This window comes from Diadema antillarum, unplaced genomic scaffold (genome assembly GCF_040938485.1).
Source record: "Diadema antillarum isolate AM-2024a unplaced genomic scaffold, OU_Dant_1.0 seq00000565_RagTag, whole genome shotgun sequence".
In the NCBI taxonomy this organism is placed as follows: Eukaryota; Metazoa; Echinodermata; class Echinoidea; order Diadematoida; family Diadematidae; genus Diadema; species Diadema antillarum.
Genome location: NW_027271504.1, coordinates 1876195 through 1930539, shown reverse-complemented (window position 1 = coordinate 1930539; position 54345 = coordinate 1876195). Strand labels below are relative to the sequence as shown.

General features: G+C 38.0%; 1 protein-coding gene across 1 annotated transcript; it reads left to right on the top strand.

Annotated features, from left to right (window-relative positions):
* The first annotated feature begins 13055 nt into the window (after window positions 1-13055).
* LOC139735214 (sphingomyelin phosphodiesterase 4-like) lies at window positions 13056-38886 on the top strand. Its single transcript, XM_071645972.1, has 17 exons — window positions 13056-13139; window positions 16159-16248; window positions 16778-16993; window positions 17760-17862; window positions 18635-18696; window positions 19240-19397; window positions 22909-22941; window positions 27930-28266; window positions 28795-28940; window positions 29838-29928; window positions 30755-30921; window positions 32594-32754; window positions 33694-33899; window positions 34299-34520; window positions 35199-35315; window positions 36790-36918; window positions 38402-38886. The coding sequence occupies exons 1-17, from the start codon at window positions 13056-13058 to the stop codon at window positions 38798-38800; spliced, it is 2721 nt and encodes a 906-aa protein (XP_071502073.1). The 3' UTR covers window positions 38801-38886.
* Window positions 38887-54345: the final 15459 nt, after the last annotated feature.

Sequence of the window (54345 nt, the reverse complement as noted above, 5' to 3'; positions counted from 1 at the left end):
TTTCGCCTCTCCCCTCTGTCTGCTCCAGCTGCGAAGGGACGTAAGTCTCATCCTCGCTTTTCTTCCCCACCGTCCAGCCTTCCCCACCATTAGCAGTCACTACCCAGTTCTGCATTTCCTGATTTCCATGGCTATCTAAAAGACACAAAAGTTACCATGGCAACCTAACAAGACATCTACACACAGTGAGAGATTATTGGATAGAGATGCAGTGCTTGCAGCAAGCAGCCTAACCTGTGCTTAATTGCTGAAATGGTCACTTTATGTAGTGATATGGTAATATTACTATTGTGTAGTAACATATATGTTTTATAAGCAGTGTGGAGAGGAAAAGGTTGTGTTTGATGCATGCTTTAATTGAGAACACCCATAAAGTTGTACAGTTTCATATCACTAACACTCTAATGAAATGTGTTGAATATGGAACTTCACGGCATCAAAGATTGACCAATGCCAGAGACTATAAAATATCCTTATGCCACCTTGAGACTGCAAAACCTGGATTGTTGCTATATCTGTAATGGTGCATCCAAGTACAGAGGGTCCATCTACGTTTAGAAAATCTTAAATTTTCTCCTCAGTGGATGGAGTTTGTCCAAAGATCATTAAAACAGACTCATTCTAGACAGCTCTGAAATGCTAATACATCTGCCTTCACGCCACATTGAGCAATTGCATGCAATTATTTAACATTATACAATATATGTAAGCCTACAGTGACGTCATAATGCATCTTTTGTTCTGAGCTGTAACACAACATCAAACATGATAATGCCAGAAGTATCAGATCTGCAGCATGCTAACCTTGAGCGCTGCCATTTTGGATCAGGTCTCTGTGAGTAAATGGGTGGTCAAACGCTGAACTTGGCCACTCTTGCAATTTCAGGGTGGGTGCTCGCTTCCGGCCAGCGTTCCGTTTCCTGCCCCTTTTCGCTGTCTTGCCTCTTGGTTGAAGGCACTTGGTATCAGGTACATCATCCTCTTTCAGAAGGGCCATAACCTGTTTGAGGCAAGAGAGTGATAATGATCCAATCAATGGACTAAATCATGTAATCCACATGATTATTTTAGGTAAATTCCAATTTTATTCAGATCAAGGTTCCATGACATTTTCTCCCGCAACAATTGCTCACAGGAAGAATTTGCATGCTAAGCCAAACTTAAATTGTATCCAAAAACATAACCCTAATCCTGATCCTAATTCTCACATCAATTCCGAAAACCCTACCCCTAAACCTAAACACTTAAGTCTTTGGAGAAAATAATACCGGAGCAAAAGTCGCTGGAGGAAATGTTGTGTCACTCAGATCAAGTCAGTTAGATTCAATGGGACTTTGTTTAAAACTTTCATTTCCATCAGACTAGTCAATATCCAATAGAGCAATGTTTGAATGCATTCATTAATCATATTGAGTTGAAATGAACTAATGTAGCTTTGCTTAAAGATAGAAAGTTGGAGTTTGTCTAATCACTTCATTCTGTTCTCCTTGATTTGAAAACCATAGGAGCTATCAAACACATGAAAGATCTATACAGCCTCTTTGCATGTTGAAGATATTTTTTTTTTGCATGCTTTCCCTTGCACATTTCTGTGTCAGTTCCAAAAATCATAATGCTTCCAGTGACACTTTGTGGCGGAGGCATAAAAATATCTTAATTTCAGAGAAGATGAAATTAGCCTAAAATACTGCCTTCTTCCATGACTGAATGTCATTATCATTCAAAATGAAAACAAAACCGTGCATGTTTGCAGCTCCCGGAGCTGATGTTCCGGGCTGATGTTTCGACAGCTTTGCAGACATGTAATCATTTGAAACCTGTTATGGAACCTTGGTATTTTGTGGATTTTGAGACTGAATCTGAACAAGTATATGTGATTCTCACAAATGATGCAAAAGAACTTGAAACAAAAACAAGTTTTGGCGCATGTGACTTAAATCTCAAATAGTGATCATATCTTCATACAACTTCTCGAAGGAGAGCTGCAACTCTGTTTAATATGTCAAGCATAACAAACAATACAGGTATATCACAATATCTCATTAACTGATATGACAGTTGTGCTAGACATGATTAATGTGCTCTCACCTGGCCTCCGGCCACACGATACATTTGGCAATCGTGTATTGAGCACACGCTTTTTTCCCCAAACCAGACTCTGACATAGCGAATTCCAGGTCCATAGTCTTTGATGTAACACCAGATCTACTTTCTCAGTGCAAAAAGAAAGTACAATAGTCGAGGTCTTCAATAAGTGTGACTGAAGCATGGGTCCAAAGAAAGCGGGTCAATTTCATTATAAAATACTATTGGGTATGTAGTAATAATCTATTAACAGAGTGATGAATACTCTTGATGGATTATGTGGCATCTGTTTGTCCTGAGAAAAAAAAATATTGAGTTTTGGTTATTGCCATATGATTGCTGGTAAATAGTTCTTTGGATCATAATAAAGAGGAAAGTAAAAAGCATGTATGTATCCATTTGAAGTGGACTTCAGACTTTTTCATTATAGCAACATCAACATTACTTTACAAGGAAATATCAACCATATACATGTATGTATGCATAGCACAGATTATAAAATATATATCATCATGCAACATCAATATTCTCCAAAAGGAAATTGTTAAAATAAGAGGTAGTGCAAGAATGTTCACAGAAAGTTATTTGATAGGCTAGTATTCTACGTGTACCTGTTCCCATCTATTGTTACAGTATGGTCTTTCAACGTTCTGATGTGGCTGCAAGAAAAAAACAACAACAACGATAAGATATGCGGTGAACATAACATATACAAGCAAACATACATGCCCATGCATATACCTACATACCAATCTACACATTATGTTTGTTCATTGTATTGTACTTCATGCTTGCAGACTAACTGAACAAAGTCATTATAAAATTAATGAGATCGTTCAAAAAATCAATATCACGAGTGCGCAAGAACAATAACAGCTGCTGACATGTTGCAATGCCAAAACAATTATATATTATATTTCTTTGTTTTGTTTTGTTTTTACCTTTGTCCATTCCACCATGCCAATAGTTTGGTCAGGACGCCAAGGTATGTCGTAAGTTGCACTGAAAGGTTGGAGACAATCTATTTCCTTCATCAATGCAACCTTTGATGCGAACAAACCCAGGCAGCTGTCTGCGCATCTGCACTCCACCCTGCATCCAAACAGATATACAAACCCAGACCACAAGAAGAGCATAACATTTTCTTGATATTCTGAAGTGCAAATTTGTTATTGTTCGTATTATAGTTACACACATTCTAAAAGGCAGTGTATCACAAACCTTGAATATTATGGTTTGCAATTGTAGCTTTTCTAGTATCTTTGGTAGGCCTATCAGATAATAGTCCTGAGGTCCGTGCTTCAAATTCTCAGGCAGCAGTCTAGCTGTTTAATACTCTTCAGCACACAATTCAATTAAGTTTGAATCAGTAGTTGTTTCTGTTGCTATGATTTTCCACCAGTTATAACAGGTGTATTTCCCAGCAATATAATCTAGTAAAGGTTCACATGAAGTGATATTATTTAACATTGTTTACATAATCATTTTACAAACATGGAATAGAAAGCATTATTATCGGCATGTACTACAAATACTATACATGAGGTGGCAAATTCAATGAAAGAAAGTAATGTTTTTGGTGACTAACTTCATTATACTGATGTCCTTTCTCACACGCACTTCCTTCAGGGCTGCAAGATATCAAACTGAGAGCGGACTACAGCAAAGTGTGATTGATAAGTTTTCTACAATTGACCAATCAGAAGAGAGTACCACGTAGACTCGATGCCTGATTCGTTTGATGAGCAATTCATATCTAAGTCACGTGGAACTGATACAGATTAAACTGTTTGTTGTTGGCTTTTTTCTATGAATATCACTTATATAACAATTGATTTGAAGAGAAAAAGAACATGTTCACTCAAGCAAAGGACACAGGCCCCATGCCATATAACAATTTCTTCTGTACAATCAATAGTATCTTTGCAATCAATGATAATTACCATAGCAATGGTTTTCCATAGCCAATCAAAGCTAAGAAATCTCTCATGTTTACTATTATTGAAGAGTTACCATTATTGTAGAATTACTGTAACAGCGGAAATTTTCGCCATGTTGAAATTTTCGCGCATTTCGCGCAACAAGAAACTAGCGGAAAATAAAAGCATGCGAATGTTTTTGCTTGCCAAATGTTAACATAGTTTTCATGCAACATGACCTATACTTCTTATTTTTCTGTTTTTCGCCTCAGTACATTAAAATGATAACACTATGTGATTTACCACAGTGAGAAAAAGATGACTGGTTGAACTTCATCAAGGATCTGCTCAGTCAGTCCTTCGGCTAAAAGGTCAACAAACTGTTCCGAGCTGCCCCACCGACAGTACCTGTCTGGATCGTACTCCCATCTTACGTCACCTTTGAGCTCTTCGGGCATTGAGGAGACTTCCGTCCTACCCCCATATTTTCTCCATCCGCCGACTTTTGGAGGGCAAGGGCAACGGAAAATAGAAGTACATAATAACAAAATCGATTATTTGTAGACAATAAACGAGTGAGATCTTATGTGTCGAGTCCCTCAAATTATACATCTATTGCCTTGCCCCTATTGCCAAATTTCTAAAGAATTTCCCGCCTTTATACATCCATCCCGGTCTATTCCTGTGAACATATTTTTGTAAACAGTATTCCTGAATAATATGTGGCCTGAATAAATAGATTTTATTGTAAATACAGTCATACAGTGGCGTATCTAGGGAAAACGGCGCCCGGGGCAAGCGCGAAAATTGCGCCCCTAATTTCTGAAAAAGTGTTTAACCCTGACCCGATCCCGGTAGGGACTTTTAAAAAAGGTCTGCATGATATGCTTTTTCAAGCACCTGAGAGGGGTCTTATGAGGGTGATTTAAATGAAATAAATTTTGATAAATTTTGGCGAGCGAGCGCAGCGAGCGAGCCGAAAATTTTTGCATTTCAGCTTACAAAACATGGAATTCATGTCAGTTTTCTTATTAAATCTTACAATTCTAATCTAGATATAGTGACGTCCTTATAGATAACGTCAAAAAATACGTCAAAAATACGTCAAAAAATACTCTAAATTAGTATATATGCGCGAGTCAGCCGAAATTTGTATACTTCTGTGTCATCATTACGTTTTGTTCTTATCTTCTTCTTTTTTTGATAAATTTAGGCGAGCGAGCACAGCGAGCGAGCCGAAAATTTTTGTATTTCAGCTTACAAAACATGGAATTCATGTCATTTTTTCTTATTAAATCTTACAATGCTAATCTAGATATAGTGACGGCCTTATAGATAACGATTTATACCAACAAACTAAGGACTTGAAAAAATACTCTAAATTAGTATATATGCGCGAGTCAGCCGATATTTGTATATTTCTGCGTCATCCGTATTACATTTGTGTGTTCTTATCTTTTTTTTTTTTTGATAAATTTTGGCGAGCGAGCGCAGCGAGCGAGCCGAAAACTTGTGTATTTCAGCTTACAAAACATGGAATTCTTGTTGTTTTTTGCTTATTAAATCTTACAATTCTAATCAAGATATAGTGACGGCTTTAGAGATAACGATTTATACAACAAACTAAGGACTTGAAAAAATACTCTAAATTAGTATGGGCAAGTAAGTCGAAATTTGTTCATTTCCGCGTCATCATCACGTTTTGTTCTTATCTTCTTCTTTTTTTGATAAATTGTGGAGAGCGAGCGCAGCGAGCGAGCCGAAAATTTTTGTATTTGAGCTTACCAAACATGGAATTCTTGTCTTTTTTGCTTATTAAATCTTACAATATAGGTTATTCTAGTCAAGATATAGTGACGGCCTTATAGATAACGATTCATACCAACAAACTGAGGACTTGAAAAATACTCTAAATTTGTATGCGCGAGTAATGAGTCGACATTTGTATATTTCTGCGTCATCATCACGTTTTGTTCTTTTTTTGTTAATTTTTGGCAAGCGAGCGCAGCGAGCGAGCCGAAAATTTTTGTATTTCAGCTTACAAAACATGGAATTCGGAATTCTTGTGTGAACACAATAACACAATAAACATTGTTATTTGTCCGCGTCATCATCATGTTTTGTTTTTATCTTGTTTGATTTGGTTTTCTGCCCCCTTCTCCCTCCCCCCCCCCCCCCCTTCTCCCCCGTCCGGGCGAAATTTGTTTTGTTTTTTCCCTTCTTCTTCTTCTTCTTCTTCTTTTTCCTTTTTTTTTTTCCTTCTTCTTCTTTTTTTTTTTTCGTTTTTTCGTTTTTTTTGCGCCCCCAAGGAGTGGCGCCCGGGGCACGTGCCCCCCTTGCCCCCCCCCCCTAGATACGCCACTGCAGTCATACCTCACACGCTCCCAGTGATATATGTATGATTTTCCTTCAAAAATTTTCAGATACAAACAGAGGCCATATTAAAATTTTGTACTTACCATTGCTGTTGTAGGTGTGGAGGAGGTTTCTGTTAAAAGGGTGTTCTGTCTTCCCTACTCTTGGTAGCCCTTTGTGTGCGGGGGTATACTGGAGTGTGTTACTGAGACGGACAACATTCAGCTGGTACCTCTCTTCTTCTCTCAGTGAAGCGACATCCGGGTCTGGTAAATCCTTCCTCTGTCCCCGGAAAAGAGTACCGGACTCCGGAGTGGTTCGTTTGGTTACTTTATGTTTGCTGCTGGCTGTGGTCGCTTTGGAAGTGGTAGCTCTTTTCTTCTTGGCTTTACCCATGACAAGGTGATAATCTTGCCATAAAGACAAAGGGGAGAAAGCTAGCTGATTACTGTACCACAGGGGCCGTATGGACTCCCCCCCCCCCCCAACACACACACACACACTTTTTTCGGCTCCTCAAAAAAAGAACGGGGAAAAATTTACAAGATCCATGAATTTCCAAATGTTTTTTACAAGATCCATGAATTTCCAAATGTTTCGTCATCAGATTCTTCCCGTGTAAGGGGAAGGGGTTCGAACCATTGACCTTGACTCCCCCCCCCCCCCCCCCCACAGACTCCACCCTGAAAAATTAAGCAGCCCCTGTACCGTGTATCTATTAGAAAGAAAGATAATGATTATAAAAATTAAAAATAAATAACGCACGTAATATCGCAGTTGCCGGCTTGTTGAATACTGAGTAAATGCCTGCATGAGGAAATTAGCTTGGAGGAAATTTCTGCCCCTTTTTCTTTTATAACTTCACTCTTTTGTTAACAATTAAGGCCTGGTGTAGCGCTATGGACTATTCAGTTAATTAGATGAACATCGTGTATTATTCGAATGAAAATATTAAAGCATAATGGACCACATCCATCGTAAGTATCATTTTCTTAATAACATTGCGACCTGTGCACGTAATAGGGCTGTTTTTTTTTCTTCGTATAGCTTGACCCATAAGGGGGAATTATCCAGCAAACACAATTAGTTTTAAAATAAACTGTATTCAATACCGGATGACCTTTAAATTCGTTTCGTCTATACTTATCGAGGCTAAAATGAAGCAGCCGGTTCCTTATACTCCTATAAAATCATATAATTTTCGGACTAACTTGCCTTCGGAATAATGAACCATAGTTAATTTTCGAACTACACTCAGCAAAAAAAGAAAGTAAACACTTTTTCAAGTTCATATTTCTCATAGAATATTTGGCTAAAAGTTAATGTATTATATACCATATTGAAGGTTATTTAATTGGCTATCAGCCTAGTAGGTCAATAAAGTGGAAAACTTTACGCATAAGACAGTGAACACCTTTGTTTTTCTCTTCCAAGGCACAAAAGCAAAAATTGCAAAAATGAACAAGTTGTCATTCATGCGCAAGTGCTCCTCCATATAACAATAAGAACAAAAGACAAATTTAGCACAATTAGATACATGAATTGAGTTGCAAAAATGAACCTTTGACCTCTGTAATATCTTTGAAGCCCAAAATATCAATAAAGGCAAAAAATAAGGGAGAAAAATTAAGAATCTTGGGTCAAGCCCAAATTCAAATGAAATAAGGGACGAAGCAATGTTAATAAAAATGGTAGAAATTTCAATTTATTTTCAAATTAGGAGAATTGTAAATAATATTTGGTTGGTAAATTTATCTTTTGAATCCTTGACTTACTGAATAAAAAGAGTAAAATAAAGAAATTCTGTTTATTTAATCATCTCTATGTCATTACTCCCTATATGTCGTTTGAAGTTTAAGCTGACAGGAAATTCTTATTTTCCCCCTTTAGTTTCCCATTTTGATTTTGTTTGAGGTTATAAAGAAATAAAGAGAACAAAAACTTGTTGATGCTATTTCATTAATGTCTCTCAATGTGTTAAACTGGCTTTTTGTTGTCATTGTTATCTTGAAGGGCATTGCCAAATGAAAGACAACTTGTCAAATTTTGCCATTTTTACTTATGTGTCTTGGCAGGCAAAAATGAATGTGTTCACTCATGCGTAAAATTTCCTTTTGTATGAACATACTAACTTGATAGCCAATTAAACTATCTTTAATATGGTATATAATAAATTGATTTTCATCAAAATCTTCTATGAAAAATATGATCTTGAAAAAGTGTTTACCTCCTGTTTTTGTTGAGTGTATATACTTAACATTCTAAATAAAGAATCACATTATATTTTTTGAACATTCGCAATAAAGAACCTTATTAAATTTATATTCGCACTAACGATAGGCTTCGGAATAACGCCACAAACACAAATGTTCGGATCATAACAAATCCTACTTTGTTTTCATACTATAACGAATATCTATACAGGTATACAGGCGAACATAATAATAACATACCCGAAAACCTTGTGTCAACTGACTTTCTTTCTCTTGATTATGACGACCAGCTATACATGCAATTATTCTGCCGTACAGTTATTAATCAGCTGTAAAATTTACTATTTTGTTTTGCCTAGCTAGGTCACACCAAAATGTTTTCTTCTCGATGTCAATTTCGATTTCGACATCTGAAAAACACACGTTTCCCATGCGTTTCTAAAGGCCTACTCTTTTAATTGGAGCGTCTTACAGGGGACGTCTAGTATACTAGTAGCTCGTAATATTATGCGACATCGATATACCATAAAAGTGAACTCGCAGCTGTCGAACAGGCAACCAATGTCATATTTCGATGCCTTCTAGATAGTAGTTGCAAACACTGAGTCTTCTTTCGATCGAATCCTCTGCAATCATGATGTCACTTCTGTACACGGTTCGATGCCAGTTCGACGTGAGGAAAGGACTGAAGCGGGAAATACGAAATTTTTAACGCGTCCAAAATTTGCTCAGGCCTTTGCGTTGTCAATCCATATTTCCCCTCCCAAAATGCATGGGAAACACAACGTAGCGACTTCGACGCTCGCTTACACCCAGATTGATGTACATACGCTTAACAGTACAGAGCTCGTTTCTCCAGGTTTCACATCAAAATGGTAACACACGCGTCAGCATATCGGTGTATAACAGAACTAGTACTAAAAGTGCAAAATGTAACAGCAAAAGTCACTTACAATATTGGTAGCAGAATGAGAATCAAGCAGTAAACGATGGGAAAATTAGATCGCGGGCGCATAGGCCTATACCTTATCCACGTTTACTCCACACGTATCATAATTGTATTATTATGTGCGCGAGCATATTATGGCGCATATACTATTGAAGTTGATATCAAAGTCCAATTCGAGAATTGCATGAATTGCTTGTCACAAGGTCATGGTTTAATAAACTGTAGTCCGCTGTGATACAGTGAAACACGTCAGTTTTATTTGACAAACATTTCTACACCAAAATATGAATAAGTTCGGCAGACATTCGTGCTGTCATGTATATTAATGAAAGAGTCTAAAACGTTCATGTCTTTCAGTGCCCCAAATCGCAAAATCACCCATTATCCTGATCGACGTGTGTGTGTTTGCGTATGTGTGTGTGTTACGTTTATGATTAAGCTGAAAATTCTATATTTCGTGTATATGTAGTATACCTACAACAACAATTATGTCGGTATATAAAGTGCCTTTTATAGCAACTTACTGCAAAATAATGTTACAAGATAAATGACCATAGCAAAATCTGCGCATGTTTTTATGGACGTTTAGCTAGAATAGTATGTGATATGGGATTGACAGATGCTTGGACTTTGTGATATTTATATCGTCCTATATGCATCGGTCACACTCCATAGGCAGAAGCATGTGCATGCATTCAAAAAAGTTAATCGTAGTAGAAGTTGTGTAGTATTAGTATCCGCCATCCAGAGCAATGCTGAGGACACGTTTTAAACAAAAAAAGTATACAGTCATCACGTGCTCCGAAACATTTTTGCCACCATTGTGTGAACTATACGTGTGTGAACCAAAACATTCATTGGATCATGAACACGGGAGAGGTATGTAAACAAAACATTGGTGAGTATCTTTTGGTAAACAAGACAATCGAATTTGTTTGAACAAAGCATCTGATGATCACTGGTAAACACAATATTGTTACACCACGTTTAAAAATACATGTGTGTTGACCATTTTCTTTTAAACTACAATAATTTATTGTCTATTAGGGGGTTTGTATTAATTTTGATTGATAGGGTTGAGTCGCAGCTGCGTAAACATATAAAAGGTTACATTTTTAACAATAATTGGACATTTTATTCAATTTTGCACGAATTTTCCATCATGGCACATTTCTACCAAGACGCCACTGACTGTGCAGGGAAAAGAGTCCCCAGAATTTCTTCTTCCTCCACTTTTCACATCATCATCACCGACACACAACGGGGAAGATGCGGGAGAGAGTAGTGGGAGCGAAGGGGGACACATCGTGAATAACTTGGGGTAAGAAGGGAGTGATTTGAAGCTGGAGAATGGTGTTGAAGATTTATCCATTTTTCCTGCTGGCAAGGATCCTTTCTCGTTGGGGAGCAAGGTTCGTTTTGTAAGCGTTCAAACATTGAGTTTCAATTAGGGCCTATACGCTTCTATTCGCGAATATTAAATCTAACGCTACTAGCATAGACCGGGACGGTGTCTTGCAATGGAAACTGTACGAGAGAAGGATACATTTGCGGTATGAGGAGTGGAAAGATTTGGTCGATTCAGCAAACTCATGCATATTCAGGTCAGATTCGGCAAACTCATGCATATTCATGCAGGTCAGATTCAGCAAACTCGTGCATATTCAGGTCAGATTCAGCAAACTCATAGGGAGATGACACAGACTGAACACGAAAGAAAACGACAATTTCACCTTTTTGAAAAGCAATTCGCGAAGCGGAAAGTAAACTCTCCTTATCCCTTGGCCCGCTCTTCCAGCAAAGTCATAAAACCAAGCCTGATAAAATAACTGTGAGTTTATGTGTAATTACAGTGAAGTGTGCCTGAGCTTTGAGAAGAATTTAATTTCCAATGAAGGCCTGTAGGCCCTATTATTTCAATTAGTTTATGAAGAGAAAGGGGTGAAAGAGCTAGAAGAAGACTGAAGAAGAAGAAGAAGTGCGGAGCATGAGACTCGAAAGAACTTAGTGACTGATGTCCGACGCCAAGCCGAGAACCTTTTTTTTTTCCAATCTTTCATCTTCTGGCAATGGAATATTGCGAAGGTTGCATCGAAGACTAGCCCAGCCAAACGGATCATGCCTGTTGTATTTAAGGGGATAGGGATTTGAATGCGAATTTGGACGATTGCGAGAAAAATAGATACAGCAGGCTGCAATAAGATTGTCAATGGGTGAAATAGAGAAATGAAGTTATTCAACCAAATGGAAAGAGTTTGCGATCTTGAGGAACCGGACTCACGCCAGCCTTTTTTTTTTTTCCAAAGGACTGTGCCTTGGAATCGTCAAGGAAAATAATTTGAATTTGTTTATAATCATCCTGACCTCGGGTTGATGTCTTATAAGACTGGAAATGTCGACGGTGTTCCGGAGATGAAAGAATGTAATGTCTGCCAAATATGAAAACTCTGTTTTCGACCGTCAATGAAACTTTCTCTAAATGTGAAATAATAGTTTGCTTGTAAATGCTGTAAATGGAATGAATGAACTTATCTTGCTGTGTGAAAACAAATGTTGAAATGAAAATACTAGGGTTTTTGTGTGTGTGTGTCTATCATACTATTAATAAAATCGGGTGAATGGAAATGACATGTCTGTGAAGATATTATATGTTTGTGTGTAGAATATAGAATGTCTGTGAAGATATTATATGTTTGTGTGTGGAATATAGAATGGTTGAAAATGTCGAGTCCAATAAAACTATTATGAATACATCATTTCAAACAACACATTTAGCTTGTTTTAAATACACTGTATCTATTTTCGTTATGACCCAATTCGAGACCGCCCTGCCATCATCCGTCGAGATTAGGGTAAGCACTATCTGGGCACCCGTCCCGCTTCATCATGAATATTCATCATCTACATGCAGAGACTCCAACCCAAAGCACCATCTGATCTGGAGATTCTCCCGCCTGAAACCCCTAGCAAACGGGAGACTCAAAGTTGATGTGTGCGAAGCACGAAGTTCCTAGGGTTCTAGATGCTCTCTGGTGCTATCTAAGGCTTATTTTTTCAACATACGATAGAAATAAGTAAGAAATCCTTTCCAACGGGAGACAAAGAGCCAGGGCGGGAGAAATTAAAATCTCAAGCGGGAGAACGGGAGATTTTGCCAAAATGGGTTTTCGGCGGGAGATCTCCCGTCGAAAACGGGAGAGTTGGAGTCTCTGTATGTATGTATGTAAAAAAAGTGAAAAAAAAAATGAAAAAAGTATGTATTTTCACGGTATTACGGATACATGTAACATGTATCCGTAATACCGTGAAAATACATACTTTTTTCATTTCCCGGCAGCGTTTTTACATTTCTCGGCAAAACTGAACATTTTTCCATCTCCCGGCGAGACGTTTTAACGTTCCCCGTTGACGCAATTTTACGAGATTTTTACATTTCCCGGCGGTACATTTTGCACGTATCCAGCGTAGCTTGAGGCCGAGGATCGGAACTTGAAGAGCGCCAGCAGTGTGACGACTCAAACAAAATCTGAAGAAATGGCGGCGACCATGAGTTGGACGAGTTTCGCCGGCGGTAGTGCTTCTTTGCCTAAAAACAGTGATGAATTGAGCACTCTCAAGGTTTGTTTGCTTCAGAACATGCTGTGCTGAATTTAACGAATGAACTTTAATCTTTGATTTATCTATATATAATTAAAAGTCATGTTAGGTCGACGTAAAGAAACGTTAGAGCTAGAGCAGGCCTTGAATTTAGTTAGTCCCAAACATTGTGTTTGAGGTAGTATTACTAGATCAATTGTTAACCTACATTGTAACCCCGGCCCGGCGCGGGGCGCTGTAACTCGGTATAGAGTAAAATATCCCGTTTGCGGCAGTTTAAGCATTGTTAAGAGATTTTCCAACTTGTAAACAAATCAGGCAAATTATTTTCAACCATTTCATATATCATAGACAAGATTATTCATTAACGCAATTGTTTTCATGAAAGAAATTTACCATTGACCAACGCAGTTTTCATGATTTACCAGGGCAAAACCCGGCACAATTTTCGCCGATAAGGGCGATATGCGACGTAGTATTTCTGCTTGCGGCACGATGTACAATCCCTATGCAATACGCGCGTGCTCCGCGATCTTTAGCTGAACGCCTTCACATGTCTCGCGAACATTGCGTAAGCGCCAATTCCCATTGCGAGAGCACGTGAAAATAGCGTGCGCACATGCATTGGCCGCAAACAAGATCGCACTTCTGGCGGTGTTGTTGATGTCTTTCTCGTGTTTTTCTCATTTTTTTTTGGATGGTAACATCCACTTTCTGAAAAAAATGGCGGCCCACATCGGCTCGCGAAAATTCTATTTTATGTGAGGATATGTTTTCAAAATCCATGAACATCGAGAAAACGACAAAAAATCCAGTTTCTTGGACCATTGTTTCTTAACTGTTATGTTAAGAAGTACCGAAAATTTCATTTTGGATGCGATATGTTGTCATTTAGGTGAGAAAATTTCACTTTCGTCAGAGATCGTGCCCATTTTATCGGTTGGTTTTTGTTGATTGCTAGTGTGTTAGTATATGTGCAGTGTGCATGTAACAGTGCAATGCTGTGTTTAGCTGTATATTACCGTGTATGTTGTACCTGCCGCGAACGGCTGCACGGCCACTTACTGACGCAGTTACTCTACGTGTTGGGGTCGCTGGTGCGGTTATTGTCAACCCAACTCAACAACTGTTAGTGTTGTAGCAGGGCTGCCAACTCTCACGCATTGAGCGTGAGACTCACTCATTTTGGTCCTTTCTCACTCTAAAACTTTATTTCATTTGCATGCATGGTTTCTTAAATTCTATTGATCTCACTCATTTTGAGTCCTAATAGCATTGGCCTATACCATGTAGCTAGCGTCATTGAGCACTAGATGGCGCTCTCGCGCAAGTACATCGTTTTCTACACACGCAGTGCTCAACTCTTCGCGATGATCGCTAGCTGTAGCAGTTATGACAGGGTGCATTGATATCATTCTTTTCAAAAGTAATACGACCCTATGTCAAACGACATGTTCGAATCACAAACCTCAACTACTTTTGCCTTCCTTGTACGTTGGTTTGAGTCTGCTACGAACCGCTAAGGTAGCCCGAGGAGGACGATCTGTTAGCACGCTAAGTCGAAATTTCGCACTTATTTGTCGTGACCTTGGTATATTTTGTACTTAATCCACATTGCACAAAATATGGCAGTGTCGAAACTTAACTTTTTTCAAAATTGAAGTGTTTTCTGATTTTTTGAAAGGAAGATTTATTGACCCCAAGTAAGCCCATGTGGTAAGAACGGTACACGAAATGGACCTTACAATGCCTGTTTCAGTGAAATTGGCTGCCCGATCGCGCAGCCCGTGGAGAGCTTCGCGGTTACTCCCACGGGAGTCGCTATAGGTGTTGTGTGATTTACGACTGCCCACGGACGCCGCGCAGACTGGCCGCGCACTGGCTCGGCGCTAGCGAGCTCTCTACTTATGAATATGATGATGGGCGAATCGAAGCCAACGCTACGACAGGCCTACGTGTATGCGAAAAGTTATTAAAATGCGAGATTTTTCCAAGAAAATGAAAAGATGGACTGATTTTATAACACTGTTTATGTGTATGTTACATATCAATCTACGGATAATTGATCTCATTTCATGGTTCGGTGAAAATCTGATTTTCTTAGGATGAAGGCTACTATGTGGGAGTCTCATCCTCAACTAGTTTCCAGTGTTGGCAGCCCTGCCCCTGGTTGTAGTGACACGGTTTTGCTTGATAAACTAGAAATTGGAATCTCGATCCAAACCTAGCTAGTGTTAACATTCTGTTTGTACCAACGCAACGTGTAGCAGTGTATCGCTCTCTAAATTTCATGATAATTAATTTCACAAATTTGTGACGAAGGTTGCTGTGGGCTAGTGGCCTGTGCCTAAATGTTACTGCCTAGCTCTAACATGTTAGACTAATGGAATAATTTGCAGTTCTGTCTAACATATTATTAGTAACGTTAGAACTCCAGATCTAAATCTAGGTATTTTATTATTATTATTTTTATTTTATTTAGGATCTATTTTGTTATTACTATTAGACCCTATTGTTTGTTGTTTTTAAGGGGCATACACTGCCCGAATAATCTGAAGAAACTGAAGTTAGCCATCATTATTCAACGCTAACAGATCTCTCAACTAATCCAGTAACTGTATGTGAGCAAAACATTGTTCTTCCTTTAGAATGATAGACAATAATTGCATTTTTTCATGCTTGAAGATTACGCAAACGACTGAATTTTATTGCGAGTTGATGTTGTTGGATGAGAAATGCAGTTCCTAGACCGCACGTGACCACAGACAGACACATCGACTTCTTTCAATGACTGGAGTAGCTACAATCGTTGCACATTGACTTTTAACTGCAACCAGCCCAAACAGTATGACTGTGTAGGAGCACCCCAATGTTGATTGATTTTTAGCTCCCACCCTGCATTGAGTCCCCATTTGCATAATATTGGACAGCTAACTTTACTTCTAGATTGTGCAAGCAGCATGCACTGCGATCTCTTGCGAAGAGTGAGTTGTTTTGAACAAGGTACCATACTGAACACGCGAACTTTGTTTGTCTTCAGTCCCAGGTCCAGTCGTACTGCTCGACAATATTTCCTGTCAAAACAAGATGTTTGGAGTTGGAAAGTCTCATCAAACGTTCTTCCAGCAAGGTAAGAGTAGTCATACATTTGTAGACGGCAGACCTGTTGGCTCTGTCTCTCGGCAAAGATGTTTGATAGAAGTTTGTCAGTCGTATGGTGCGTGTAAATTTGAAGGGAAAGCTATTTCGAATTAAAGAAATCTATTGATGAAACTTTGAGGAAGACTTGAATGAAGGACCTACGTGATTGTATGTTTATTTGGGAAGAAACATTTTCCTTGACGCTGACGTTGATATTGGTGCTTTCTGACAACCAATTTGATTCAGATTCTTGGCATTGAAATGGCAATCATAAAAGACCTTTCTGATCCTATAAAACTAACTGTGTTTTCAGTTGGGTTCTGTTTTATTTATCTATTTATTCAGTTTTCTTTTAGCAGGGTAGCCCTTTTTTTCAAGCTGAATCGAGATTGATATTTACTCAAAGGAAAGGGGTCAAGAAGCTTGCTAGTAAAAAGGAAAAAGAAACAAAACAAAACAAAAAGAGTAATGAGGATCTTTTTTTTTTCTCTATTTGCTCTCTCAATTTACCTTGAAAGGATCTCCATGGAGTGTACCCTTTGATCCTAGATGCCATTTATGGCCTGAATGGACATCAGGGTTGGAACCTTCACGATCTATCCAACTACATCTCCCGGGAAGACTTCAAGGCCCTGCAGGATTTCCTCTCCCCCAGTGGACCAGTCTTTTCAATGGTCTACAAACTCCAGAGTGACCAGTACCTGCGATATGAGTTCCCTGTGGACAAATTGCCTGTAAATAAATCAATGTATAATTCATTAATGTGTGCTGCATGGCATAGTTTTCATCTGTGCAAATGGCTCCAATTGCAGAAGGATGAGTACATCATTTTTCCTGCTGTATAATCCATACAAATTTGTTATGTTTGGTAAAGTTGTGCAGCAATTTTGTTGTTGTTGTTGCTGTTGTTGATATCATGGTAGAGTTGCTGGAGGGATTGGGTGATGAGAATATTTTCTTCAGAAGTAGTAGAAGATGTCTTTCTTTGCCCATTATCTCGGAGACTCTATGCAGTCTTCACAGACATATCTAGTCTTATTCGTTAATCTTTTTCAGTGTACATGTATTTTCATTTCTTTTTAATAGAACAGAGCATAATGTATGAAAATTACACATGTTCATTCACTGTATGATGAAAATTAGAGGTGATTAGCAAATTGAAAGCATACACTACATTGTTTCAAACCAAACTCATTTTATTATCCATGTTTTGAGGGGGAAAAAATGAGGCATCCACTAAAAAGCAGTGCTTGTATACTGTGAACAACTCAGGTCTGTTCAAACTCAAGATATCACAGGCATAAACTTGTGCTGTATACATGTATATTGTGCTTACTGAAGGCCCATCACAAGTCATGATGTCAGCATTACTGTGGCTGAATAGTTTCTAAATGTCAACCAACTTGCCCAACATTTTTGCCACTTCCTTCGTGTGGCTAATACAGACTGTTATAACTGACTGTGTCTATGTTTCTGATGCTTATATCTTCACCGCACCAGGCACCGACAAGGCAGTCTCTGATGGCAGGCATCATTCCTCCATTCTACCACGGCAAGGTTGCTTACCAGTCTCATGGAAGGGCGCCCTCTGCTGTTATGCTCAGTATCCTTGTACTGTACATCTGCTGCCTCTATGCTATGTTGCAGGAGGATAATCCTTTATAGAAAAAGAAAGAGGGCAAATCAAACGAGTTAGGGATGAAGTTTGAACCAGAATGGGAGAGTTGTTTCAAAAAGAAAAGTTATAATGTGGTGTCGTTAAGTGCTGCGTCCTGGACCAATATGCATCTTTAAGTTAGAGTGAGTGTTCTGTGACCATTATGCTTGCTTTATGTAAAAAAATTCCCATGTGCCTTTCCTTGAAAGAGCACATAAGGAAAGGTTTATTTTTCTTTTGTGTTTAAAGACATTAAATTTCTCTATCATGAAGGAGAATATGAATGAATGTAACATCTGACACAGCTTGAGCTGAGATGTGTACAAAATGATAAAGCTGTCACACAATTATGAAATACTGTAACATTAAGAACTGTTACAAAGACAATTATAAACTGTTTTCAGCTAAGTATGGAAGGGTATGATAGATGACTTGATAAATATTCCAGTGGGGTACAATACTTTGAATGATCAATGATTTTTGTTTCACTGCTCTCCTTCTGAAGTAAATTTCTGCCAGAGATGTCCTCACTCCTTGGCAGTGGTTTACAGGACTACTAAATGTGAAGTTCCATTCAGAATGTTCCAAAATTGTCTTTGTTGAGGAAACATTGAGTTGTGTTTAAAGCTTGGGGGGGGGGGGGGGGGAGAGAGAGAAACTGTATGTTTCAATCTTCACAAAAATTTTACTTTTTATCCTTGACTTCTGTTGATTTCAGATGCATTTGAATACTACATGTACATATTTGCATATTTCCTTGTCAGTGATAGAGTGCACCAGGTGAGTATTATGTATATACCATTTTTGTGAAATGCACAGGCAGAAAAGTACTTGTAAACTTTCCACTCTGTAATGGGGTAATCATGTATTGTGCAACAGGTCCAAATAGATTTATGATATTTTCTGCAGCTCTGCCTTATTACTAATTTGCCAAAGATTTGGCGAAAAAATGTTAGTGCATATATATCAATATATATATTTTTTTCTCTTCAGAATCAAAGAAACAAGCCATTACTTGGGATGTTATACACTGTAAGTATGAGTAGGTACATGTAATTATTAGGGCTCTTATGGGATACTATAGAACATGAGCATCAACTCGGTAATATCTTAGGGGTTTGAAATATAGGGATTTAAGAAAAAAAGGAAAAATTGAAGTAAACATGGGACAAACTCAGTTAATTTAAAATTATGGAAGTTGGAAAATTTGAACACAGCACAAGTCCAATTAAAAGTTAGCCTAGGGAAGATATACCTGTTTTTGAAAAATTAATTTACTCTTTCAACATGTACTCTAAGACAAATAATTTTTTTTTAATGTAGTCCATGAATACCTGGGCTCAGCCCCAGGACTGCTTCTACCCAGTGCTGCTGGACCAGTACCTGTCCTATTTCCTGCGCAGCGATGGCCGCTCCATACCCCCGGTCCCCATCACAACCAGCACCCCTAGCCCTAATGCCAGTCATCTGTCACCCTACAGGTGAGTACTCCTCCCAGCTATTCGAGGCCTTTAAAGCCTTTACCTGCCCATATTGCCCGTTGAAGACTAGTCCCTAGTATACTCGGGCAGGTGTCTATGGGAAATGCACGTTATATAGCGAAATCAGCCCGTCCTCAATGGGTTAATGGCCATGAGTTACCAGGCTGTGTATTTCATTAGCATTTGACCAAGTGTAACGACATAAAGTCTGTATCCTGTTGGAAGATAACATTTCTCATTTTGACAGACTTTTTGTCTTTGGTCATTAGTGCTAATCGGTGTTGAAAGTAAGCCAGCTGATATGAGCATCTGCACCCAATCACAGTGAGGGTAAAGAAAGTGCATCAATGTACCATTACCTGGGATGATTCAAACTCCTCCACTTTGACTTAATTTGTCATAGTCACATGAAGAGGATCATCAAATATGAAAACAGTATTGTTTTGTTTGTTTATGGTGCCTGCTCTGTTGTCTAAGTAAAATAATGCTCAAAGTACCTGGCCTGATAGGGCAGTCTCTAATTTTTGTGTAAGGGTTGCGGTTGGAATCACTTGTTGACTTTTATCTTCTGAAAGGTTTTTCATGAGTACAGAATTGCATCTTCATTGACTGAAAGAGTAGCAAGGTAAATGTCTGTGTAGACTTGATGCTCTTTGCCAACCTACGATTTTAATGTGATATGGTTTACCAAATCAGTCGGTGATCACAGTGCTTTTTCACCCCATGACCTCCCCCAGCAGTGGTTGCTACCGGCAGCAAAGGTTGATTGTAAGGGCTGTGGAACATTTTTTATTTTTTATTCATTTAATTTTTTTTTTGGAGGGGGGATAGTGTTTTTCATGGGTTGGGGTAATGTTTCACTTTGGGTCGAGGAGAAGTGCTCCCCCTTTGCTTGAAGGAATCTTGGGTTCAACAGTTCATGAAGCGTGCCTGGTGTACTACTCCTGTAATATGATTCTATCATATTCCCTAAGTAATCTTCCCAAAGTGTTGTCTTGCTAAGATAGGCCCATGGTATCTCACATCACATTTATTTAAAAGTTGACATTTGAAACATGACATTTATCCTGGGCACATATCACATAAACTTGCTTTGCAATCCTTCTGCAGTATACATTTTTTTAGAAAGCTTAAGTTGCAGTGTTGCCAAAATGCTTCAGATCCTTGTGTGTTTACCCCAATTACTGAACCCCTTGTATTAAAAATCATATTTTACTGTTCGTTTATTCAATATTAACACACATACAGACGAAAGAAAATGGTGTGCAGGATTATGATATGGGAAAATGATGAAGTTTATGATAAAAGGATAGTTTTATGGGATGTTTTCGCTCTCATGTATCTGCACACACTCATTTATATATGACTTTGTGAGTGAGATCTTTTGTGTGTCTGTGTGTGTCTGTTGTTTATTTCTTCAAACTCTCAAGTTCAGTTTAGAAAATTATGTAATGCTTTAGTTTTGTCAACTCAAGCTAGCTGTGATCACAGTTCATTTTGACTTGTTGCAGAAAGAAAACAAACTCTGCGAATGAAAAAGACTGGTCACGATGGCATCATCCAGATCGACAAACAAAAAAAGGAGCATAGATGTATCTGCAAAATGAGACTGAGTTACTTTAAAAACATTTGTGTATCAAGTAAAATTGTGATTGTGTAATTTGCAGATTTGTAGGTACAGATTTAGTTTCCTTTCAATACCAAATTCAAGAAGAAGAAAAAAAAAAGAAACTAAATCAGATCAGTGACACTGACATAAAATCTTGAAAATGAAATTCTTTGACTAGATTTAGACCCATAGTCATGAAACAGCATGTTCTTAAAGGACAAGTTCACCTTCATAAACATAAGGATTGAGAAAATGCAACAATATGAGTAGAACACATCAGTGAAAGTTTGAGGAAAATTGGACAATCGATGCAAAAGTTATGAATTTTTTAAATTTTTGTGTTGGAACCGCTGGATGAGGAGACTACTACAGCTTGTGAGTCATATGCGTACAACAGTATAAAGAGATATAAAAGAAAATTCAACATATTTTCACTTTTTTCGCATAATAAAAGAGCAATTGACTTGCCTCTTTCTAAAGGCAGGGGGAATAATATTACCCATAACATTTATCGGTTACGAGTCAGGGGAATGTGTACTTTTTTCAAAAGATGGAATTTTGTGAAATTCTCTTTATATTTTCCTTATATTGTTGTACGCATGTGACATCTAAGTTATTCATACACTGCAGTAGTCTTCTCATCCAGCGGGTACTGCACAAAAACTTCAAAAATTCATAACTTTTGAACGGATTGTCTGATTTTCCTCAAACTTTCAATGATGTGTTCTACTAATATTGCTACATTCTCTCAATCCTTATGTTTATGAAGGTGAACTTGTCCTTTAATTTGTAATTTGGAAGTGATATTATCTATATAGATTTACATACCAAGGTTCAAAGGTAAATTGCGAATTTGCCATTATCACAGTTTTCCATGATAACATGAGGAACATTTGATATGATTTCACAGCATGACATGTCACTGGAAATGTAGTTACACATGTACAGTCGGCATGGGCACTCATTAGAGTACATGGGTTTGATGCATTATTTACACCAAGGTTCACCAGTCATGGTAATTTGACATCCATTAGGTTTAGAAGGTGTAATGATGCATTTTGGGGGTTTATTTGTGTTCTTCAAGGTTGTACATGCATCATGCATTCTTATTTTGTTAAATCCTACAAGATGATATCATATCACACTCGTTGTACATAATTGTTTTTAGATGGATTTTACATCTATTGCAGTATATTATATGGGTTAGTCAAATACCAGTCAGCTGTTGGATGTTAGATAACCATGATCAGATGATAGTGGACCATTTGTAATTTTCCCGTAGGCAGAACATTTCGTTAGATCATTAATGCCAGAGAGCATTATCAAGTATTAACAAATGGCAAACAACAGAAACAGCACATGATAAAATTTGAGCTCTCAATATAGGATAGGTACAATGTATGCACTGTGTGCAAAGACACTGAAGGTGTATATAGTAGTGCCTAGCCAGCTAACTGGCGTGCTGTGGTCTTCTTGTTGATGCTGCAAAAACCACAACGAAAAATTCAAGTTGAAGATCTGTGTTACTCAAATATTCTTTGACTAACCCATACAAAGTAACATACAGTATGGTGACTTTTATTGTTGAGAACGAGCACACAAAAGGTTCTTACCTCCGTGTTTGAAATTCTTTTTTGGGGAGTAGAAAATCCCTTGACTTCATCTTTGGACTCGTAACTTCTCTCAATAGCTTTTCAAACCCTTTGGATGGATCATTTTGTGTGTTCCTTTCCATGTCAGACACTGCTTTAATATGTAATGTTGTGTTGGCAAGCATCACTGAAAAACCAGCTTCTCTTTTTGTCTTTTTTTTGTGTGTAAAGTTTGTATCATAATCCTCTTGAGGTTTCTTGTTTTTAGTCTCTTCTAAAAAACAAAGATTCAACCATTTTCCCTTTGCAGACTTCCACAGTATGGCGTTCTGTATCACTATCTGTAAGTCATCCCAAGCAACATTCCAATGAAAAACATCCTTGCTACTGCTACTAAGTGTTCCAGAATATTTGAGCTTCATGTCATGTTTTGTCCATGCACTTCCACCAGCCATCTTATGCTAATTTATAGGGAAATGTGTGTTCAATTCAGTCAAAGGTATACTGAAGTCCACCACTTAATATGCCATCCCAGACAGAATGTTTGAGAAGTATTCACAAAACATATGAAAGCAGAATTTTGTCCGCAATTGTGAAAGGAGCGATTACAGTATTTTTGAATAGTGTCTTAAACTTTGACCGGAAAATCGTCAGTCCAGTCCATCTGTTTATTACATTACAGTGAGTCTACCCAAAACAAGATTGTAATTGAATTCAGACAGATGAATTATATTCTTATTTTCTTTGAATGATTAATGCGGCTTCAGAGAGAAAGAGCAAATTGAGAGAAATATCTGTGACAACATCTTTGGTTAGTTGTCCTCCTATGCCATGGGAAGTATATTGCCGATAGATTGAAGAAGATTCTAAAGACATATCACCATAGTACAAATGTCTCAGCACAAGGATTAATTTAGTCATTTTATCTTCTCTTTTATTATCATTATTATCAAATAATAGATGGTATAAAAAAAGAAAGAGCTAGTAATAATTCCACACATTTCCCTATGGCAACTTGGGTTCCATGGACTCTAGATTTCACATTTCACGCTTTGATTTGGTTTGCAAATCCCACCAGATGCTCATTCTCTGCTATTCTAACACTACCTCCAGTGTGGCAAGTTGAGTTTTGTGTTTCGTAACATCTGCAGTTTGTAATATTGCACCTTCATATTTCACTTTATTTATCATAGCTTGGAGCTATTAACTGCAAAAATCAATTGTCCATGGGATTTTTTTTTTTTTATTCAGTCATTCAGATCTTTTTTCTTTTTTACTTTCTATATGGTATTCATATACTCATTTTTGTTGTTGTTCAGTTCTGCATTTCATTTGATACTTGTTTGGACTTTACACATATTTGTAACCTCTGTTCTACCCATGCAGTATGTGCAACTGCTTTGTCAATGTGCATGTGCATTCAAATTTGTTAATCATGCAATTTGCCATTTTTGTTGTTTTGTATTTTCACAAGAGATGAATGCTGAGAACCTGAGGTTGTCTAACTAGTAATGTCCAAAATTTTCATGTGTGTCTGAAGGAAGCTGAAAGTACATTCAGTGGGTTAGCATGATCTTGATCAGGTATTTGGGTTCTCATTTGAGGTGCACCAAAGCAGTCAGGTATGTGCAAAAGGTTATGAAAAAGTTCTGTTAACAGCATTCTGACATACTTCTATAAAGAAAGTCTTGGTGCCTGCATGGAAATGGGGATACATTGATTGTGTTGTTTTGCCAAGGCCACAGTCATGAAGTGCTCCTGTGGGGATTTAAGGTCGCAGTTGAGAAAGAAGTGGTCAAGTCAAGTGGCCATTGCAGTGTGAGAAGTTGTCCCCACTGGATTTAAATTAATATAATCCTCAGATTTGACATGGTAGGAGGAAAGGGAGGGAAGGGGGTGGGTGGGGTTAGAATGGAGAGCAGCTGTCACAAAGAAGCAGGAAGTTGCCCAGATCTGCATCAGTTTCAATTGGTTCATCAGATGCCATCTGTCTTCACAATGAAGCCCTTGATACCTGCCCAAGGAACCCCCCCCCCAAAAAAAAAAATAAATAAATAAATGTATCTATGTGTGAATGTAATCCACGTCATGGCTATAAGGATGTTGGTGATGCTGCTCTAAACAGTGGCTGCAGGTTTAGTGATGCATTGTGTAGTGATGCATTGTGTAGTGTTCGCATTCAGCCAGTTCTTCATTTTGCCTCATCACTGTCCCCATGCTCCCACCCCTTCATCTGCATGTCATCACCAGCATTTGTGACTCGTCAAACAAGTATGTGCTGCCGCCCTCTGCGCACATTTTCATGTTCACACCCATATTCATACCCAATGCAAATGAAGAAATGGAATATTTCAGTAGTTTCATTAGTGTTTAATAGTCTAGAAGCAAGCTAAGACTACAGTGTATCTATGCAGAAGAAGGAAGAGAAGATAATGCAGTGGTCAGTCATGTCTGCCAGATTCTGCAGGAAGCTCCCTGAAAAATTAATTGGAAAAATTAAAAGGAATGGTATGGTTTTGGTTGTGGTCTGAATATAAGGTGAAACCCACCTTACGACCACCTGGTTATGTTTTTGTCTTTTTTTTTATATCTCGGCCATTTCGAAACCACTTAAAAGATATGAAAGAGCATACAATTCTAAGAGGAATTTAAAGTTTATTTGATGAAATTTGGTATTGAAATGGCTGAGATATCCAAAAACAAAGTGGTCCTAATAAAAAGTGGGACCAACCTTTTATTAGGACCACAACCAATACTATACCGCCCCTTTAAACAAATGAGTATGAATGCCTGTCTGATTATGGAATTAATACCATTGCCTGTTGATATGCACGTAACGCAAAAACATTGGATATCCCCTCCCTGATGGCTCGAGTGAATGCTGGCAGCCTTGAGAATGCATGTGTTTTCTCATAGTTTTAACTGTCAGCCAAACTTTTAAATACCTCTGTTTTATTTTCTTATCTTCAGGCAGTGATTGTACATTTTTTTAGTGTATTGCTTGATATCCATGTGTTATAAAGGTAGAAATATTCATGTCAGTAAGCTCACTCCAGTGCTAGCAAAAGTTTAGATGTGTATATTGGGAACTAAAATGCATGTACAGTATGCTGCCCAAGACAAATTTTTGTTCACACAGTCGCCAGATTTTTGAAAGAAAGTTGAAAACGCAATTATTTTTTCTACCTTTTCACTGCAATGTATTATACATGTTGTCCTGTGTTAAAACCTAAATAGATAAACTGTAATTTCTGTCTTTGGTATGTTACTTTATAAGTAAGAGATTAATATTATTAGTTCCCTCTTTGGTGCTGACAGAACAGCAACAAATCTATTGGTTCATGCAATATGGTCTTGGCTCGGGCAATATTTATTTATATATCATAATGCCCCAGAATACTATTAGATGTGTGATGTCATAGTGGTTTGCACAGTGTATACTACAGTTTTCCCCACACTTTTCACTGATGAGATTATATTGCACATGTATGTATACACACAAACACACACATGCACTGGTGCCACGCTTTTACAGTGGATCTGAAGGCCAATTATTCTACCAATACACAACATTAATGTACTCCAAGCTCGGTATGCATATATTACACCATTCATCCCTATAACCTTTTAAAGATACAATTTATTTATATGTATGACGATTGATATGCAGTATTTGAATACATGTAGTTATACAACTATGTTCTTGCTTGTCACTGACCATGCAATGGTGGAAGAATGTAATACCACATCATTCAAATTATACACACAGACATTTTCTTTTATTTGATGTATCAACATGTTGTAATATACTGTGCGTTTCTACACTTTCACTATATGTAAATTAGATGTTTCACTACTACACTGTACTACTGCTCCTTCTACTTCTACTCTCATGACTACTATTACAAGATAAACAATAGAGTGGGTTTGATTTTGCACTTTTATGTTATGCACTAATAACCATCTGATGCATATGATATCATGCCATGCTAAGTATTGTGCATGTGCAACATAAAATACCTGGATTTTTTTTTTTGTGTGTGTGGATAAATCACTGGTAGTTTATGGCTTACAATTCATTTCTGGGAATATCCCTTCTAATGACAACAATAAAGATGACAAAACTGAAAACTGTGAGTTTAATTCAACCATGCATATGGTCAGGTGAATGATATTAATGTTACATTTGGAACATGAAAGGCATGGTTTGTGAAATGTCAGTCTTGTGCATACATACAGTTGAACCTCTCTTATCCGGCCTCCCTTTATCCGGATCTCTCTATTATACGGACGCAATCTCGCCGTGATTTTTTTTTCTTTTTTTAAAAATAATTACGGGAGGAAAGGGGGATTCCCAACTCCTTGAGAACTCCTACACAAACACACATGAATTATATATACTTGATACATTTCTTAATAATTATTTAGGTAAATCATCCCAAGAATTTACAAAAGAAAATGATTTCATTCTTGCAAACACGAACCTCTATTTTTGGGTCTGTTACTGAGTGTAACAATGAAAAGGTTGCAGTATACACATTACTACATGTGGTACTACTACAATGGGTAACATCAGTACATGTGTATGTATATGTACATGTATAAAGCATTGAGTTTCCCGTATCCGGCCAAATCCCTTATCCGGATGAGCCCTGGTCACGACTTGTCCAGATACAAGAGGTTCAATTGTATATCAGTTATCTCATGAAATGCTACTTGACTGCCAGAAAATAGGGATGTTTGACGATTCACTTGATGCATGGATTTTGGTTTTGTTCCATTTTTATTATTTTGTTTTTGGTTTTTTTTCGTCATGTGTCAATCTGATATATAGCATGAGCATGTTTTAGTTGGAAATATATTGTGGTTTAAAAAAAGATAAAAATCCCATTGCTAAAGAGTGAGTATTGCTGAATAACAAAAAGGGGGTGTGTCTACCAAAATTAGTGAATTGGTTGTACATTTGTAGGTTTAAAGGTTGGAGATTTCAGTACATGTTATGTTGCTCTCCTGTTTCTTTCTCTCTCTCATGTGTTTTGCTGGAAGTTTTACCAACCATGTAGAATTGTATATCCAGCAACACCTCCCCCGGTACATAATTCATACGAGTCACTGATTGCTAATTTATGTGTTTTTATTATTTGGACACATCCTTTCAATAGACCCAAGAAAATTGCCTCTTTTTACAAACTCTTGTCACATTTTAATAGGTATAAAAATAATGCCTTCTCAGTTGCTTGCAGTATGGTGAAGGGAACAGATTAAAAAACAAGAATATACTTTCTCCAATACCACTATTTTCTTTCCTTTGTCTTGGTCCATGATTTTCAGGCACACAAATACCACTGCACCCCATCACCATCATCGCGACCCCATGCATCATGGGGACTCCAGCTTTGGTCTGCACCCCCAGTCCCCACACCCCTACCACCACATCCACCACCAGCACCACCACCACCTGCGGTCAAGCCTGGGGCCAAGTCCCGGGGGTGGGGACGGCATGGCTGGTGGCAGCTCACACAGCCTCGGCTTCCAGCAGTCCATCCAAGACGATCCGCTGGGCGAGACCTGGCGCTCCGAGGTGCTGGTCCAGGCCCTGACGGAGTTCTGGCTCAACCAGAACTCACTGAAGATGTTAACAGAGAAGAGCTTTCTGGCCCAGGTCAAGGTAGAACAGAATGCTTTTATAACTTTTTATCAGCCTTTGTATTGGTTTAGAATCAGAAGGATACTAATTCCAAAGACTGGGTACAGTGTGAATGCTCTTTTTTGTTTTCATGTGAAAAAGTTCTCTTTTTTTCAGTCTTACCAGTCCTGGTTTTCTCATATTATCATATCTGGTAGTCTGTTTATGTGCTACAGTTCCAAATAAATAAAGCGCTTTGAGGTATGTTTGAACCGTAGAGTTCTAGCTCAGATGTGAAAATATTAGGGCATTGACACAGACCAAGCCCCTTGATAGAGTACCAAAGTGTGATGTCATAGCCATTCATTGCCATGGAAACTGGTTCTAAACAACCTCATCTAGCCCAAATACAGCGTACATGTGTGAGCACAATGGTTTTTAAACATGCTCAAACAAGAAGACTGCAACATCATTACTTTGGTACTCTAGTAATATGTTGATAGTATAATGCAATGCTGAGGTTCCAAAGGAAATTTGATGTTTGTCAATCTCTCTCCCTCTCACTCGCAGGAGAACTTTGTGCCCAGCCAGGACCACGTGCGCGTTGTCCGCATCCTGGTGAAACGCCTGCACTTCTTTGTGAACAGTGCCCAGCCCGCCCTGCACCAGTCTGCCTATCAGCAAAGGGGAGACTCTGCCTTGGAACAACTCAAAAGGTGATTTTTATTGTATATGACAATTATTTATTATTATTATTATTATTATTATTATGATTATTATTATTATTATTATTATTACTGCTATTATTATTATTATTATCTTTTTTTTTTAGATAACTTGCCATTGCTTCTCCTGCAAAGCATGTCCTGAATTTAATAGACAAGGATCATCCTAACTTGATACACATATTTTTTGTATTTCTGTTGGGTCATAAAACCAGTGCCACACAAGAGAGAGAGAACTTAGCTATATGTAAACAGGAATTGTAGAAAACTTTTCTACTGGAGCAAACAACATACTAAACATATCTGGATACTTGCTTGACCTGCAGATGCTCTAGTTTGGATTTGTCATGTTGCCACCAAAGCATTGATGAAGTGCTTATAATATGCATGCAACCTGGACTGACAGCTAAATGAGTTTCCTCCAACGAACAATGCATTGGAGATGAAGTGTATTGCCTATTCGATGCGTCACCTCTGTTGCCCAGTCGCCATGAAGCAGGAACCTCATTGCACTGAGAGACCATTGCATTGTCCATCCACCAAGCCTCAACAGTTTCTCCAAATGATTGACATGTTGCTGTCGGGGGTGACAAAACCTCTTATCTAAAAATTTTGAATGTTTCGGAGAGCAGAAAAATATGGCAACCAAAGCGCTATAACAATTTGGGTCACTTTATACTTATATCCTTTGACATGTCGTGGTGGCTTCATTTTGGGAGTAAGACAACTAGGGTTTGCACAGAACAGTACTCAATAGATTGCCTGTCTGACGATTAATCCAAAAAAGTGATTTGCGTCAAAATTTGAGATACAAGGTCTTGTCGCCCTACCGACGATACAAACTTGTTGGTGACTGGTACATGTATGTTGGTTTTTTTGTATCAACAGACACATCCTGCCCCTGTTTGTGCAGCAGCCCTTGTATGTGTTCCTGCGGCATGGCTTTGACAACTTTCCCCTGGATTCATCATTCAGACAGGTAGTGACATGGGGGGGGGGGGGGAAATCAAGAGTTCTTTTTGTCCCTGTCCATGCCTTACTTTCTTTCTTCCCTTTGCTTTGTCTCCTTTTCTTTTTAGTTTACTTTGTGATCTGCCCTTCCTCCTGAATGAAGGTACACTCTATTAGATAGGAAGAGGTATGGCTGTGGACAGTGATCGATTTCCAGATAGTTAATATGTTTATGAAAGTTAAACCATTGAGGACAAGCTAATTTTGCTTCTACACACATTTCCCATGGACCCCCGCCCGAGTATACTCGGGACTCATCCTCAACGGGTTCATTTGCAAACACTTATTATTCATTAGAAACATTCAAGCAGATCACAAACGTGAAGATTATGGATTCGAGACCTTAGAAATGGTGTATTCTGCATTGACAGAATGCGCGGTGTATATCAGATGAAAGCAACTCTTGGCAGTTTTCGATGGGGAGTCAGAGAAACAGAAATTTGAACAAAGATGGTACAAGTGCATTCACATTTCTTGTCACTTTTAGCTGGCCCTCAGTGAAATATTGATGTTATATCTATCTGGCATCATACAGGGCATACAAACATTATGAAGAATGTGTGTATCATTGTGATACATGTAGCAGCCATTGATTTGTAATTTTCTGTGGTGTATTGTGCACACACTTGGGGGGGGGGTGTTGAATTTGTGGGTAGATGCCAGCCCTAGTATAGGCTGCCTATTTGGTTTGGTGTAATTGAGTGGTGCACCACTCGAATATCTCCATGTTGACAAGGGACTTTCTGATTGACACACATTACAATGTATCTCGCTCCTCACTCCTTCGTGCCCAGATCCTGGAACTGTGGCTGAGCTACATCCAGCCGTGGCGCTACGTGGACGAGGCCCAGAGGGCGGGCACATTCCAGCGTGACTTGGGCCAGTCGCCACAGAGCCAGGCCCTCACATACAGGGCTTACTCTAGAGAGCCCAGGACCTTCCCGGTCAATGATGAGAGATGGTGAGCCAGTTGGTACTCACATACTGTTTGTCGTGTCATGCTTTATAATGTGCAGTCAAGTGATTGTTTGTGTTATCTTTTGAATGAAAATGTGTGTCTTGACTTTCATGGATGATTGCTTTCCAACAAAATGCAAGTTAAGACAAAACAGTGATGATAATCGCTTGAAGATAATGTATGCTTAAAAATTAAGATAATCTTACAATTTAGTTGACAACTACAATACAACTGGTTCTGTAGCAGCTTGTTGACATGAGAAGCTGAACTCCTCATGTGTTTACATGTATATACCTTTCCAGTTTGGGTGCTTTTTTTTTTAAGTTAATGTCTCTTTCAGTTATCACTAGGAGGCTTTATGCACCCATTGCATAACCCACTGAATCATTTTTGTCGAGCCCACCGGAGGTGAGGGGAGACTAAGGGATCGCCTGCGGCGTCTGTCCGTCCGTCGTCCGTCCGTCTGTCGTCTGTCCGTAACGCTACAAAAACTTCAATAACTCTTTACTCTGGGCTTCAATTGCAATCAAACTTCGAGGGAAGAGGGGTCATACAAAGTTTCGCATTTTACCATTTACCATATATGAAGGTCACCTCAAGGTCAAAGCTCACAGGCAGGGGTCAATGAACTTTAGGGCCCAATGTTAAAGGTGCATGGTCCTTGTGTTTTAGTCAAATGCGTACGCGGGCGCACGGCACAAGTTTCCTATAGAGACCTATGCTATAGACTCCTCTTTGGCGCTTACACTTTAGCCCACTTCCCCGAGTCCGAAGAAGTCCGATCCACTGTAGTCAGTGGTCCGATCACAGTTCGGCTCATGATTCGGCGGAGGGGGATGACAGCTTTAGCAAACTTCTTTTGTGATGTCATGATAAGAAGCACATATGCACACACCCTGGCATTACTACAGACTGCGTGATGCGCAGAGAAGACAACGAAGGCAACGTTACTTAGCAACACCTACGCGCTTTACTCTTGATGACAGCTCAATTTTGGCAATCTTCGTATCAATGCTAACGGTGATCGGCAGTATCATCAATAGTGCCCTGTACACTACCGGGACTATGCACCTTTAAGTTTTTATGGCGCGTTTCTATTATGGGTCATAACTTTTGATCCATAACTCCATTTCTGACTAAACTTATATGGTAGATGTCCTTTGGGGAGTGGATGGGCACCACAAGGTCATGGTCACAAGCATGGGTCAACAAACTTTTAGAGCCCAATGTTAAGTTTTTATGGCGCGTTTCTATTATGGGCCATAACTTCTGATCCATAACTCCATTTGTGACTAAACTTAGATGGTAGATGTCCCTTGGGGAGTGGATGGTCACCACATGGTCAAAGGTCACAAGCAGGGGTCAACAAACTTTTAGAGCCCAATGTTAAGTTTTTATGGCACGCTTCTTTATTGCCATAAATTTTTACTCTTTTATATCTCTTTTTATCTGTTATATCTCTTTTTTTTAATCTGTTATATCCCATTCGCGTACAATTTCTTGTACGCGAATGGGCGAGACACATTATGGCACTTGCCTTGTTTCTTCTCATTTTGGAAGTCCCCCCCAAAAAAAAAATTATGACCAACATAAGTTAGTGTTTTAAAACTGAACAGGTTTCTATCTATTGGTTATACTCTCATCAAAGTTATTGCTCTGATATATTTCATCCCAGGCAGCGGTTTGTGCGTGAGAATCTTCCTTTCTACACGGTGCTCTTCCAAGAACTCCTGCCCCGCATCTTTCACCAGGACCTCATCCCAAACAACGCCCTCATGGTGTACCGCGTAGCCAAGGTCTTTGGCCAGGAACACCTTGGAGCCGTCTTGAAGGACGGTGAGTGATGGGTAGTGTCATTGATTATCACTGATCCTGGACCAGAAGACTATGGCAATTCATGATGTGACATACAGGGCAACAGTATGAATAGAATATAAAGAGAATTCAACATATTTTTCTTTTTTCCAGCATAAGGAAAGAGCACTTGTCTTGCCTCTTTCAGAAGGCATGGGAATGATGTAAACCTTAAAATATATTAGTAAAATACCAAAGGAATGTGCACTATTCATAACCCAACCGTATGCCATGTTTTGCCAGGCCACTGACAATGACCAGTCCACATTCATCGAGATACCCCATGACACAATCAAACTACTGATGGAAAACATTAAGGATTTCTACATTCTACCTCAACTTTTATGTTTAACTCTCAAAAATTTTATTGCTTAGACTTTTGATTTGACATTACAATCCATGGTGAACCATCAGGCAATGTCCATGAGGCAAAATTCACATTTTTGACTGAATAAAAACATAAACCTGTCTGTCCATCACTGCACAAATTCAAAATAGATGGCTATGTGCATGATGCAGGTTTTGCGCATTATATACTGTAGCTGTTGTTCTTGTCTGCGCCATTCAAACCTGAGTGCAGCAATAACCATCTGGGTCACTTCTACCTTGACCAAGTGAGGAGAAGTGAACTTACGGTGTGTAGATGAAGCAATAAATCATTGTTTTTTTGTAAGTTGTAATTCAAAATCGATAATGCCAAAACAAAGCAAAAATGATCAAGATTAGATTTAAATGTATTTAGGTCTGTATCGCTAACGTACATGTATGCACTTTACACAAAATTTGAGTAATCGCACTCAGTCTCCAAGCTAGAGATCAGTTGTTGGTACAGCACTGTTGCAAAGGACAGTGCTGTGTATAGTTAGCAAAGGTACAGATCTTTAATCTACTTGTACCCTCTTTCCTACTTTAATTTCACAGAGGAAGAGCAGCTGGTTGATTTACTCTGCCACCAGTCCCAGCCCTACAGCAGCCTGAACACCAATCCTGGCTTCACCCCCCTCCTGTCACCAATGTCCTCCTCCTCCGCCTCATCCCTCACCCCTCGGGCTGTCATGCACCTCTTTGAGGTGGAGGCGGCTGGCTTCGTGTACCGGCCGCTCTTCTCCAACGAGGGAAAGGCATTGGTGAGCACAGAACAACTTTGCATTTGATGCTTAATAATCTACACTCTACCCACTATGATTTTCACCATTTGAACGAAAAAACAAATCAGTACGAAGACTTCAACATTCAGAAAATTTAGGTTATGCCCAAATATTTTGATGCAGAGAACAGATACTACTACAAGTAGGATGGAGTGAAACCAGTTAACCGAATATTAGTAAGTGATCACCACTAGTGGAATGATCTGAAATCTGTATTGTGGTGAGAAATTTCAGATATTTTGTACCTTCTGACTTAACACAACATCTATATGCACACAATCATCTGAGAAAATACGTAATTAATTATTATGGGCAGTGTAACTGCTGTGGGTTGCCTTTATTTTTGTTTTCTGTTTGTTTATTTTTTGCTGCCGTCAGATTCAGCAGCTGCTAGGCTTTGTCACTCAGGCCCAGGTGACGGCCAAGACCATGGCAGGTCCCGGCCTGGGCAACATCACGCAGATGATCAAATCCCTCTTCACCAGAAGCAACAGACACGCCAACCACAGCGTCCTCTTTGACGACATCGGGCCAGTCGACGCCCGCAAGACTGAGGCCTACCTCCAGAGCACTGCGGAGTTCCTGTCAGATACCTTCGATGTGAGAAACAATTGTCATTACAATGACTGTGCTTTGTTGTGTGAAATGTGTTTATAGCTGTGAGCCTGTCCTGGCATGAAAGTGTGATCACTATGAATGATGTAATATGTGAGCATGTACCACTAGTGTGTGCCGCAAAGATTATTTCTGCATACACCCATGTTTGACATTCTATGTAAAGTGATAGCTTCTCCTTTCAGTTGCTTATGATTCAGCGCACAACACTCACAGAAAGATGTAATTTGTTGTGATGTTACAATCTTGAGTAAATGCAGTATACATGGAAGTACTAGTAAGTCATCATGTTCATTGATATTCATGGCTGTATTCACTTCCTCCAGTAATTGAAATGGAAAAGCTCCCAAGAGTATGAGTTTGAATAACAATATGAAAGACTGAACTTACTCATATCATCTTCATGCAATGCTTGTATTCAATATTGCTTACTCTGAAAAGCTTGTGAAAGATTAGCCTGTTACCATACAGCATTTTGTACCTTGGCTGATAGTCTAATTGTCTTAACCTGTTGAAGACTAGTCCGGAGTATACTCGGGCAGGTGTCTATGGAAAACATGTGTTATAGCAAAATCAGTCTGTCCTCAACGGGTTAAGAAATAGACTGAGGAACAGTGTCCATTTTGTCCAGTATGACCATCTGAGTATGTCCACCCCAAACAGGTTCCCATGCCCCATCCTGAGGACATGATGAACTGGAATGTGGGTCAGATGGGTCGTGACCTTCACCTGCCGCCAGACAAGATGGACGGTCAGCTCACACAACTTGGCAGATACCAGGTGAGGACAAGAACTACTGATTGTAGTCCGGATGATGCTTTTCCTGACAGAAGGGTTGTACTGCAAGCACAGCCATGACAGCCAATAATGCCCTTTTTCCTCAATGACAAACAGTTGTCTTTACTACAACTGCCAGAAAGATTCTTGGTACCTGATTGGTTGATTACTTATTGCATAACATTTGCTAAAAACATACTTTTGCACTCTTCTGCTATCTCACAAGCAAATGCCCTTGAGCTGTTTTGGAGAGCGGGCAATGATGCTACTTACCATGCATGCTGCTCCTACATGATCTTGCTGTAAGATGACATGCTTTATGTAATGAGGTAGACCTGAATGGAATAAATCCTACAGTGTTTTTAATCTTATGCAAGATCGTGTTCCACAGCACTTCGCACAAAACCATTCAAGATTTATATCCTGCACAATGTTGTACCAAGTAGTGGACTACTTTCATGGATAGGATTTGAATAAATGATTGTGATAGAAAGTGCTGACTCTTAAATGAGGAATAACAGTTCATGATCTGAAAGACTACAGAAATCCCTTCAAACTTGTGGAGAAAGTGGTATGAAGGTCTTTCAATGTCTAAATGCAGAGTTGAGTGTGATGTTAGACGTGAAGGCAGTTTCATTGCTCTTTGGCATCTTCAGATGGAACATATGGAAATTTAACATGAGCTTGGGATTTTACAGAACTTCTTGTAAAGTTCCCTGCATTTATTTAACTATTTTATCATAAATTTCTTTCAAAGATGACCTCAACTCTAAAGTTTGACATGCATTGACATTATTTGAGGCGTATGACTCCTTGACACTGGATTAGTTTTAAATGCTTCACTTGATCCGCAAATCTGTGATTACTCTCTGTGCATAATATGATATTAAAGGACAAGTTCACCTACATAAACATAAGGATTGAGAGAATGCAACAATATTAGTAGAACACATCAGTGAAAGTTTGAGGAAAATTGGACATTCGATGCAAAAGTTATGAATTTTTAAAATTTTTGTGTTGGAACCGCTGGATGAGGAGACTACTACAGCTTGTGAGTCATAAACGTACAACAGTATAAAGAAAATGTAAAGAAAATTCAACATATTTTCACTTTTTTCGCATAATAAAAGGGCACTTGACTTGACTCTTTCTAAAGGCAGGGGGAATAATATTACCCATAACATTTGTCGGTAACGAGTCGGGGGAATGTGTACTTTTTGCAAAAGATGAAATTTTGTGAAATTCTCTTTATATTTTCATTATATTGTTGTACGCATGTGACATCTAAGTTATTCACACACTGCAGTAGTCTTCTCATCCAGCGGTTACTGCACAAAAACTTCAAAAATTCATAACTTTTGAACGGATTGTCCAATTTTCCTCAAACTTTCAATGATGTGTTCTACTAATATTGCTACATTCTCTCAATCCTTATGTTTATGAAGGTGAACTTGTCCTTTAACCTACTTTCCTGCAGCTAATTAACAGATTGAGGAGTTCAGATGCTTGCTACCAGGGAGACCCTGATCTTCAACCAATCAGAACCTATGAGAATGCAGCTCTGGTCCGGGTGTTGCATGCACTATCTTGCCATTTCAATGAGAATGTAAGTCTTGCCTATGTCAGACATTAATCTTCTCATTAGTTTTCTATGCATGAAACATCTCACGGTAAGTTTTCCATGGTATATTATATAGATGATGATGACTGGCGGGGGAGGGAACATACCAAATGTTCCACCCGAAGGGTTTGAAATGCTATTGAGGAAGGTTATAAGTCCCTCGACTTCATCTCAGGACTTATAGCCTCCCGAAATAGCATTTCAAACCCTGAGGGTGGAAGGTTTGGTACATGTTCCCGACAACAAAAGTCATCATCTGTTATATTATATGGGTTAGTCAAATCTGCTTTTTCACATTGTATTGAATAGGCAAATTTATCCTATCGATTGCGTGAAAAATATGATCGTTCAATCCTTTGGCAAGGCTCCACACTAACTTTAATTTTGGTGGCCCAAAGGCAAACATCTGACCTCATTTGGTGGCCCGATCGGGCTACCAAAATCTTCATTTTCTGAAATTTTGGTGGCCCGACGTACGGTTTTGGTGGCACCGGGCCACCGTTAGTGTCGAGCCCTGCCTTTGGTATCGTTTGTCATTTGTTACGTGCAAATGTTCGCCCATGGGAGAACATTGCAAGAATGTTCTGCCCATGGGCGAACATCACCAATGTTCCTCCACCACGTGACTGTGCTTAGCCAATCACTAACCTGTATTTGACTGACCCATTTAATATAGAGTTATATTTGTGAGCATAATGCATAACAAGTAATTTATGCTACTATATGTCACCCTGATGTTGAATCAGGTATGTTGTAATAAGAAATAAATTTCCTCTTTCAATACCCATCCTCTCTATCTCTCCAAAAGGCCTTTGTTACTGGAGTGCACAATAGAAATTCAGTATAATATGAGCCGTTGGAGTGGGAAGTTGAGTTTATCTTATCAGGTAGTTTGTTATATTATTATCCAGGGGGTAGAGGATTATGTGCTACTGGCCTCATAGAAAAAGAGTTGTTAAGTTAGGTTCTGTGTTACATCCAGATCTGTTGATATATCAAGTTGCTGCAGGAATTCTTTGTTTTAGCCTCATGCAAGTTGAGCATCAAAGTTATGTTTTGGGGCATTTATTTACATGTGTGTTTCCACACCTTGCGTTGACTTGTTTCTTGCCACTATTGTTGGTACAGATTTCTGATTTTCATGAAATGTACAGGATGCAGTTAGTATAAAAAAAAAGACATGAATGAATCAATAAGTGAAAGAATGACAATTGTATATCACCAAACACTGTTTACAAAACATTACCAGGAGGCAATTTCATGCCAAATTATCTGCTGGCTTCAGCTGATGATGATTGATTTTTAACAGCATATGAAAGTTTGATGTAAATTTCTGTGGACACACACATTAAAAAAAAAAGAATATATCAAAAATGTGTACAATGTATATCTAATGATGTTTGAAACATTTTGTTTTGTAAATATTGTTGTTGTGTTTTGTTTTGTTTTTGTCCTGATTTATCAATAGTTTGGTGACAGGATCCAGGAAATGTGCAGCCAGGGGGGCCTCCTGGGCGCCATGGCCAGGTGGTACTTTGCCCCTCGGGGTTTGGCCCTCTCCCAGTGGCACGACCAGACGGAGAGGGTGCCCTCATGGGCCCATCCGCGGCTGAGCCTGCGCTTCCTGGCCCACTACCGCACACTGACCTACCTGGCCCTGCTCTACCTCCTCCTCTGGTATGTCTGGGACGTGACGCCGACGGGCTTTGTCCTGCTCCTGCTCGTCGGCCTGCTCTTTGTCGGGTTTGTCGGGGCGTCGTTCAACTACCTGAGAGGGGAGACGAGCGGGGACTTTTCGCCACAGGTCCGCGTGTACGCCCGGCACCACCATGACCATCAAGACCTTCACCATCAACATGTAGACTAGTGCTCCATCTTCAAAGAATTCTCAGTGACTGTTTTGAGATTTAGATCTTTTTCTGCGAATTGAGGAAAGTGCTTCCTCCTTGTGAAATGGTGCTCACCCCTCTGTAAAAGAAACTTGTTCACCTTCATGGTTTCGTGCCACAATCACACTTGTCTTTTTTCTTGTTCCTTACATTTCTTTACATTTGACTTGTAAGTTGGTATGTTGCCGTGCAATGGTTTTTGTTACAATATTCTTTTGTTACAGTCTATAAGTGCTGCATATGTTTGCATTGCCGATAGAGACACTCCAGTGTGAATATTGTTCATTGAGGGAAGCCATCCATCATGTATAATTCATAATGTAAAAACATTATCATTGCATGACCCATTTTTTTTTATGTCTTGTCATATGTTTCTGTTACAAGTGAAGTTTTTTCATCATACATGTTCCTGTGAACTGTAGTGTAATGTCACAATAGGGACCAAATTGTGGGGTGAGGCATGAATGAGGAAATCTCAGTGTTTATTGTGTTCGCACCTCGTGGCATCACCCACTACATTGATACGCTTGAATTGTTTTCTATGCTGCCACCAACGGAAGATTTGGGAGCGTGTATTTACTTTTGTGAACATTGCTTTGCTTGTCATTGTGAGCAAATGAGCCAAAGAACCAGACCCAGGATGTCAACAGAATGCGCCCCCCCCCCCCCCCCATGCTAGTGATATACAACACAATGAACTCTGGATAAAAGTTTATTAAAGGATTAACACTGCTCTGATGTCGCGGAATGATGGCTTATTCCACGTGAAGTGTAGAGAACATGATCATTGATATTCTTTTTGTGTTACAAGTATGTAGTACACAGTTTTTCAGGGTGTTTCATGTGTCTGGTTTGTTTTTCTGGTGATGACAGTCTCTTTATATGTGTACTCTGACAAGTAAGTATTATGTCACTATTGGAGAGTGGAACCTCTGCTTAACCATTGGCTGTTGACTTACAGAATGAAGACCAGCAAAGGAAGTCATTAAAGTGAGAGTGACTAAACTCGTTTTTTAATCGTATGGTCACAGCTCCAAATGTCTTTCTGCATTTCTGCAGTCGATAATTAGGCGACAATAATGACATGCTCAGTGAATTGTGTTGGGTAAACTCATCATGTTTACTGTGTACAATTTCACATAGTAATGCGCTAACTGTTGAACTGTAAACTGCAATAACAGTGTACATTGTTGTTTATATACGAAGCAGTATGGCATGCATAAGTTCCATTTGTTTTGATTGCTTCCATCTATTGATTAGTTTTGCGAGTTGTTTAATTTGCAATGATAAGCTTCATTTGAGGCATTGCACAATACAAAACCTTTTTTCTTACACTTCACTGCTTTAATATTGCTTACATTTAAAACCAGCTGATAAAATTGCATTGAGACTTCATTCACAGATACATTGGGTGATTTCAAGTTCGGTGCTAGTGCTAGTGCTAGTGCTATCTCAGCACTAGCACCGGCGATAAAACCGAACTTGAAATCACGTCGGTGTTGGGAGTTGACCTCAAAATTATGATGTATTTCTGGTTGCTGGTGCTGGGCTCGGTGTTGAATGTTGTCTGCTGAACCGAGCTCCACCGATTGTGTTAGCGATTTACGTGCTTTTTCGCCATTGACTAACACTAGCCCCAAGGGATTAACATTTTCGTCATTTCAAGTTCAGTGCTGGTGTTAGCGTTGCCGTGCGAGACTCATATTCACGTCCATAATAGATGCACGTTTTACGTGCAAAGTCTATGCTAATGCAATGGTCGCCCAAGTAACGTACACGAACACTCTCGACATGGCTTCATAAATCTGAGCCTGGGAGCAAAATTAAGATACTTGTATTTTGGGGAGTGGATGAAATTTGTGGCATTTTTATGTGTCTTCCTCACTATGTCTCTAAAACTAAGCAATTTTGGCTACATCTTTTAATATTTGACTGTAATCACGTGCAGTCACTTTTTTCGTCGCGCAATTCCCGCGGAGCTTGCGGTGCTGTGATTCCAACACCTAGTGCTGGTGATCGATGATTTTGATCGGTATCGCCTCGTTAATCTGACCGTCGGTGTTGGAGCTCGATTTAACGCTGTTATTCGGCAGCTAGCACTAGCACTAGCACTAGCACCGAACTTGAATCACCCATTAAGTACTGTGTACACTACATATTTAGCGAGTATAAGTTTTTGTGAATTGGAACTTTCGTGATTGTGGATTACAGCAATGGGTGAAGAAATGTATGTGTGCATGACACATTCATGTCGGGATTAGAGTGTATAGTTTCATGTGTTTTAGAATGCACAAACAGCGCACCACTCACAAAATTAAAAAAGAATAACAACTCTGCAAAATATGTAGTGTATACAGTACTGTGCTATTCGTTTCTTTTTCTCTCTCTATCTCTATGTTACACATGATGCAATAATTTTTCACTGTGAAAGAGGACAAGAGAGTGATAATGTAGACTTTGAAAACTGAATACCTAAAACCAAGATGTTAATGCCTTTGACTTTGATCAAGTTCGATGACCTCCTGCTTGTCATCTTATTACTTAAAAGGTTGTCTGTGCACAAAGCAATGCCCCTTAGGGAAAGCAAAACTGAAGTCTAGATATTGTGTTGTATTTGAAGGAAGACAGAAGCATAAACAATGGACAAACAAGTTGAGAAAAACTTTTACTAGTGATAGAAAAATCTGAACCCCTTGGACATCAGTGGATCATCTACTATATGCTGTATATTTACCAAGTATGATATCTGATGAATTTGGACTTGTATCATGATTTAGCAAGTGCTTGAATTTGCAATTGAGAACTACTGATGGAATAAGAAATGATCATTTTCCTGTTACAGGAGAAAGGTTAGTGAAATCCCACAGTAGAGATGACAAACAGTGCATGTGTGTTACAGGAGACGGTATTTTTGAGAGTTGGTAGTTTTTGCAAGTACCAGTTGGGATGTCAAATCTATAGAAACAAAAACACCACAAAATATATTGTGTGTGCAATATTATGGTTACCTTAGAGCATGTACTGTAATACAGTTGCCATTGTCATGACATGCACCATTCTTTGTATGTCAATGTATTTGATCACTTTGGGCCAAAAAGTCACAAGTTTTCAGTTCAATTTTTAAAGAGAACAAAGAATCTGTAAAGAGGAACAAAAGGAATTCGTAAATCAGAATAGACAAACAAAACATTTATACTGGTCTTTTTAGAAAACATGCTACTAACAATTGATTAATCTTTCTGTGACTAGCCACTATTGGGGGTATCTTTTTTTTTCCCTCTGATCACAAGCAGAGGAGTAGTTGTGTGCAAGGAAGGAATGCTCTTTGAATACAATAGGCTGTTTCTTGAAACAATAACTTGTCATCCTTTTCATTACCTGATGGGTGTTGCATCTCACATGACTGCACGGCGTTCATCCGTGGCACTTTTTGAGCACTGTCAATTGAAAAGTCACTGTCAATATGCCGGCATGCATTTGCCATTCTGGGAACAGCTCGCTGTATTGTGGCCTCCCCGTAATGATGGTATTGTCTGGACTGCCTAGAATTCCTATTGAATAGGGTCTATTTGCTCTGAGATATGGCAAATATCTGGAATCATGAGTAAACTCTGAAAAGTAAGACATGGACTGTTTTCTTCCTGAACTAAAAAAAAAAGAATGAGAGGAAGAAGAAAGTAATGGGGGGGGGGGGAACAAACATCATGTGTTTACAGTCTGCATTCGTGTCGTTGCTTGGCAAAATTACAGTATTGATATCAAAGACCATCCGTGTATGAACATGTAGAGGAATGTGAAAATGTGTTCTGCTCACGCTGTTCGTCATGCCACTTTGCTCCCCTGACATCCCAACCAATCCAGCACAGAATTACTCACGCTGGCACTTTCAGAACGTCTCAACTTCAATTTTTTTTTAATGTATGTATTTTTTGGTGAGACTTATTGGGCATTTATAACTGTTTTTGAAGAGTTGCTTTTGTAGTCAGCATTCCCCTGAAAGTGTTCCAGATAAAGCATATGTCAGTAACTTTGTTATTATCTAGATGTGGTGTGTCACACACTACAGAGATATCTCACCGTCTCTGTAAAAACCTAACTTTGCAAAGGTGTATTGAGTTTTGTGTCAGACTGTCTGTAAGACCGTTTGTGTGAATTACATATATATTTTTTAATGTTATTGATATCATATTTTGTCTTTGATGCAGAATTAAAAAACATGAAAGAACAATGACAGGCAAAAATGTGAGGCAGATGCTTCCTTTCAGTTTGAGTCACTACATTCCATGAACAATGTATTGAAATTGCCATGAGATGAATGAGAATTGCAATCAGTGATGATTTGCATGAATGTTGGAGAATACATGTGTATTGAACATGAATGGTAAAGTACGGTTCAAAAGGGAGGCAAGAAGTGCAAAAGAGGGGTTGTGTGTTTCAGGTCAAATCGTCACAATGTGCTACAACTGGCATCAGCTCTACAGTCTACTGGGTCTGGGAAGTAACGTTATGCTAAGATGAGTATCTGCACAATTTGTCAAAGCCAGTTTATTTTCTGCACATTACATTTAACATCTTCATGTGGAACGGAGCAAAGAGAAACAACCGTGAAACAAAAAATACAAGCAGCTGACGCAAAAGTTAATGTTCCGCATCATCACCTCAGTTTAATGATCTATTCGTGGCCTGTGGTCAAAATGCCACTTTAGAACCAATGTTCTGTAAGACACATTAAAATCAAAGTTCAGGGAAAATCTTGCAACACTACTGGAGCGTAGAGATTAGGTAGAAAACTGCCATACAATGTTGCAGGGTTGTTGGTGTATGTTGAACAATGATTTTGTGTATGGCTGTGTGTGCGTCTGTCTTGCATATGACAAAAAAAGAGGGAAGAAAGATTATACTATTATACAAGACGTATATTTGAGTGTCATAGAAATATGGTACATGGAAGCAGTTAAGCGGTCATATTTGCTGAAAAATTTTATGAGGATCTAGTGTATATAATGTTTCTTTTCACCCAATAACTCAGTGGAAGATTGCCTTATAATTTTTCTGACATGATCTATCGTGGTTTGACAGTGTTGTCACATTGTAAACTTTGCACTATTGTAGTTTGTTTCATTACTGCAAGATCATTAGTTCAGTGTAATTAAGGCCAAAATCCGTGGTTTGATTTATATCTCGATATCTCTTTTTGAGACACTCGGCACGATATATACTGGATAGAGTGTATTGGGGTATCATGTGACCAGAAAGTCATTGACGAATATAGGGAGTCACGCAATTTAATGAAGGGCAAATCCCAAGTTCATGTTCAAATTTGACAATTCTGCAAAAAAACCAAACAAGCAAACAAACAAACAAACGCATTAAATAAATTCAGGGAAATATAAGGAGGTGTTTTTGTGTGTGTCTTTTACGCTATGAAAGAGAATTGAGTTTGAAGCCAAACTGGGCAAAGTATCAAAACCGCCAGTATAGGCCTACTTCTCGAGCATTTTATGTGCTGTGATCGTATACTGTATATCGCAAAGACTCAACGTCCATGAAGTATGAAAAAGATTACTGAAAAAAAAAATATAAAGGCCAATTAATGTTCGAATGTCAGGGGTACGATATTCATAACCGTTTAACCCTATTAAACCAAGCCGGGCTTTTTTTGGGTGTTCTGTGGCCGGGGAGGGGTTGATTCAAACCCCCCCCCCCCCCCCCCCCCCCGGAGATCTCGGCCGTCGCTCGTGCAATCGCCATGAAAATTTGCACATACATTACCTGTGGCATAATCTACCAAACTTTAAAAAAAAAGATGGAAATTTTCATCATAATGATTAATTATGTTAATACATGCATGAAATCATACTTTCTGCTCTAAATCAGAAATTAAAGCTCCTAGAATCCTAATTTTTGGTGATAACATTCTTTGTAGCATTCCTAACAATAAACATTAAAAAAAATCTGGTATCAAAATCAATTTGTTATGTATCTTATTGTTTGATGAATTTCTTATGTATTTCATTGTTTTTTCGACTTTTTGTTCTATCATTTTTTTCTCAAAATTTATGACAGAACCTATTTCAAGCATAATTATGCTAAAATAATTTGTTTAAGCCTATGAAAGTGAAAATAATCATATCTTCATAAATAAGAACAGAAAACTCCATTTGCATAGACTTTATACACAAAATCACGTTTTTTAGCCATTTTCGGTCTGACAGGCATGTATAAAAGGTCTAGTCGCGCAGCGTCGTAACGGTATGCGGGATTTTCGCGAAAATGGTGTCAAAAGATGTGCGAGACTTGAAAGTAAAAAGTCAGCAAACGGCGCAGTCAAAAAATTTCGTGCGGCGGAGTAGTCGCGAAAAATGTCGAGGGGGGGGGGTTGATTCACCCCCCCCCCCCCCATGGCCCAATTTTTAGGGTTAAAAGATAATTCATCAAATTCGTCCCGTCATACCTGTAGATTACCAGCCGGCAAGGCTGTCTATGTAGCATTTTGTGTTGGTGAGCCTGAAAGGTTTAAAGCTGCAGCACACTTAGAAACTTGCGTGACATGGGTGATATTATAAAAGTCAATGAGGCGTACCATATCCCAATCATTCTATGATGCGCAGATACTGCGTGATCTATGTGACAGATCATCGCGATGCCAATTTTGAACATAATATTTAATCTCTCTCTATTCAGATCTGATTAAGAGATAATTTTCTATGTCTTTGCACTTGCGTAGGCGGATTGTTTGCGCTTGTACTATGTTTATGTTCTACACGGGGGTAAGCATGTACGACAGGCAATAAAGAAGTGTGTTCAACCCTCCACTCCCCTCCCCCTACTCCCCCCCCCCCCCCTGAATCCAAACAAAAGGAGCAAGCAATAAAATATCAACTTGCACCTTTAGTGCGTATTTGCAACCTATGGTGTGGAAGGGGGTACGTGTACTCTGCATGAACCGGATAAATGCCACCTCAACATATTCTTATTCGAAATGAGACGCCTGCGAGATACCCAAGGGGATTAAACACCAAAAAGTGTGTGTGTGTGTGTGTGTGTGTGTGTGTGTGTGTGTGTGCATGTAAATGGCACAAACATGAGGCACTCTGGCATATAGCGTGTTAAGGAAAAAAATCAAATTGATGGTTGTCATCCTTGTAGGCTTAATACCACTCGAATCAGTTAACGTGACCAAGTGTAAATTGTCATACAAATGTATATGTAATTAAGATAATTCCGTTAAAAAGGTATACTGCGGTCGTACCCAACCACCAAAACGACTTCATGTCACTGGTTGCTATTTAATGAAATTGCCACGGAGCATCCTGTCGAAAGCAGACAGTCACGTGTCTCTGGAGAAGAGCTTTATAAATTATGTGATTGTTCAGTCCACCTTCAAAATTACAAAAACAGCAATAATGTCCTACGCACATAAGACTAAGAGCGTGTCATGTTTGACGTCATAAAAAAAAATGAGAAGAATTAAATGGTATAATATATTCGACTTCTTCACCAGAACTAGACAACCACAACTAAAGAATGTTCATTGTCATATCGTTTTGTATGGCATTCCTTTTATCCAGGATACAGCTAGACAGTGATCTTTCGTCTATCACAAAAGACTTTTTTTTTTTATTTGCCGTTCCACAATTGTCAGGCGAGTTCGTGTGAATTTCCATAGTGTGTGGATTGACAGGCTATTGTGTCGACGCATCGCGATATTTCGCGACACATACCTCCACACAAAATAATGCACACGCCCGCACAGACAAGCGATTTTCTTGCTGTATTTTGTATGAAGAAGGAACAAAATTCTTTAATTGAGCGTCTTCATTAATCATTGCACAACAAATAATAAATGATGTAGCAAGTCAGAAAGTAATAAGAGGTTGCAAGTAAAACATGTGCATCAAAGAGGAATTTATCTAAAATCAATGTCGATTCAGTTAATGTTTTTACAGAACACACCAATGGAGTTCAAGGAAAATCGGAAAATCCGTTTAAAAGTCATTCATTTTTACGGATTTGGTGCCCATATCGTTGGTGGTGTCACAGTAGTGGAACGATATAAAGTACATAACTATTTAGACAACTCCACATAATATTGTCATTTTTCCAATTTTGTCTCGAATTTCTTCTGTTGTTTGCATTCTTTCTGTCAGTATGACTTTCATTTTGTCTATCTTTGTGAGTCCCCCCATTAGTTCTATTTAACGTCTAAAAGATAAAGGTTTTGTATCCAATATCAACTGAAATCGTATTCATATTATCTGGACTATTTGTGGCTGCCTGTCAAATCGTATTACTTAGTATTTGTTTTATGTTCATATGATATGACATTAATTTGTACCGGAATGTTGAAAAGTGATAGTGTGAAACAAACGTTAAAATGATACAACTTTCCCCTTGGCGTGATGCAGCCTATTTGTGTACGAAAATTAAAAGCATTATTCATCATGTGCAGATGAAACAAAAACCCAACATTGTGCTTTTAAATATTTGTAAAGTGTGAATTAGGGATAGAAACAACCAGTGTGAAAATGTCCATAATATTTACATTGAGTATTGTTAATTATACAAAACTTTCGATATAGAATACAGCTCTAGAATTAACAGTTTACAGTTATTGTTTATTTAAAAAAATAGTGATATTTTCTTATACCTTAGGCTTTATTGCGAAATTGTTAGTGGGATGTTTTGTGATACACCTGATCTTAACATAATTATGCATCAAATGTGTGTCACCTCGAACATTTTCTAAATCACTGCTCCCAATGGTAAACATGTACCTTTAACTTCTATAAAGTTAGGTATCTGTTCATACGTATTGGAGTAAATGGTAAGCAGAGTATAATTCAATATTTTCACATTCACAGGTGCCACTTCTCTGACTGGGTGGGCTATTGATGTTTAATGGGTGTTTCGATGAAAATGATTTCTATGCTCTCATTTCTGTTCTTATTTCTTTTAGTTCTTCAAAATAAAAACATGCAGTACATCCTTGGATCCATTAAGTTCCTTCGTAGTGTTTCCTGGTCATTATTTTGTTCATGCATGGTGGTCTGAAATGAAAAAGATAAAAAAATAAATAAAGGTATAAAATGACAAAAAAAAACCAACAAGATCACAAAAAAAGGTTACCTCAATACCCGAAGAGTTGAGCCTTGCAGTCATAGAGGAGACCTGAACCATGGCTCCACTCACCTCTGACTGCATGGCACTTAAAGGCATAATTTACCATTTGCAGATGAAACAAAAACCCAGCATTAGTGCTTTTAAATAGTTCTCAAATGTGAGTTAGGGATAGAAACAACCACTGTAAAAAATTGAATCCGTATAATCAATATTAAGTATTGTTAAATACACAAAATGTGATCAATAGTTATGATAAGAATGATTCCAGACTAAACCATATGCAGCTATCATTTATTGAGAAAAACAGTGACATCTCCTTATATTTTAGGCTTTATTGTGAAAATTTTATGTGGTCGGATGTTTTGTGATGCAACAGACCTACACATATATATCAAATGTGATATCTTGAACATTTTTGAAATCACTGCTCCCCAAGGTAAACTGGACCTTTAACTCTAATCAAGGTGGTCATTGTAAAATCTATTACCTACGTGTACGTATCAAAATCAGGATACCAAGCATCAAAATGCCAAGATGAAAGACTTTAATGGAAACAAGATAACACATAAATCGCTGACTAACCACTTGTTACCATCTTAGTATTGAAAAAGGCTCATCCATCAATCTGAGAAATTCACTATTTGTTGTTCTTTGAGAATATTTGTTATTTTCTTTTCCTTTTTTTTTGTGGTGACTTGTGTTGTGGTTGTGGTGTATCACCTCTGTTTCATTGTGCTAGAGTGACAGTGATCTTTTAAAAGGGAAAGAACAGTTTCTGTTGAGATGTTTGTTGAGATAATGAGAAACCTCTTATAAAATATGGAAGAGCGTATGCACGGAGGAATTCATAGCTTATCTAATGAAAACTGGTTTTGAAACGGCTGAGATAGCCTAAACAAATGGATTTTGATGAAATGTGGGATCCACCTTTCATTTGGATTACTTTGTTTTACTCTGTTTTTTAGTATCTCAGCCATATCAAAATTGATTTTCATCAAATAAACATTGCATTCTTCTTAGAATATTATAATAAAAGATATGCTCTCTAACATTTCATAAAGTTACTTATTGCATGTCTAAGTATCTCGCAAGAAGTTAAAGGCTTAACTGTCACCTCAGCCAATACTGTACCATCCCTTTAAGCACTTTCAACAGAAAGAAAAAAGAGCTTTCACCTTTTTGGCACCGCTCTCCTAGTGACCTGCCCTGGATCTCCCCTGTGAAAGCGGCAGGAGGAGCCTCGACTCTGGATAATTTTTATGATATGAGACTGATATAACATTACAGAAGGGGTTTTCCCGTCAAGTCTGCCAGTGTATCATGTCAAACTTAATTTTATAAAATATCAGTAAAAGAGAAAATGTTTTTAAAAAGCCTTCACTTTTAAACGTATAGTACATCAACCTATGGCATCATGTGTGTCATTGATACTATTGGTACCCGTTTTAGACAACTATCGATGGGATTTTCCCAATTTCTGTGTAACCTATGATGTCATATAGGTTAAACGTATAGTACAGTAACCATCATGTGTATCATTGATACTATTGGTACCCGTTTTAGCCAACTTTCGGTGGGATTTTCCCAATTTCTGCCAAAAGATGGTACATTGTATTGCAATCAATATTCTTGAAGAGGTAGAAGTGAGATTTGTACGCAAAGCAGTTTATTTTTTTTATTTTTTTCTTCTATTTTTGGTAAACTTGGATGACAACCCAGAGCAAAGGAATAGGTAACAAGGACATCAATATCATTGATCATCAATATCATCAATATATGTGATAAAAACCTAAAATGGCATTAGAACCATTTTAGGTTTTTATACCTCGAATGTATAAAAACCTAAAATGGTTTAATGCCATAAATGGTCTAATGGTTTAATGGTTTAATGGTCTAATGGTTCTAAAACCTAAAATGGTTTGTTTTTATATACCTGTATATTACATACAATTACACATATTTACATCAATATGAATCTTAGAAAGTAAGAAGGCACCATCATTTTAACAACACGCTAAAGAAATGTTAAGGAAAGTCATTTTTTTTTCACTTTAACTAAGACATTTCCTTTTCAGAATGCTTGTGCTTCTGCTTCATATCAACATTAAAATCATCCTGTTGCGTGACAAAAATTAAATTTACAGGCAAGCAATGTAAGATAATTGACACAAATCATGAACTTCATGACAATAAACTCGACTATTTCTGACAACCCCCCTCCCCCAAAAGAGTAAATAAAAAATAAAAAATTTGGTGCCGTGCCGACCGAAAAAGTATAGTCATTTATGTCCGAGATGTGTGCAAAAAGAAAATATTTTAGGATTCATGCCAGTGGGAATTAGCTGATATGTCCTTTGGAGCCCACCCTCTTAATGGACAACTTCGCAATTGAAACGAACGTTAAAATCATGCAACTTTACTCTCTAAAAAAATCGAGTGAAAATATTCACTCTTAAAGGGGTGAATACAAAAAAAATAGTGAATTTAGAGTAAAATTGGAGTGAATTTTTAGTGAAGATGTTTATCTTCACTCATTTTGGAGTGATCTCAAGGATCACTCGAAGATTTTGGAGTGATCCCTGAGGTCACCCTAAAACGAGTGAAAATGAACATTTTCACTCAAAATTCACTCCAATTTCACTCTAATTTCACTCTTTTTTTGTATTCACTCTTTTAAGAGTGAATATTTTCACTCGATTTCTTAGAGAAAAACGTTATAGGAGTGATGCAGCCTGGTATGTGGAGGAAAATTAACTTTTGAACAATTAGGTTGCTCTACTATTTTAATGTGTATTGGATTTATATTGTGAGCAGAGTATAACTACATGTGTAATAATATTTTCAGATACAGGTACCACTACTCTGCACATTCTGTGGGCTATTGACGTTTAATGGGAGTTTTGATATAGAATTGATTTGTATATTTTCATTTCTGTTTTTTTTTTTGTTCTCTAAAGCAGACTCATGCGGTACACCCATTAAGATCCCTCTTTGTGTTTCCCGTTTATTGTTTGTGCCACGGTGCTCTAAAATAGAAAAGGGGAATAAAACTATACAAATGAAAAATAACGACACAAAAATGGTTACCCAATAACCGAAGAGTTGGTCCTTGTAGTCATAGAGGAGAGTTGAGACATGTCTCAACTCTCCTCTGATTGCATAGCATAACTCTCCTCAATGTTGTCAACGCTAAATTTACCTAAATGCATGTATCACAATCAGCATATCAAACATTCATCAAATATGTTCACTCATTCGTATTTGTTTTGCTTCTCAAATCAAAACAAATTACATGGGTTTGACGAATTCAAACAAAACATAACCAAATTACAAAGGAGCAGCACAAATGTGGACAAAAGTTTGTACTACATGCATAACAAAATCATTGTGAAACATTTATAGTTGCATATTATATGTATAATGTAATAAAGGCAGTACATTTGATTCAGCAAAGAAGCAGGGGACCATCAGCATAAGCATAGCTTGACTGGGCTGATGGCCTCATTGGGGATATAGCTCAGGTTTGCCTCTCATGAAAAGTAGTTTGAGTTTTTTTTCTGCTGCAATAGTAATGTAGTTTTGACGGAAAAAGATGATATGAGTGCGTGCTGTGGTATATTCGTCTAATTACAATTTTCCATCTGTACAAATATTACATTCATCAGGTTGAAAATGTGAACCGTTGAAATACAATTAATTTGTTTTTAAAATATATTCAATTATAATCTATTCCATTTAAACCATAGGGGCCTAACTACATTTTCAGTAATTTATATTTTATGCTTACAAGGGTATCAAAAGTTCTGTGAGAAAACTCAATATATGTGACGTGTGAAATGTAATAATGAAGCTTAATAACTCTTTATGAGCTATGTTTGCACACCCGACTCAGTTGCCGGCGTGCCAACTCCTCATATTCTGCCCAAACGCAAAAACCCACCCAAACTGATAAATAAATCGCCAAATGCCACAGTACAATGAAATCGTTTTTCAAGATTCAATTCCTGTCACATGCAGCTTGCATTTAATGTTGTGATTGACTATCAAGGGGTGTTCCCGACTGGATTTGCAAGTAATGTTGTCACTGTTTTGTGCGCAAAAGTCATCTCTCTACAATAATGTAGCTACTGGTACTTTAGAAGAAAAGCAATCATAGATTTGTCATACATTCTATACATCAAAGTAAAGCCTGGCATTTCTGTACAATTTGACCCTTACCTGTCCACAGTAACAAAATTCTTTAAAAGTTACATTGATCTGAAAAACAGAATGTTTTCCCAAAGCATGACAACATTCCCTTGGTTCCTGTCTCAAAAGAATGTAGCACACAGGGGGTTTGCACCACGGCACATAAAGAGACAAACAATATCATTAATATATAAAATGAATAATAACGGATCCAAAATGGACCACTGCGGGAGACCACATTTGATTGTGAGTCTTTGTGAATCTTAGCTCGATATTGAACATTCAAATGCAAACAATATACAAACAACAATAAAGTATTGCCATGCACCCCATATTGAAGGAGTTTTTAAATCAGTTGTATAGTACAGAATGCTTTGCTAAAAAGGTCCATAAGATATACCGATTACATATTCTTTACGTGGAAAACAAAATTTTCCCTATCATAAAGTTGAATTATAGCTTGATCCGTTGAATTAGATTTTCTAAAACCATACTGATTTAATACGAATATATTATTGCTATTAGTAAATTTAAAAATCATAAAGACGGCGATACACTCTTTTCTCAAAAAAAATGATATGGCTGGTATAACCGATTGGATTTCGATAGTATAGACACAATTGACGAATCATCTTTTTTCTTGTAAACTGGTACTACTTTGGCTATTTTTAAGGAATTTGGGCAGACAATCGTGAATACATAGCACAAAGGAAATGAAATGAAAGGAACAACCTTTTTCAAAAGGTTTACACTTATTCCATTGTATCCAGTTGACTTGCTGAAATCTCTGAGAGATTTTATGTACATCCTCATACGGGCTAGTTTGCCCAACAAAAAACAAACAAACAAACAAACAAACAAACAAAACAAACAAACTGAGGATTCAGGAAGAGTTTGAATGAAATTATCATTGGTAATATCTATATCAGAATCCAATTTCAAACAAATATTTACAAGATAAGCATTAGAAATATCTGCAATTGTTGTGGATCTCTAATATGTAGACCCTTGTTCTTGATTGTAGTAATTGTAACTGTCTTCTTATCTAATAATTCATTAATAATGGGCCAAAGATAATTTTTATCACCTTTATTGCCTTAATTTTTTAAATATAATAATGTTTAGGGGATTCTCGAATCAATGACGATATCGTATTACGGTGTCGTCTGTAAATATTACAATTTTCTGAAGATTGCTGTTTGATTGATTTTTTTTTCTTCATAACGACGATTTCTCTTTTGAATGGAAATCATAATACCTTTGATTATCCAAGGATTTTTTACACGTTTACGATATTTCACTAGATCAAAAGGAATGTTTTTATTATAATATAATACAAGAATTTATGAATAAATTGTCATATTCCGCATTGGTGTCATTTTTTCTTGGTAAATATCTAACCATTGCTCTTGTGCTCAATTAAAATTTGATAAATCAATGCTGACATTGGCTTCTTTTCTGCACATTCGATTTTCAACTTGCCGGCCGGGAGGTAAAATGGGGACATTTTTCTAGATCGCAAAAAACAGGAAGATGGTAAGATATTACAGAACAATTATACCATTAAAAAAAGATAGCAGTGAGAATATTGGAAAATATATTATCAATATGCATATTTGTTGTGTGTTTAATGCGTGTTGGTTTAGTTATTTAGGGAGACATTATATATGATCATGATATAGCCAATATTCTACTTAATGAATTTGAAGTAGAAGAAGAAAAATTTATATCAAAATCACCTCATCTAATATACAAATTTATTTTCTAGTGAGATTTTTCAAAAGCATTATCAAACTTATCTAAAAACAACTCAGTTAATTTATTTGGTGGGCCTATGTATTACTCCAAGAAATATATTCTTATGATCAATATTTTCAATATCTATAAAAAGATCATCCGCTTTATCAATGTTTAGGTCATCCTTTCTCCTATATTTTCAAAAACAATCCAATAGTAGAAAGGGTCATACACTGTATTAGTAAGCCTACATGTATATGGGAAATTCCCTTCTTACTGTGGTTTTGATTTTGTTGTTGTTGTTGTTGTTGTTGTTGTTGTTGTGCTGCACCACCTATGTTTGCTTGTGCAAGAGTGACAGTGATTTTATAGCACTTTCAACAGAGGGCACAAAAGCTTTGACCTTTGAACTCTGAACAAAAGTTTGAGGAGGCGGGGTCTTCAACTCTGCTTGTGGCACCACTCTCCTCATGGC

Excerpts from the sequence above, each read along its gene's own strand:
- LOC139735214 (XM_071645972.1), top strand. The coding sequence starts at position 13,056 with ATGGCGGCGACCATGAGTTGGACGAGTTTCGCCGGCGGTAGTGCTTCT. Across the intron at positions 16,249-16,777 it reads TCAAACGTTCTTCCAGCAAG|GATCTCCATGGAGTGTACCC; the intron begins GTAAGAGTAGTC and ends TTACCTTGAAAG. Across the intron at positions 29,929-30,754 it reads TGGATTCATCATTCAGACAG|ATCCTGGAACTGTGGCTGAG; the intron begins GTAGTGACATGG and ends CTTCGTGCCCAG.